Source organism: Ziziphus jujuba, chromosome 2, assembly GCF_031755915.1.
Source record: "Ziziphus jujuba cultivar Dongzao chromosome 2, ASM3175591v1".
In the NCBI taxonomy this organism is placed as follows: Eukaryota; Viridiplantae; Streptophyta; class Magnoliopsida; order Rosales; family Rhamnaceae; genus Ziziphus; species Ziziphus jujuba.
Genome location: NC_083380.1, coordinates 15,299,880 through 15,369,449, shown reverse-complemented (window position 1 = coordinate 15,369,449; position 69,570 = coordinate 15,299,880). Strand labels below are relative to the sequence as shown.

The window sequence follows — 69,570 nt, the reverse complement described above, 5'->3', positions numbered from 1 at the left end:
GCTCTCATCCATGCATCTCATCTGTTATTGAACTTGTTCTCCTTGGCATTTCATCTACTTTCATTTTTTTTTTCTTGTATTTTCTCACTTTTGAAGCTAAAGTCAAGTAAATTTTTTTTTCTCCTTTTTTTTTATTCTCGTGTTTTCTCACTTTTGTAATTTTTAAGTTTTTTTTTTTTTTTTTTTAACATGGGTATGTAATTAATTAGTTTATGAGATGTTATATTTGAGTTTAAAGATACTTAAGTAATAATAGTGTAGAAATGGGGGAAAAATTATGTAGAAATAAAAAATCACAAAAACCAGTAAAATCGGAGAAAAATTGGCAAAAAAGATGAACTTATGTCATTTTTCTCTAATTTGTCAGTTTTTGCAAGTTTTTCGCTAATTTTTCACTAGTTTTTAGTTAAATTTCCACCAGTAAGAAAATGCTATATTTGGAGAAAAAAAAAAAAACAGAATCGACTTTTTTAAGACAGTTAATATATTTGTTTAGTATTATTCATGTTTTTATATATTTATTAATTTAGTTTAACATTATTTATTTAATTTTGTAACAAAATGGAAGATGATGATATTGTAATTGCGATTTTATATAATGGAACATTGGTATAAAATGATGGTGGTAATTGAGAGTATCAAAATGGTAAAAACATAATGGTTTACATTCGGCAAGAGATACACAAAATCAGAGTTAGAAGATGAGATTTTCAATTCTATTAAGATACTACTTATGGCATGTGTTCTCATTATTATACCGCGGATGCATATTGTGCAGCTTATGCTGAGTCAATTTACCCTGTGTTAGATAAAAAAACAGTGATATGCTCCGGATGATATGTCAAGTCGTATTGTTCTTCTACCAATATGGTCATGTAGGTGAGCCGGTAGGTCGAGGATGCAACGTATACCATCTCAAGATGAATATATTATTGGACATAGATGTAGTCAATGCTGTGGTGTTGAACATTATAGGCAGAGATATATGGATCTATTGTCTTATGTTTTGAATTAGAAAGTTTTAATTTAGTTTTATGGTTTAATATCTTTTAATAATTATTTCATAACTTGGATATTATATTTCCTACTCGACGGAAATGATTTATTTATGTTGTGATAATGGTGTAGTACGTATTTAGTAATTTTTTTTTTTGAAGAATTTAATCCCAAATAAAGAGAGACATTCTGGAGTTAATTTTGAATCTTTAGTTTACATCTCATTTTATGAAATGTCCAAATAATTTTGAAAAGAAAAACAAATATATATCATTTTCTTTTCTTTTAAATGATTATTGATTTTAAAAGTCAATAATTTTTTTGTTAAATCCATCTTCATCTTATATAATATTATCTCTATTCTCAATTTTTTTACCCCAATATTAATTTAAATAATATATTAGAAATTGATTTTTCAAGTGGAGGAAATTAGTTTTCGACAGGAGTAAATACTTTTCGACAATTTCCAACAGGAGGAAATGTTTTCCTACAAGAGGAAAATAATTTCCACTTGGAAAATTTTTTTTTCCAATAGACGAAAAATTATCCAGAAGCTTGAATTGACCTGCATATAAGGGGTTTGTGCAAAATAAAATTCTAATAAAAATGCCACAGTCACCACTGTAACAAAACAATTATTACAATGAGATAAAAACATTATGACAATCATATTCAATAGTTAATATTTATTCAACAAACATGTAAGTATTAAAAGGCTTTATCAATTATTTTACTGAAGGGAGTTTTATGCCAAAAATTGCAGTTCTGATTTCAATTAAAAACCCAACATGAGCATCCAATGTACAGAAGAGATATAGAAAAGGGCTTTAACTACCTTTTATTTCCTAATTTAGCACAAAAGTCACGTAGTGTAGGACATGTCTATAAATGATATCAAAGGTGAAACTGACGGATTAAAAGGCATCCAAATAAACAGAATCCAATGGCCTGTGAAAAAGATCCACCCCTTTTTCTCTCTCTCTCTTTATCTGTGATTTTTGTCCTTCAGTTTCAATTTTTCTGCGAAAATCAAAATACAACAAAGACAAAGAAATGGATTTTAGAGAGAGAGAGAGAGAAAGAGAGAGTAGAGGTGTAAATGGAGAGAAGAGGAGGAAGAGAAGAAAAGGAAACCTGACTTTAAGAGCTGAGATTTGTGGAAGAAATGCGATTCGAGACCTATATCGGACATGAAGGTGAAAACAGATAGTTTCATGACCTCGTATTTTGCTGCTTTTTTTATAGTTTGTTTTTCAAATGTGGTGTTCGAAAATGGAGGAAATCTGTGGAAATAGAGAAGGCAATATCAATGGTGTTGAGAGAGTAAAGGAGGTATTTAAAAAGGAACGTAGAAAAAATCCCCAACTGTAGAAAGAAAAAGTAGAAAAAAAACCAGAAAAAAAAGAAAAAGAAAAAGAAAAAAACACATGCTTGTTGGTAGAGAAAAAAAAGAAAAAAAAAAAATTGTTTATTAAGGGTATTCTGGTCCAAATAAATTAAAAGTGGATTAGTTTAAAAAAAAATTTTTTTTTTTGCTATTTTTCAAGTTTACATTTCTGGCTATTTTTCATAAAAACCCTTTCGTTGGTTCTGCAGAAAATTTCCTTTTAGTTTAAACCCTAAAACGGAACTGCCTCGTAAAACCCTTGTTCAGAAGAAGGTGAAGAATGAAAGGAGGGTCTGTGTTGAGAACTGTTTCTTTCTACGCGCGCAATTGCCTTCTCCGTCTTCCCACCACCATTACGAAAACTCCTCCTCCTTCCTCACTCATCCCACTCGCCTCCTCGAGTCGGACCGGACTCAGCTTCTACTCGTCCGGAAGATCGGTTCCATCTGAAATCCATGAGAAGAACGATCCCGCAGATTCTGCCGATGACGTCACCGGAAAAGGTAGAAAATTTCTGGGTTTTCACATTTATGCTATAATTTGATGAGTTTTTGAAAATTTTTTTTTTTAAAAATTTTTGAGATTAAATTTGTTTTGCGTTTGTTTTTCAGAGCTGAAAAAGCGAGTAGAAAAGTACTTTGATGGGGATGAGGAGGCAATACCATCGATTTTTGAAGCAATTTTGGAGAGGAAGTTGGCAAAGCTGGAAGGGAAGCTTGATGAGAAAGATGAAGAATTGGTGGAAAAAATCTTTGGGAAGAGGGAAGAGCTGCATGGCGATTCCGAAGACCATGAAGATTTCGAATCCGAATCCGATTCCGATTCAGATTAACTTTTCAGAGACTGACGAGGAAATTTGATGTTCTGGGTGTTGCAAGGCATATTTCTGACAAGTAAATGGTGATATGATAAGTAATAATGTTCATGGTGAAGAATTTGTTTTGGTCATTGTATATTGATTTTAGTCTCTTAACTTTGACATCATCAAGGGTTTATTGTTTTCTAGATTTGAGATTATGTAGATAGGAATGTTAAAAAGCCATTGAGAAAGTGAAATGAAATTGTTTATCACTTTTTTGCTCAATTATTGAAGCAGAGGTCTAAGACCCACTTCTCTATCTGGTAAAATAAATCTGGTAAACTTTGCCTGGTATCACCATGAGAAGGATGCTCCTGTAGGTAAAATTTGGGGTTTTGGATTTATGCTTTGTTTGGTCAATGACGAATTGTTGGTTCTTATTATATGTCTCTTGGTAGATTTTGATTAGATTTGAAGTTTGTGGTTTTTGACTGTAAACAAAATAGATTTTTTTTTTCTTGGTTGTTGTTGGGTGGTTTTCTTCTTACGTTTTGAACTTGCGTTGATTTTAGAGCTGAAAAAGCATGAGGGGGATGAGGAGGCAATAACATCAAATTTTTCCCGAGAAAATTAGCAAAATTGCTACAGAACGAGAGCCTCTCTGATCGACTCCCCTGAGAGGACTATTGACTGAACTGGTGAAGCAAGTTGCTCAAATTGCTCCTTCCTGTCCAAACGCATAGACTCTCCCCAAGGGCCCATAACATAAAACCATTTTCTTCTCGCCAATTCTAGCTAACGACTTTTCTGGCAGTAATCAGCAAGCTGAATCAAAGCTATGCTAGGATGAGAAGCAAGGTAAAAAAATTTGGGAGTTTGAGAACAAGGTTTGACAAGGTACATGTAATTAAGCTCTTCCAAACGAGGCGGGGGTGACCACTATTAACCCAAAAGAGCATAAAAATCCAACTCAAGTTTATTTTATATACACTAAGTCAAGTCTTGTTTGCAGACTTCCAAGTCTTTTTTACCTTGTTCCTTGTCCTAGCTTTGAGCCCAGTTTGCTGACTGCTACAAGAAAACTGCTAGCCTGAATTGGGGGAGAGAAATGGTTCTATGTAACTAGTCGTTGGGGAGAGTCTTATCTCTTTGGAGGAAAGGGCAATGTGTGCACCCTTGGGGGAAAACTCAACCAAAGGGGCTTCTGGTGGTTTGTGATACTCCTAGAAGCGTGATGAGACAGATGAAGAGTTAATTGAAAACATCTGATGGAAGAGGGAATACTGCATAGCGATTCTGTAAGTCCTGGACAGTGAAGCATACCCAGGGAATGGACGACAAAAAGCGTAGGGCAAATAATTTGATCTGAGTAACAGAAAGATTGGCAAAGGTTTTGCTCAAGTGGATATGAACAATGAAGTTTGGTCAGCAGCAGCAAACAATTCCATGTAGAAATTTAAGAAAACCTACTCAACTAAATGTGCCAGCATACCATAGATAATAGAAGTTCCATGAGTTATTCTTTAATGCAACTACTTGCAAAACAAGGCATATATATTAAATAGCTCATTGATCAACTGTGCTTTTTTGGGGAGGTCTTGATCAAACTGCATAGTTTATCGGCATCAATACAATAGCAAAATTATATGTACTGATAACCCAATTCATGGTATTTACATAGACTGCCATAAATATATTATTATTATATTACTATTGTAATAGAACGCATAGTTACTCGAGAGAAAGAAATGTAACCATTATTGAGGAATGTAGATAGATATCTTGCAATTATCTCTTAACGGTTTTAGCTTTATACAAAAATACAGTGTTTTATCTCTTGTAACAAACTTGTATCATATGCATGATTTTTACTTGATCAATAATAGTTGAGCTTTTCCATTATTTCTCTGTGAATCTTTATGGTATCAGAGCAACATTGTTGACCATGTACATTTTGTACGAGGAAAATCAACATTGTTGTATAACTATCAAAATTGATAGTATAACTATTATTCGTCATTCTGCTATCAAATTGGAAAGAATTGCTTACTTAAAACCCCAACCCTTACTCCTACCCGTTCTTAAAAAGAGGATGACTTAAAGAACAACTAAAGTTGCTAAAACATAACACTTACGGGTCATAGTCCTATTAATGTTCTAGCAAGACACATAAGCCCAATTTGATTGAATATTTTGACTTAATCCCACTTTTAATTACAATATAATATTACAAATTATTTAATGCAACTGATTCCACATCACCTGGGGACAACTAACAGAACAAGTAAAGCTACTAAAACATAACACAACACACAAAGAAATCCAGTTTGATTGAATATTTTGAATTAATCCCATTGTTAATTACAATATATATTACAAATCATTTAACCTTCAGCAGCAGTTACATTCATTTGACCAACTGATTCCACATCACTAGTTCTTACACCCTCTTTAATTGAGCAACTGTGAAGTTGTCTTGTAAAACTGGTTGTTGTGTCCAAGAAATAGAGAATAAATGACATAATGATGGAGCATACAAACATAGGTATAGGACCAAAAATCCAGAGGAAGAGGGGGAAAGACAAGTAAAATGCTCGCAATCCGAAGGACCAAAATAAGCTTCCTCTGTTCAAATTTCTTGCAACATACTCAATCGACTCTCCTTTTCCTTGCCATGTAGGAATAGTGGCCAAGAAACTTACATGGGCGTAATATCTTATAGACTGCACATTGCAAAGAAAGGCAACAAGGAAGCATAGCAAGATGGAGAAATACTTGATTGAAGAGAGAGTAGGACTCTTATTGCCGTATATTAATTGTGATGCCGTGTTGCCGGAGTTCCCTGTACTGCTTACAAATACACCAATCAGTGAACTAAGAGTGATCGCTGTTGTCGCTAAAAGTGTCGATGCCATTATGTTGTTGCGTATTGTCTGAACAGACAAAACGCCATTCTTTAAAGGATCCTGAAAATAATGACCTGAAATTAACTTTGGAATACCAGAACAGCTCAATTCATAATGATAGCCATAGTCATACACAGAGAAAATGGATGAAAAACTAAAGTCCATAAAAGTTGCAATGAAATTCATCATCCCATTACTACCTTGAGACAAAATGTACTTGACACAATCCAACACGTTGTGTTGTAGATAATTCATCCAATAACAGCTAAAACAACCCCCTTGAAGATGTAAAACCTACTTCATTCTCAGCAATATGACAATTCAATTCTACAGTTAAAGATGGACACTAATATCTTTTGGCCTCATGTTTGCATGTCAAGATCACTGATTATTTTCAATCTAGTGATCCTTAAATTACCACAAATAGAATTTTGAGAAAGTATACATATTCTCTTTGTATAGCTTTACTAATATTTTCAATTACCACATTTGTTTAGATAGAAGGGCATTATAATGTAATTATATGTCAATAATTAGCTTCCACATATTCAATTCAACGGGCAAAAATCTTATCAAAGAATTTCCATAGCTACAAACTAATCACTACAATAACAATGGTCATTTGGATCCGGTGATCCAGAAAGGTTGAAGAACCAAGAACGAACATAATCAAAAGAACTCTAGAGTCTTCAGTAATAGACTACAAAAATTTAAAAAATCTGCTCTGTTTGTGCTCTCTAAACTTGTCATTAACAGCTTGCCATGTGTTTCAAAAACTTCAACAAGAAGAGGGATATGCAAAAACGGAAATTCATTGCATTTTGTTAATTAATGCCTACTTAATTACCATATATTGAATAATTCTCCTTCTCTACTTAGTCTAACAAATAGGTACATGACAAAAAAATGTTTCCCCCAACAAAAGGAAAGCATCAATTTCGAATTTTTCCATTAGCTCACAATGCAAGAAAAACATAAAACTTTTACAGGGTCCTCTCAAAAAAAAGAAAAAAAAAACCCATTGTACCACAAATTTCTTCTACCCTTTTGGTGGCTTCAAAAGAAAAATGGTCCCAATTATTCCAAAGCTGCAACCAAACAAGGAAAATTCCAAAATGGGGTTCTATACTTTGGCATGGAGCAGCATGTAAAACTTTTTTGAGTTTCTGTCATGTCGGAAATGGGAATAACTTCTTGGTGTTTTCATGGCCATAATCACTAATCAAAAAACTTTCTAAAAGGTAGAGAGAAAGATAGAAGAGGGACTAACGGTCATCATGGAGACGACCCATTGTCGACGAGACTCGGCATTGAGGCCGATGACTGTTCTTCTGGGAGTGTGGAGGACGGTGAAGATGAACCAAACGTGGTATATTCCAAAAACAACCAGACCCAAAGGCACCAGCACTAAGTCCAAGCGATCCTCTTCCATGCCCTGTCCTCTCTCTCTCTCTCTCTCTCTCTCTCTCTCGCTTTCTCTCTCAGAATGTCTCTTTACTCTGTGGAAGAAGATAAGAACAAAGACGATGGAAGAGAAAGATGAAAACGATGGGCTTTGGGTCCTATTTTTTTGGTCACCTTAAAACGCAACTAATGATGGATTTTTATAGCGTAGCAATTACAAACATCTATGTTTTCGTCTTTTTCCTATTTGTTTTTCAAATATATGGAAATTCGAATTAAAATTTGTATTGTTTCAAAAAATTATATGACAAATAATAAATAATAAATAATATATATATATTTTTTGCTATGTCCTCGGCATTTTTTGTTTTTGGATGGTGGTATTCGTACCAACTGATCGTCTGATAAATATTATATATATATATATATATATTTTTTTTTTTGGGATAAGATCCAAAAAAGAAAAACTGGTATGAAAGTCGACGCCAACTAATTTAGCATACGGAATTACTATCACATGCCCTCCTATAAAGTTTTGAAATTATTATTTGTAAATAATACTAATATAGTAGTTTAAAAAAAAAAAAAAACTAACAGTTAAAATAATAGTTTAGGAATTAAATTTTTATTTTTCTAGCTTTTCATTTCAAAATAAATTAGAAAAAAAATTAAATATGAGTTTTAATATCTTTCTTATTATTCTATTCATCTTCTTTACTTTCTTACCTTCTTTATTTTTTCATTTTCCTGTGAAGTAAACATAAAACTTGTCATAAATTAACCATGCTAAGTGTGTTAACCTTTTACACGTTTATATTGTAATTACATATGTAATTTATGTTTTCATAAATATAATTAAATGGTAAAAAAGTGTTGTTTTCTCAAACAATAAATGAGCTAAATTTGAATTGATTTTTCCTCTTCTAATATCTATATATATATATGCATATAATTTATGACAAAGCCATTTCTATTTACCTTAGATAGCATTTATTTTCAGAAGTCTATACAATAATGTCATTAAAAATTAAGTTCTGTTATTTCTTTTTGGATAATAAGTTTCTCTGCTTATCACCGTTAATAATGTACATTAGTGGAATTCATGTTAAGAATTTGTCTTTTAGAATATCATTAAATGGTTTTTTTTTTTTTGATAAATTTTGAAGAGAGATTTGAGCATCAAATTTCAAATTCAAAATTTTAAAATTATCATAAGTAATTATTATCAATAGTTTGATCCAAAGAGACAAGAAATTATTTATTATAATGCTTATTATTTTAAAACCTACTTCTTAAAAAAATCTCCTATTCACTTTTTATTTTAATTTTTTAATTAAAAAGTTGCTACCGCCCTTTAAATATGAGAGTCAAATGCATTTTTTTTAATCATATTTTATATATTTTTTATTTGGTGTTAGACAGGTTTTAAAACTATTAACATAATTTCTTATAAAAAAAATATTTATTATTTTATTCCTAATACATAGTAAGTACAGAGAATATTAAAATACAGAGACTAATAAAGAGCCATATTGAACAATATAATGAAATTTAACTTTTTATATTTTAAAATGTTCTCTAATTTGAAAATTATCTTTTTTTTTTTTTTAAATAAAGAGTTTAATGGAATGCTCTTTGAATTAAAAATCTTTCCATTTAAAAAAATAAAAAACTAAACAATTATTAATATTACAATGTTAAAAAAAAAAGTACTTCTCAATTTTTTATTATTATTATTTTTTTGCATTGTTAAAATCTAAACAATTTAGAATAGTATATTTAACAAGCAAGCATGTGGTATTAAAATATATAATATATATATATATATATATGAAAAAAAAAAAAAAAAAACCAAGTGAGAGGGCAAAATTTTTATTTTTTATTTTTGGCGAACAAGTGAGGGAGCAATTTTGCCAAAACATGACCTCAACCAATTTCATTAGACACGTTGAGTTTGTGGTAGCACATCACATGGAAGATGGGAAGTAAACAGTAAAAGAAAACCCCTCTGCTTCACACGCAAAAATCCATAAACCCTAGGAAGCCATGAAAAGGGCTTTGCTAAGGAGCATCTCTCTCTTCGCTCGCAATCGTATTCTCTCTCCTCCCTCATGCAATTCGAGCCCTAGCTTTTCACCGATCAGATGCGCAGCTCCCATTCCGTCGAAGCTCAGTCTCGGCGTCAGGCTTTATTCGTCAGAGAACGACTCCTCCAACGAAAACACAACTAGTCCCGTTCCAGAGTCCGTTCCTGAGACCAACTTAACCAAACCCGAGAAGAAAGATGTCACCATTGAGGACGTCAGTGACAAAGGTAAGCCCATTTTTTTATTTTGTTTAGTTTCATTTCCAACTGTTTGGTAGCTGAGAAATTGGACTATAAAGGAAAGAAAGAAAACTTGATTATTTTATGTTATTGTTTAGTGGGTTTCTGGGTCTGAAATGTTTGGTTTAATATGAAAAAAAAAAAAAAAGTACTGAAATTTTCAATTGTGTACTGAAATTTTCAATTGTATGTCTGCCATTGAGTTCAAATCTTTTGGATCGTATTGTGACTAGATCCCATTTTGTGTTGTAAATTTGGGGGTGGTTGAATCCCAATTTTTTGCAGCTTAATAATTCCTGGGACATTAATCTAATTTGTTTATTTTGTGTATTCCGATTGTATGCTATATAATTGTAATCTATTTTTGGGTTGCTAGAACTTAAAATGCGGATAGAGAAATACTTTAAGGGCGATGAGGAGGCTCTCCCTGATATCCTCGAAGCTATTCTACAGAGGAAGTTAGCGGGGAAGCACGAGGAAACGGATGATGAGTTGATGGAGGAGCTCCGAATGCAGCCATTGGATGATGTAAAAGACAAAGAATTTGAATCGGATTTTGAGGAATTGTATAAGACCGATGAAGAGATTGATGATTTGTATAACGCAAGGGATATTGTTATGGAGAGAATGGTGAAGGATGGGCCCCTTAATATGGATGAGAAGAAGTGGGATGAGATGGTGGAAGAAGCAATTAAGCATAAGTATCTAAAGGACACAAAAGAGTGCGAGGAGATTCTTGAGGATATGCTTAGCTGGGACAATCTTCTACCAGGTATCATTCGTTTTCTTCCTGCTTATTTTGTTTTGGTTCAGTATAGATAAAACAATCAATTGTAGGCCTGCTGTGTGATTCATAGTATGATTTTCCATGTTTTGTGTGTTTTCTAATGTGCCAGCTATTAATTATTTGTATCGACAATAGCTTATGCAAAGCGATGCCTGCAAGTATTGTATCAAGAAGCACATTGAGATGATTGTACTAATGCCTGATAGTTCATCTGGTTGTTTTTGGCACATTAAACCTTTGACTCCTGGCACTTTGTAGGACATCTATAACTATAAGATTGAGGTACACATATGATAAGAAAATAGAGCAATGGTGATTGTCAGGAAGAGGAAAACTTTGGAGCCTTCATGTGATAACTAGTGATGATGGATTGAAATGCAACGAATAAGTTGTGGTAGCGTCTTGATTCAACTGAATTTTGGCCTGATAACTTTTACAAATCATGCAGTACTTATAGAAAGTCAGTGTTCTGATGATGGGTCCTTGCTTATCCAAAGGCATAAGGCACTATTGAGCATTTTTTGTACATTTTACGAAATACATTTGCACATTCGCATACACATTAAATTGATTTATTAATGAACTGTTAATGATCTAGTGGGTGATGTTGTTTATGTCATGGTTGGTAGGATAGTTAATATCTTACCACACATCTTTTCACATTTCTACAAGTACCATTGTTCATTGTAACAAAAGTGAAGATGCTCAACGCAAAATTTTTGTATGTGGCATGTGAACATGCCTTTGAGTTATCCAACTATTTTGAGCATCTATGACATGGTTTTGCATGTTTCAGTTTGAATTGGTATATTGGTTGTCTTAATAAATATTTATTTTATGTTATTTTTTAGATGAAATTAAAAGAAAGGTCGAAAAGAAGTTCAATGAACTTGGGGATATGTGTGAAAGAGGAGAGCTTGAACCAGAAGAAGCTTACAAGCTGTTCAAGGAATTTGAGGATGAGATGGTTGCAGAATACCTAAAGATGATGGAAGCAGAAGGCCCTCCACAATTTGATGAGACTTGTGAACCAGACAATAAAATGGATTCGGATGACCCACCAGGTGAAGGGCCAATTCTTAGATGGCGAACTCGGGTAGTCTTTGCTCCTGGTGGTGATGCTTGGCATCCCAAGAATAGAAAAGTGAAATTGTCTGTTACCGTTAAAGAACTTGGACTTAATAAATATCAATTTCGTCGGCTCAGAGAATTGGCTGGGAAGCGTTACCATCCTGGGAAAGATGAGCTTACAATTACTAGTGAAAGGTAAGGTTCAACTGTTAACCAAATGCTATGCCATTTTTTATGTAACTGGTCAATTTTGTCCATGGTTGGATAATATAATGGTTATTAGCTTATTCCTAGGTAATGTTGGCTCCTTTATAACTAAATCTGGAATAGGCATTTTTGAATCTTTTTTCTTCAGTCTGCTCATGAGATTAAACTTCTCTATTTTGTGTTTTTCCTTATGAGGTTTTTTTCATCATCAATGTTTCTAAGAAGAGTTTTGGAAATTTTTTGTGCAGTTAATTTATCAAGTCTATGAAACTGAAATTTTCTGTTTTTCTTAAGGTTTGAGCACCGAGAAGAAAACAGAAAGGATTGTCTTAGGACTCTCCTTTCCATCATTGAGGAAGCTGGGAAGGCTGGTAAGCTGGTAGACAATGCTCGAGCTTCGTATGTCAAGGAGAGACTGAGGGCAAATCCTGCGTTCATGGAGAGATTGCGTAAAAAGACCTCAAGAGTGGAAGAATCCGATGATGTGTCCACTTGAGATTTTGGATATGCAATTTCTAGCACGTGCCCAAACAGTTCATAAGGTCCGAGATAAAAGTTTGATACTTTTTTGCTGTTTCGATTGAGTGGCTCTCTCTCCAAGAGAATTGTTTTGCCAGAGTCTTTTCTCACAATTCATATTCCATGCAGGCATTGTATACATTACTAGTTGCAGGCTTCAACCTTTTTTGTCCGAATTTTTAGACGCTTTAACTTGCTCCCGTCAATGTTGTTCTTGTGACGGTTATATGCAACGTTTTTAAAAGATTTTAGTTTTTACCATACTAAGTTTGATTTTTCCATTTTTACTCATTGATGTCTCTTTTTACTTGGAGAGATATTTTACAATAATGAGATTATTTAACGTATACAAGCTTAAAAGCTGCTATGCTATTGAGACGCAGTGTTCCTGTTTCTTCTTTTAGCAGTTTCTCAACAATGTTTACATAAATTTCAAGTTGCACAACCTTGCACTAATCAAAAATAGCCTGGACCGGCCCAAGTGTCCCTATGGCCATTTCGTTGGCTTTTAGCGGACTCAAAATTTTCTTCACCCATTAATTTCCAAGTTATGCTTTGCTTTCTATTAGGTAAACTTTAGTGTTTGTACTGGAATCTGATTCGTTCCAGTGAAATCTACTTTGTGCATGTGCCATAAAAAAAAAAAAAAAAAAAAGGTGTATTGAGATTCTAAACAGAGGGCGGCTGATGAAATCTACTTTATGTTGCTTAGTTGCTTTCTTTTATTCTTGAGGAAATTATGTTTAATATCGGTTTACTCTCTAACTAGGTGTTTGAAAATTGAAATGTATTATAATCAACTTTTCCTTTGAACATATGTAATCCTGTTCCACAGATCTCCCGAATAGCCCTTGATAAATTGTAGGTGGCAGTCGATGAATTTCATTTTGAAGCTACAATACACTGCCCTCTTCTTAGATGAATCCTAGGACAGATTAAACGTTAATCATTTTGCTAAAACAGATTAAGTACGGCGTTATCGGAAAGTATTTGCCTAAGTGAATAGTATAATATAACCTGTTCTTTGCGAATCTAGGATGTGAAAGGCATGGATAATCTGTTCCATCTCAGATACCAAGTTGATAAAAGATTGCATAAAAATGCAGAAAAGGTTGAAGAGTCTGAAGGTTACATGAAAAAAGAAACATCCAAGCTTTATGGCAAATCAACAAGGTCTTCATCCACAGTTGCAGCATTAAAGGTAATAAACCTGTGTGTAACATCCTCGAGAAAAAGATTGCAGGACTGTAGCATATATGATTAAACCAGTTTGCGCAGGACCAGAAAAATGGAAAGAAAATCTGTGTTTGAAGAGAAAGCCAAGGTAAAGAACCTTGATGGAAAAAGGCCTTCAACATCTTCTTCAGGTTCTAATTTTATTTCTTCTGCAAAAGGAAATCCAAATTGCTGTCATAAAGCCACAGAGTTCCTCTGCAGCGCGTGTTTGCTATGCATTTTCTGCCCACTAACCATCGTCTGGCGTTGCATAAAGCTTCCATGTAAGATTGGATGGTGTGCTGCAAAGCATGCAAAGAACCAGGTTTGCTGTGTATCTGAGAAGAAGATTTATGCTGCCTATTCTTCATTTTCTGATGAAGACTCCGATTTTCTGCCTGGTGAGGTACAAGAAAGCTGTAAAATTAGGATGACACACAAGGCCGACAGTTGCAAGGAGAAAAAATTGCAGTAAGCTGGAGTCTAACTTGAAATCTCGGATTTTATTTTCTTCATTTGGAAGCTACTTAGTTTCAGTTATATGTACTTTTACTTTCTAGCTAGGCATGTTGAACTAGTTGTTTTGATTTTGATTATGGAATAAAATAGTTTTATAATATGGGATTTTTAGATGAATAATTGCTATGTAATTAGGGGCATAAAATGTGAGATTGGAATTATTTAGGGGGAATATAGTTCTCAACTGCTAGAAAGCTAATGGGGGAAATTTGACCAAATTAGGTGTTGTGGATGAGTTGGTTGAGTAAATATAATCCGTTTATTTCCATTCGGTTAGGACATGGAAGAAGAAAGGAATTTTAAAAGGCAAGTCATATATTATGATTGTAAAGAAAGAAATTGAGAACATCATGTTGGAAACTTTCTCTCCTCTAAAATCTTTGTCTTAATTTTTATTTTGTAGTTTATGAAAAAATCAAAATTTAAAAAAATTATAATTATAAAATGTTTAAGATAATTTATGATAAATTATCATTCCTATTTAATTGTAATTGTATTTTTTTTTATCACAACAATTGTAATGTAATTATATATATATATATATATATAAAGTCTTTTGATGGTCAGGTCTGATCTGATCAACATGGTGCTGTTTAAAAATATGGAAAAATGACCAACCATTGAATTTCAAAAAATCACACGAACCACTCAAATTCTTCTCTGTCACACGTAAAAAAAAAAAATTTGCTTGACAAAAAACATTCCTTTAACCTTCTCACTATTCTTTTCATTCCCGCTTATACACTGTTTCACTCAGACCTCACCGTTTCAAAATATATATATAAAAAAAAAAAAAGGAGAGACATAAGTTGTCGATGGAGATAGGATGAAGCTTTAAATCCGTTGTGCAGAAGCTCACCGATAAAGATGATCTTGATTCCTCTTTAGCCTCTCATCATCATCAGCATGACCGTAATCATAATCCTGATCATTAATAAACAAAAAGGTCCTCACATCGAGGGTAGATTCTGTTGTGCAGGGAATGGAGGTGTTTTGGAAAGAGATACCTTCTTTAAGGACTTTGACAAGTTGCTTAGAAACATGCCTACCATGGATAACCTCTTGCTGAACTACTGATTATACATATATATATAAGTTGCTTTAATTTATTCGTATAGTTGCTTAGAAAAATGAATTTTTTTTTTTTAATATTGAAATCACCAAAGCCGATGCTTTTATGCTTAAAAGCGTAGGCTTTTCCTCATCAATTTTTTTTTTTTTGGCCTTTTTCTTTGCAAGCAAAACCAAGAAATTTTTTTTTTTTAAATTTCTCATTTACAAAGTTAAATATGCTGTTTATTTATTTATTTGATACTCATTGAAATATACTAATTCACCAACTCGAAATAACACATCAATGAATTTTTTTTCTTTTTTAATATTGAAAGCACCAAAGCCGACGCTTTTAAGAACCAAAGGCATAAAAGCGTCGGCTTTTCCCCATCAAATTTTTTTTTGACCTTTTTCTTAGTAAACAAAATAAAGAAAATATAAACTTTTAAAATTTTGATGTATTTTAAATTTTAAAATTTTATTCCATTATGTAAAGACATTATTTAATCTATTCTATTATGGTTTTGAATTGTTCTTAACTGGTGTTTTTTTTTTTTTTTTATTATGGTTTTGATTTGTTCTTAACTTATTTATTTATTTATTTATTTTTTCTTCTCTTCGGATGGAGGAGATGGAGGGTGTTAAGAAAAGAAAAGGAAGAATGTTGTGATTTGAAAAGTAAAAAAGAAAACAAAAAACAAATAAAAAAGATAAAAATAAAAAAAGAGGGAAAAGGCTATGATTTTCAAAAAACCGTTGCCAAAAGAGAGAAAAGCCAACATTTTTATAGTAAAGTGTTGGCTGTGTCATAAGTTTTTAACGATAATTTTTTAAGAAATCGTGCAAAAAACGTTTACAATAGTCGACGCGTTTTTGTAAAAGTGTAGGCTTTTCTCACTTTTGACGACGGTTTTTTAGAAAGTCGTTGCCTTTTTCTTCTTTTTTAAATTTTTAGTATTTTATTTATTTTTTATTTTTATTCTTCCTTTTCTTAACACCCTCGATCTCCCCCACGTGGAAAAAAAAAAAAAAATCCTTATAAGCCTTCCCTTTCACTGAGATTGATGATATTTAACAAACCAGCTTCCTCAACCCTTTTCTCTTTGGTGAATAAGCAGCTTCCTTAACTTATCGATGTACGAATCTTGGAGATGGTGTGTAACACTCCGTCTCGAAGTACACCGGAAATTTCTCAAATTTGACTAAGGTTGACCGTTGACTTTGACCGTTGACCGAAAGGGTCAAAAGTTGATTTTTTGACTCGGATAGAATTTCAGGTTGACTGAGGTACCATTATGAAGTACACATTGGCACGAGTTCGTAGACTAGTAGCACGTTAAAAACGGAGCTACGGTTTCAAAGATATGAGCAAAACAAGTTAGGGTCCAAACTATCCAAGGGTGCCCGAGTTAACTTTTTATTTATGAAGAAATGAGCTTTGACTCATACATGGTTGTAAAGTGCTCGTCGATACGAGTCCATAGACTAGCGGCACACCTAATTTGGACGTACGGTTAAAAAGTTATGGACATATGAAGTTTTCCAATTACCGCAATATTTTATTCTATTTTCGAATTATGCACAGTGCATGAACAGTGACATCACGTGTTGACATCTTAGAGGTCCACGTGGATGAACAGTGCCATCCACGGTGGCCTTAAACCGGTGTGAAAAGAGGGGGGAGGAGAGACAAAGAGAGAAAGAGGAGAGAGAAAGAGAGGGGGAGAAAAATCGGCCACCACCGGTTGGCCATTGTCCGGCCACCGGAGGGCCACACGTGCCACCCCACTACCTCTACCTCCTCAATTCCGACCGGCCACCCAAATCTCAAGGCCAACCGGCCGGCCACGCGCACCGGGATCAGAGTATTTTCCGGCGAGGGGCCGAAAATCTTCAAACCCAGATCTCTTCGCCGTCCGGCCTCCATTTGCCTCACCGCCGGTCCTGTTGGAACCCTCTCCCCTCGATCTACAAAACCCCCAAAAATCTCAGCCACTAGCCACCGGCGGTGACGGTTTCCGGTGGGATTCGGTGGCTCGCCTGAAAATCCAGTTCCGGCGAGTACCCAGTTGCACCGCCGGTCCCTCCCCACTAATTCCGACCCCCTGAACTCAGATCCGGGTCCATTTCCTTCAATTCGCCATGGTTTAGGAGAATCGAGGCTCTAAAGGCCAAGAGCTTTTCGGCGAGATTTCGACCACCACCGGTCCGATCTCCGGGAAGTAAAACCAGATTCGTAATCCTCATCACTCAAGCTTTGATTCGGTATATTACTCGTCAATTTTGGTTAACGTTTGTGTTAGTCTCCCCGGGTACCGGGTATTATTTATCCGAATAAAATATTATTTTATTTGATTGTGTGTAAATTGTTATTTTAGGAGCACGTGTGGATTGACGAATCGATCCTATGGTGGATCGTGGTTTAATTGCGTGCTTTAGGTGAGTGACCCACCTTCAAATTAATTTGGGATGTTAAAACATATATATTTTGTGTAAATTGGTTGTTTGAAAAATATGTTTAATATGTTGAATAATTAGTAAACTTATATTTGGAATTTTGGTGCCAAAATTGAATGAAATTAAATATTTGTGCATCATAAAATATTTTGGTTTTAAGGAATTTGAGATTTTGGCAATTATTATCAAATTTCATTGTTGTAATATTTCATAATTAAATATTTGATAAATATGTTTTATGTATTTGTTATTGAGAGGAATTGATATTTAAAAGTATTATTATTTGATTTATTGCGGAGCTAATTTGTGAATTTATTTTGATTAATAAAAAGGCATTTATATGAATTTATGCATTGTGGAAATTATTTTATGGTATTGAGGATTTGTGGAATTCAATTATATATGAAATTCCTGTGGTTTTAATATTATTTTTGGGCATGATTTGATTTTAAATATTTCAAGGAAATATTGGTTTAAGTTTGGTGGTTTCAAATTTTATAATTATGCCCATGGAACATTATTTGATTGATTTTATGATTTGGGAAGAAAATTATTTGTATATTATTATCGGTGGATTTATGTTGGAATTGTTAAAGAAAAATGTGGGAGGTTGAGTTTGAAAAATGGTATAATTCCCACGGTGAATTTTGGAAAAGATTGTGTACCTTTTTATAATAAAATTTGGTTATTTATTTTAGACGCACTCATACAGTACTGGTGTTCTGTACTGTATATGTGGATGAGCGCGCAAGTTATAATGTCTCCCGTGAGTTGCCACTGGACCGAGGGTAGGCAAGTTTTATGTAGTGCATATAAGTTGCCCCCCTCCGTGGCCGGGATGACGATTTAAGCAGCGGCGCTATCGGGACGCCGAAGCGACCGTATGCAAGTTTCTTTCTTTAACCTCCCGCCAGACCGTGAACGGGACGCTAGGTATCAGAGGGCATCATTGGTATATGGTGTGGTGCGTTAAGTATAAATTTTCAGATAGAAATTTCAAATCCTAAAGGTTTTAAAAATCGTATTTAAATTAAATGTATTTTATTTGTGTTACCATCTAATTATATTTATTTAAATTATATTTTTGACATTGTTATTTTGATTGCTTAAATCAAGTTTTATGAATTAGATATATTGAAAGTTTTTCCGTTATGTTATATTTCTTTAATGCAAGTATTCCAAATTTATTTTATTATATTTCATTACATTTTATTGGTATTTAGATTGTTTAATTATTTATTAAATTAATTATTATTGGATTTGTGGGGCATAAAATAGCGGGTTTTGGAAAATGTTTTAAAAGGGGAATTTTTTCAACCGAGTGAATCGTGAGGGTTTTGAGAGAAAATATTATTTTCAATTAATTATTATTTACTTACCTATTTATTCTTAATTAGTCAAATGTATTATAACTATCGTTGCTTTATAATTGTACAGTAGATAGGGTCACTCACTGAGATGATTAGCATCGGTCCAGGTTGGGAGACGTTGATTGTCCGGGGAGAGTCCGACGTCTCAGTTCATTGCTGAAAGTCCAAGAAGCATTTCTTCCCTTTTTCCTCTTCATCTTGTATTGCTTCTTTATTTGACATTGTATTAATTCCACATTTATTTATATAATGCTCTGTATACTGTATTGGACATTTAGTTATTATTTATGCACTGATTCTTATTATTCATTTGGAGTGCTGAAATATGTGGAATTAAATTGTAGTAACGTGGGAGGAATAAGGAGATGTTTATAGAAGTGTATTTTCAGTACAGGAAATTTGTGGTAAGTCCAACCCTTAGGGGAGGTTCTGTAAGATTTTTCATTGGAGGGTCCAGTAGGGTTTCCCTGGGATCAGGGCTTGTTTAGGGTTCCGGTGAGAAATTTTGGACGGGTCCTGACATGGTGGCTTGCGTGCGAGTGGGAGATGGTGGAAGTAGAGGAGAACAGGAAGGGTGGGTGCGCTGGATTTGAAAATTTTGAAATAGTAAGGTTTGTGTGGAACGATATTGCGAGCGGGAAGGAAAAGAATAATAGGAAGGAAAGGAATGTTTTGTAGTCAATTTTTTTCTCACGTGAGAGGGCTTTGATATGAGCCGTCTATGCCTTGCAATTTGAATACAATGGCTATAATTTTTTTTTATGTTTTTGGACCGTACTATTTTGATCATATCAGACCTGATAGTAGAAACACTCTATGTATGTATATATGCAATAAGACTTTAATAAGAACATTCTCAACATTTTAAATTAAAGATAAATTGATTCAATTATTTGGAGTTGTAGTGTGTATGTGTGTGTGTGTATTTATTTATTTTTAATTGTGATTGTGCCATAACTTTTATTAGCATTTGTGACCCATCGACCCAAAATTTGTAAGGCAGCTTCGTTTTGTTTGTATTCATTTTTTTCTTTTTTGATCTTTTTTTTATAGGATCATTTTTTTCCTACTGTATTTTATATAAATTTTCAAAAATATCTTTCTTCTTTAAATATTTGTTAGTTTACAATTAAATAATATTAAATTGTTTGGTATAGCCGAACAATATAGATGTTCAATTAATTAGAACTAAACGTAATTTTAATTAAAAACTGAATTATTTTTTATTAATATAATTTATTCATAAATTTCATTAAATTATCTTAAATATAATTATACTTGATGGATAATGTTTAATTAACAAAATATTCAAAACTTAAAAACATTTATTAAGAAACATTTACAGGAAATTATATTTAAGATTGGAGCATTGCAAAATATTTAGATCTTTTTTTAACAAATAACATTATATTTAATACAATTAAATAATGCACATGTCTAAGTCATGTGGCATATGAATAAATTGAAGTTATATGTTACTACTTTAAAAATTAAATGTATATTTTTTTTAAAATATCAAAAGTGCATTTAGTTCTTATAAGTTGAATATACCCATATTTTTCTGTTGATGTGTGCCAAACAATTTAATATTATTTATATTATTTAGTTGGAGTCTATGAACGGGTGTGGTCAACCATTTCTTAATTTAATACGGGAATGAAAAAGAAGCGATTGCTTTTGTCAAAGGTTGATGATCACATTTATGTATTTTCATCATCTTCTTCACCTTTTCGTATGTAAAGGCATAGATGGAAAAATTATACATAAAATTGGAAAAAATAAAAATAAAAATAAAAATAATCAAAGTTCATTGTGGAAGTTTGCTACTCTGGATGTCTTCCACGGATCTCACAGAAACCACAAATATCCTCCACTGCTTGTGGCTGCTGGCCATGGCTGAAAAATATATGAAACCCTAAAACCTAAACGTCTGTTTTTATTGTTTTTCTACAAAATATTTATCTTTTCACAAAAATAAAAATCATTTCGAAATAGTTATGGTAATTTTAAGTGACATGGCAAGCCTTAACACATGACATCAAGCTATTGCAAATTTTTTATAACTGGCATTTAATTACTTGGAGTGGTATCAGCTGAGCTGGTATAACTGATTTATGGAAGATTGTTTACTATAATAAATGCATATGATTTATTACAAAGTTTCTTCCCCTCTCTAGTATTTATTTTAATAATAGCAATAATAATAAGTTTATTTATTTTAATAATAACAATAATAATAATAAGTATCAAGTTTCTATAATGCTTGTAGCTTTGATTGTTTAATTAAAAGTGATTTAATTGGCACATCTAAATTTTTTACTAAGCCAATCTTAGTCTTACAATAAAAGATTGATATTTTGGCTGTTTTCTCTAGGCTTTGGACCTTGAGGAAAGTTGAAAGATCAGATTTTTCAATTTACAAATAAAATGAGGAAAAATATTGATTAATTGATTAATAATTTTCTCAATTTTTAAAGTTTTTATTAGTTAATTTGGAAATCAATTTGAGAATTGAACCAATGTTTCCAAATTTACTAACAAAAAGTTTAAATTAGATTAACTTTTCCAATTTATAAACAAAATAAGTAAAAATATTGATTAATTGATTAATAATTTTCTGAATTTTTAAACTTTCTTTTAGTCAATTCAAAAATCAATTCGGGAATTAAATTAATGGGAAACAAATTGTAAATTCAGGATCCAGTGTGAAATGTGATTTGAAAATCAATTTGGGAATTGACCTATATGAAATAAATTATAAATTGAAGGCCTTAAGTGAAACATTTTAAACTTAAAAACCCAATGTGCAACTTGGCCAAAATAGGATATTAAAGAGTAATTTAATTTTTTGATTATTTACAATAATTTCTATCATTTGTGTTTTGTGTTTTGAACCCACTACTTTTATGGTGTAGATGCAAATGATTTACCAACTAAGCCAATCTCGTTTGATATATTAAAGTGTAAATTAATCCTATAAAATAATAGAATCGAATTAAGATTATTATTTTGTGGAAATTAAAAAAAAAAAAAAAACACTAGGTACTTTGAATCATATAAAACAACTATGTAGATGGAAGAAAGAAAAATATAATTTTGAAATTTGATTCTTAAATTAAATTATAATGTTAATACAAATTAAGAAATTTGAACCTTGTTTACAGATCTTAACGAAAAAGAACAACAAAAACTTACAAGCATTACCCGGAATAGCAGACAAAAGGGAGAGGGAAATTCACCACCTAAGACTCAAACTCAGATGCGCAATCCTACTTGATTTTCTATCGGCAAACATACATACAAAACTATCTAATGAAACCAGAGCTTGAGGACAAAGTGAAAAATATATCATAGACTCATGGTTTAGAGACAAAATGACATTAACTCTAAAATTAATATAAAATTCTCTTATTTTTAGAAAAAATAAATTGCTAACAATGATTTAAATATTATATTTCTAATAAAAAATTCATGTCATATAATTTATTGTATAAATAATAAAATATAAAGAAGGAAAAAAAAATAAAAAAAATAAAAAAAAATAAAAAACTCCTTCAGAATCTGGGGCCTTATGCTTAGCCTTACTGGTCTGTTGCCTTAGCCAAGTTGATAAAGAGTGCAAAGAAATGCAGAAAGCTTAGACAGTCTCAAGGGTTCTAGGCTTATTAAGTTACATGAAAAAGAAACTCCCAATGATTTCCAAAGAAGATGGCAAATCAACAAGGTGCTAATCCACAGTCGCAGCATTCAAAAATCGAAAATTTGTGAGTACCATCCTCAAAAAAAGATTGCAGAACTGCTGGAGTTTAACTTGAAAGCTCGGATTTTATGTTCTTCATTTATTATTATTATTATTATTTTTTGGCATTTTCAGTTATACGTAATTTTAATTTTCTAGTTAGGCATGTAGAAGTAGTTATTGCTGATTTGATCATGAAATAACAAGTTTTATAATATGGCATTGCAGATTGATATGTGATTTGTGCAAGTAATTAGGGGCATAAAATGTGAGATTGGAACTGTTTTGGGAATATAGTTGCTAGAATTGACCAAATTAAGTGTTGTGGATGAGTTGGTTCATTTGGGTAATGACTTGGTTCATTAGTGCAATAGGCTTATTCCCATTAGGTTAGAACATGGAAGAAAGAAAGGAATATTTAAAAGACAAATCTGATTAAGAAGGTAAAGAAAGAAATTGGGGAACATCATGTTAGAAACTTTTTCGCATAAAAAAAATCTTAAATTTTTGATATGAAGGTGCATTTTGTTATCTAAAAGTCGTACAAAATAACAAAAGAACCAAAATGTTAAGAACCTGTCAAGAATGGGATTCGAACCCATGCCCTTTCGGACCAGTACCTGAAACTGGCGCCTTAGACCAACTCGGCCATCTTGACGTTATGTTAAAGTTTCCACATCTATAATTTTTATATCTTGATACTAAAGACCATATTTACATGCTCCAAACTAAAAAGGGCAAAATAAACAAAAATAATAAAAAAAATCAAAGTAGAGGTTCATCAGTTGACTTTTTAGTTGTATTAGTATTACCTATAAATTTCATTCTATACAGAATATGTAGAATTAATACTAGTCACAAACACATATATAGATTATAGCTAGCTAAAATGTATTACTTTATTTGTTATAATGAAGCCAAATCAAGGAATACAAATTTGAAACAAATCAGGTCAATTAATCTTATCTTCTTGGTCCACTATATTTTATATATGTGGACGAAAAGTCATTGACTTTTCACATTCTTATTTGGTCTTGACTAGAAGAGAATCAACCACATATATTTTGGAAGCAACATGTAGACATGATATGCATTTCCACTTATTAATTTGCATAACATGCAAATGTAGGTGTGTAGGCCAAACTTTATAGTGGCTGGTCAAATAAATCTAAGCAGAGGGTTCGTCCCAAAAAAAAATAAAAATTCTAATGAAAGGGTACCTTATAAATATCTGTCGTTTTGTGTTGTAGAATAATAGTTTAACCCTCATAACATTTGTTATTGTCTATAATTGGAAACAAAAATATTACTGCCAATGTACATGTGCTGGCACATTCGGCCGGCCATCTACTATTGTCTACCTTCCTTCTTGACTAATATTAAATTATAAACCATCATGCATATATATTCTCTCTCTCTCTCTCTCTCTCTCTCTAATTTAGGAGAAGAAATGCTTATTAATTTGGAGATGGTATGGAAAAATCTCCATTAATTAACTATTATATATATATATATATATATATATTTATATATCCTTAAGAGAGAGTTTTCTTCCAAGAGCCAATCGTCAAATTACTAATGGACATAATGCGTATCAGTGGAGGTACATCTAGTTTGTCTCTATAGAGATGCATCATACAGAGATTTGAATCAAAGCTAGTTACTTGGGAGTAAACTAAATATATTCCTCACTTTCACTATATTATCGTAGTCAATTCAAAACTTCAATTGAAGACATTAATGATTAATCTCTTAAATTATATATTAGTGAAAAAGATGTACTTGTGCCTATTGTAGAAGACATGCATTGTATAGATGGAAAATATCTTTCATCAACGAGGAATATGTTTTTTGCTGTCTTTGTCATCAATCTTCCATATTTATCCTATATTCTCACTTCATAAAATCAATATATATATATATATATATATAACGAGAGAGGTTGGTTGAGGAAATAGTTTGATGATTATTGTGCTTTTCAAAAACTACTTGAAATTGATTACAAAAACTTATCCATTGAATTTGGAAATAAATTATTATAATTGTTGACTTGTTAATGTATATCCAATTATATATATATATATATATATATATTTACAAAAAGATTGATCGCGCAGGGGAGATTTCATTTTTCAATAGCATCATGATATATCTTTGAACAATATTTAGGGTTGGTTTCATCCATCTTCCTTTAAGTTTGATTTAAATATAGTTTTCTTATTTTCGATTCAAAAATATTATTGATCTCTTTTCAAATTACAAAAAGTCATTGTGATCCTCTCTATTATTTTTTTTTATACCTCTTAGATAAATATTATCCGCAACTCTTATAAAAATAATAGTTATAATTTTCAAAATGTGAAGGTTTAAATCACAATTAGTGCAAACTAAAGAAGTCCATACGATATATATAATATATATGTATATAAAATGTCAAGTGTACCTCCATTAGAAATACAATTGAGATTCTGCAACTTCAAAACGCATGTGTATTAAGCCAGGTTAGTCCTACTGCCATGAGAGCTCTAATCTAAATACCCGTGAAAGTTAATTAGTATTACAATATGCATGCAAATACATAATTAAGTTTGAAGAGCCTTAATTTGAAAATGCAACATGAAAGTTAGTTTAAAGGTCGGTAAAGTCCACCCCTCAATTATTTATTACAATTTTAAGTGTAATTTTAGAATTGATTTTTGAAATATCCAAAACCATTTTAATGAAAACAAAACGCTTATTACTGTGTTTGACTACAAATTTCAAAGTACTTTTTTGTGTATCTTAATTTTAAAGAATCACCTATTTATTGGTTTTAAAAGGAGCACTAGTAGAATCATTTCCAAATTGGGTTGTTATCCTTTATAATGCTCTATAGTGCGCAGGTGGCTTCTCGTAGAGAATCTATATTAACAATTTGTATTTGGGAATTCTTTTATTTATTTATTTATTATTATTATTTTCTTTTATGGTGAATGTAATTTGATGTTGGCTTGAAGGAATTTGTAATGAAGGAAGAAGACTTGAAAATGATGATCAATCAAACTCCGTATATAATGAAGTGGAATATGATCTAATTAATTCTTCATATAGCAACTAATTATTGAAGTCATGTCTATATATAAGATTCTAAGATCAAGGTGCTTCAACTTTCAATTCTCAAAAGAAAAGTGTTACATTAAATAATGGGCGCAAAAACTACAATACTGTTATAAAAAAAAAGTCAAATATTATTTCTAAACTTTGGATATTAATTAATTGTTCAGAATTTGCCAACCTCTCTTTCTAACAAGGTTAGTTTGTGAAATAGAGTAGTTGTGACAAGGGATTTCATGCACCGCATCCTGCACCACATCCTGCAGCGCATCCACCTCCGTAGAGCTCTGTGTCCGCCGTAGACGTTTTTTCTTTCGAAACACCGTCCGCGCAGGAGAAGATTATTGCTGAGATAATACAAACACCGAGCAAAGCTAACCATAAAACAACAAAACCAGCTGAACCAGAACCATGAACACTGGCTAAATCTCTCCATAATCTCACCATCTAATCTCTCTTTAATTATTTCTCTCTATTCCCTTCAAAAAAAGGTTTTGTGTGAACACGTTATTAGTTTTCTGAATGGGAAATTAGCTAGCTATCTAAAATGCATCCCTAGTGAAGCTTATTATATATTGGTTGTGAAAGTCAATATTCCCAACAAAAATAATTTGCCCTTTTTAAGGTACAAGTAATAGTTTTAGTGGGTCTCTCTCTCTCTCTCTCTCTTACTCACTTTCTTTAGATCTATATATATTTCTTTTAAGAACTTTATGTGATTCTTCTTGTTTGGTACACAAATTGGCAGGCAAAACTATCAGAGTTTTGACATGAAGAAAGATTAGTGGGTTTGCATCTTTTTCCCACTCTTTCTTGTCATAGAAGGATTTTTCTGCTTTTTTTATTTTTATTTTTTTCTATCCCTGTCACCTACTGATATAATACCACATTATTTAAAAATATTAGAAATTAAAAAAAAAAAAACAAAGTGGCCAAAGTTAATTGGTTTTTAAAATAAAATAGTATTTTATCACTAGTCATTTGTGAAAATGGAAAAAATAAAATGGACATAAACTATTTCCATGCTAAAATTTGGTGTTGGTGGAAGGCTAGCATGGTTCTAAGATGTCACTTGGGATAGTGACAGCCAAATGGGAAATTGTAAATGTATAGTCAGAGATCACTTTCTTTTAGATCAGTGGTTTTCACACTTCAATTTTATCAGAAACCTTCAAATTGGGATACCATCTTTCCAATAATACACCAATAATTTAATTTTGGAGTCATTGCATTGACTTGGGGGAGGCTGGACCTAGTCCGATATAGTGTCTTGAAAATGGAGTTCCATGAAGTATTTGATATAGTGCAATTATTTTGCCCAAATAGATTCCTCTATATAATATCTACTTTATAATGCAAATTAAATAAAAAGATACGTGGACGCCAATTTGGAAAATGGTTTTGGTCTCAATAAGAAAACACCCCAATGGATCTAGATTCTATTAATATATGTATAGGTTTCTTGGTTTATTCTTCATCAATGTGTTTTTTCATTGATATATAGAGGCACTATAAGGGCTGCTTTCTACAACATTATAAATACATACGAGGTCTCACAATGAATTATTGGCACCTCAAAATTCAAATGGCTAAAAGAATGTTTCCATGCTTTCTACCAAACATTATAGAACACTTTTATCTTAAAAAAATAATTTTGTACATTTTAAAATCAATTTACAAATGATTATGGGTTATCATGCTTTACTACAATGTAAAATTACTATTAATTATCTCAAAAGCCTAATACTAATAAAAAGTGACGTATATAATATATATATATATATATATATAGATAAACTAAGATCATCTTACGGTAAAAATTTGTTGGAATCTTTAATCCAAACTGAAATCAATGAAAATTACCAATGGAATTATATGCCATCTGATATTTTGAGTGACCGCCAAAGAAAATTATTATTTGTTATCATGTAGCAAGGGCACCAATGATAATATCAATGCTAGTGATAAATTAAAAAAAAAAAAAAATTAGTACAAAAAGTTCATTTTTCAAATTAAATTTTCAAAATATAAGATTTATTATATAATTAAATGCAACCATTCCAATGAAAAAAAAAAAATTAAATGCAATCACTGAATAAAAAAGGTGTCTATAGATAAGTTGGTTTGGTTGGTAATTAAATGGTTAATCAAATATTGCATTTATCCGTCTAGAGATATGACGGAGGGAAGAATTCTTTAACAATATTGTGGTGAATTTTAATGGAAAACACCATAGAGTATATATCAATCTAGTCACATTATATATGTTCAGTGTGGTGTGCTATAAGTGGTATCAAATTAAACAGCCAAAATTCTGAGCAAAATCTCTATAATTATTGCAGTGTTTTGTGCTTTTGAACTCCAAGTAGCCACAAGTTAGTGGAGCACTAGTGATCCAAATATAAATGTTTGCCTTAGGTGGGGGATTTTTATATTTACCCAAAAAATAAAAAAAATAAAAAAAAAGGTAATGGATTTTGCTGCATGTGATATGTATAATTGCTTCTGTTTTGTCTTCTACTTTATATAATATTTTCATATTTGCTGAAATCCGGAAGTTACGTTTGACCTTTTTTTTAAAAAAATAAAAATAAAAATTATTTCATATATATATATATATATATATTTTATGTTTTGTATTATATTTTTACAAAGATAGGAAACATGTGGAGTCGCCCATCATTTTGGACTAGGGATTCACCAATCTGCTAAAGCAATTAAGAACTCGGAATAAAAAGTGCTTAATTACGCACCATTTGGTATCTTTTTCCAGTAAAAGTTCAATTGGAAGAACTTATCATGAAATTTTCAGCTTGGAATGGAATTCCAACATTCATCTTCCTCCATTTCTAAATAAAAAATTTTAACCCTTGAAAAGCGATTCTTTATTGTTGTTTTTTTTCTCAATGAAAATTATAAGATAAGAAAAATGCTGTTTGTTATTACCAATAAACTATTATCAATGAAATCTAATTGCCAAATAACAATTTAAATAATTATTATTAAATAATTTATTTTTAGAATTTTCAAATAAAAATAATACAATTAAATATAACAATTAAAATAATTGATGCATAAACTAGTTATCATTGGTAACAAATAGCAACACTCCTATAATATTAGTGATGATTATCAAATGACAACTTAATTGACTGCTTTAAAATAGGCTAATTTTTCTACATTAGATTTTAATATAAAAGTCTAAATTTAATTAGTGTTTTATCATTTCAACATGACATATTTTATAAATAAAATTAACTCAGTTGATAAGTCATAAATTATTGTAATAATAATAAAAAACCTGATTTAATGGTGACATGATAAATGCATTACTCAAAGTTGAAAAAAAAAATCGTCCGTAAATGCATTGACATATAAATTTAATTTGATCACATTTTTCTTACATTTTTCTAAACGAAAAAAGTTTAATCAAGATTAATTTAGGAGAGTAAAGTATAGATATAGATCTACAGATCACTAATTTCGGACTGATTTGAGAGGGAGTGGGCCAGGCCCAAGCAGCAGTGCAATACAAGGGCGGCGATGCTCGATGGCTCCAGCAGCAAGCCACCGTGATGAGCCCTCCCTAATAAAAGCAATTAATTTCATATCGTGTGGGCCATTGAACGACGTATCAGACATTAAACTGATAGGAACAGATACTACACCTCGCTATGCTTTGTACGGTTTTATGATTTCTTTTTTGAATAATATTATTGTCATCAGTGATAATTGTCACCATTTTATATGGTAATAGATTCATATATATATATATATATGAATAAAAAAAATTTACATGGTAATGAATTTTATATATATATAAAAGCTATTTTAATATTGGATCCATTATCATATAGGATGGTGACAGTCATCACTGAAGACATATAGCAGTACTCTTCTTTTTTATAGATAGCTCCAAAGTATGTGGCTTTTTGAATAAAAAGTAAATACTTTTTATCACCGCATAAAAATTCCAATCCGATATTATTATTATTATTATTTGCTCAATATATTGCATATGATGGTATAGTTTTGGCTAAGTATGATAGGATTTTTCTTGCATTTTTCGCTTTAGGACTAAAATCCAATGTTTCAAATATTGTTTGCCTCTCAGATTTGCATCTTTGAACCTCAAATTGAGATTATGCCGTTACGGAGGGGGGGAAAAAACAAAAAGAGAAAAAAAAAGAAAAAAAAAAGGTCTAAAGTTTGGTACTTTTTGGTTGCACTTTTTCCTGTTTCTGCAATTGGTATTCTTTACTTTCTACTAGCAGGATGAACAAAAATCCAATGGTCTAGCATTTTTCTAATTCTATACAATTGCATTCATAAGACTTTCCACTACAGATTTGTGAAATCCAAATTATTCAAAGATGCTTCATATAAAGAATTTCTTGATATAAAATCCTATTTCATTTCTCTCTTCTCTATTTTTATCCTAGAGAGGTGTCATAATTTGTCTTATAAGATTTAAAACATCTAATCATGAGCTGTTGATGTTAAATATGATTCAGCATAGCCAAGTTTCTCAGGCTGTAATTTCATTCAGGAGTCTTAAGTGTTTGTAATTTCAGCTGTCAAACACTAATTTTTTTCAGCTTAATGTCCTTTAAAATTTTGTATTCCAAGTCCATTAATTTTACCAATGTTAAAACCCCTGGTGAATGTTTCCATGAAGATAAGTGCTCACAAGGAAATTAAATGAACTTATTTTTATTTTTCATTCTGGTTTTTGTTGACTTTGACATTTACAGTGATGTAAAAATGTTAATACAGATGGATTCAAAGTGAGTAAATTTAAGTGCAACTCTCTGGCAGAGTAGAGTTGTGAATGAACGAATGATACTTTTATGATATTCAACTTTCATCTAAGTTTCTTCTCTTTCACTGTACCTCTTGGAATCTTGTCGAGAAAGTTCGTGTCAAACCTCATGTATAATTTCTTCATCTCTAGGATTACGTGCCCAACAAGGCGGTCGATATCATCCTCGAATCGCTCATAAACAATTGGCAATATATGCAGACAGAGAAATCCTTGGTGTATATGATCAACAATCAAAAAGGCAAACTTAGCTCATTGCCGAAATTTGAAAAAGAAAATATGTATATATATATGTATTATAATAAATAGACAAATTCTTACCCACATAAAGGAAATTCAGAAAGCTGAAGTAAGTTCCTATCACAGACAGAGTATAAAGAGAAACAATTGCCTGTAAAATAATTAGGAGAAAAATAAAATAAAATTCAGAGAGCCTAAAAATATGCCAATATGAAAGGAAGATTTGTAAAGTAAAAAAGGTAGTGGTTCTTATACCAATATGAAAGTAACAATTGCCTGAAGTAAGATTTGTACAGTAAAAAAGGTGATGATTTTTATACCAATATGAAATGTGGTAAGTCTCTTCCATAGGCAATGTCAAAGAGCTTTGACAAGGAATGGTTGAACCTTCTATGAAAGGTTAATGCAGCATCTTTGAATGCATCTTCACGTACGATGATTTGTGGTAGAATTGGAGGATTCCTGCGGGCAATTTACATTTGGAAAAAAAAAAAATATATATATATATATATATATATAATAACAATAAAATCAATATTTTCTTAGAAAAATAAAAAAATTATAACTTGAAGGGCCTTTTATGTAGGATTGGGCTAAACTATTTCAAATATAGCAAAATAAAATTTTGGTACAGTTAAAAATTATTAAAGTATATTTAAAATAGTAAAAAACTCCAATCCAATTAAATCCTGTCTAATCCTGTCTAATCCTTTATATTAAAGAAGCTCTAAGTGTAAAATTAACTTCAAGTATATAGTTGATGGGAAAAAAAAGAAAAAAAAAAAACAAGTACCATCCAAACGTTTCAGCGCCGGTGCACCAGATGAAGAACACAAGCATTATGGCGATGGAGAGGTGACAGAGAAGGGTTATGAAATTGTATTCAACAACTTCAAAAAGAAACCATATCACTGATATTCCAAGCAAAAGCCCAGCTGATATATTCCTGTTCCTCCATAACAATACGTCTGCAGCTGCAAATCCAAACCCCGTATTTTATCAGTATCATGTTATCGATAATCCAAAAAAAAAAAATGTAATGTGACTAAAAGGAAATAAGCAGATATTGGCACAGTAATAATGAATGAACTTGAAACAGATCATCTTTTAACAAATAACATGCTTTAATTGATTTGTCTTTCATGATTCACTTAGAATTTTTTCAATTAATTATATACATGGTAACACATTATATTAGCCTAGAGACTGCAGCATTGATAAAGCGATTGAATTTATAGAAATTAAAGGTCTGTTTGAACATGTAACTTTTCGCATATAGTTTTCTTATCTTATAACACATATGGGATACTCTTTGGCCAAGAGTTTTTGAAAACAATTTTTAAAAAAGAGGCTCGGGATTAAATTTTTTCTTAAAAATGAAACAGTTTGCCAAACCCTTGTTAGTTTCAAAAAACATTTTTTTTTTTAAATCCTCTATTTTGAGAACCATTTTGAAAAAAAAAAAAAAAGAAAAGTGGCCAAACAAGCCCTTATGGTAGTTAATTAGCAAATTACCTTTTCCTCCTCCAAGAACTTCATGTATTGACCTTTCACGTCCAAAAAGCTTTCCCTTTGATGCTGATGATGATGATGATTCAGTTGCAAAACGAACTGGCATCTTGTTTATTTTTTATTTATTTACTTTTTTTTTTTTTTGTGAGTTTTAGAATGGAGTAAATGAGTAAGGCTGATAATACAAGCACCAACCTATATATATATATATATATATATATACAGATAGATATAAAAAAATACATATGGGTTCTAACTTGGTAGTAAAGTAAAGTTGGATAAAAGAAAGGAATGACTTTGGAGCTTGGCTCTGATCCTGAAGTTTGCTTTGCATGTCCGCTACTATAAGTCCGCTACTACAAGTACGCATGGTATAGTTAATCTTGTTATACAAGTCCATTATTAACATTAACCTTCCTGACATGAAAAAAACTACATAATATAATTTTGTGTCTTTGGATAGAAGTTGCAAAGTTATCAACAAAAGTTCCTCTTACTGAAAGCAAAACTATTTCTTGTTTTGCAAGTCTTGAGTAGTTTTGTTTGAAAAAATGCTCTCAAATTTTTTAAGTACGAAATTAAAATTGTTAAATAAATTATCACTAATCATAAAAACTATCACTGATTATAAAAACTTATGAAAAAATACTCAACTATATACATATGTTAAGTAGAAATGAAATAGCAACATTAATTTGAGCACAACGCCTTGTAGATCATTAGACTCGTTTTTTGACATTTTCATAACTATTAGGTTATTACCGATCTTTAAAAACTTAATTCTATAGAAGAAAATCATTTTATGGCAATTAATAATACATATATATATATATATGTAATTTTACCATAAAAAGAACCTAAATGGTTATGTGCGTAAACTTTTTACTTGCATATCATTTAAAAGATATACATCTACACGATTAAATGGGCATATTATAAAATAGAACAAGCGTTTACTGTAACATTACTATATATATTACCAGTCACAAGTCATTTTAGCTAAGTGATATATCTCTTTCCAATAACAAACATTATGATTAGGTTGACTACTGTTTTATTTTACTTTTTACATATAGTTACCTAAAATTTAAGTTTTTGATAAGTTTGAATATCCAAATGTTGGATGGAAATATATAGCCTTAGGAAAATTAGGAAAGTTAATGGAATATCCTCTGTTTTGTAACTCAACTAATTATAGGAAAATCAAAAAACAGAAAATTAAAATTAAATATTTTAGAAACCCTTTTAAATTTGCAAAAAATTACATTACAATTTGCGCTAGTTGACAAAATTATGATGTTTGTTAACTGTTTCTTTTGTGCCTTTGCTTAAATTCAATGTCAAAATTGGAAGGGCCATGATATATGTTAGGAGATGTGTACAAATCATGCGTGAAACACATTCCTCAATCTATTAATATTAAAACCAAAAATCTTTAATGATTGTAAGTCACTATCTTTAGGATACCACAAGTCAACAACTGTTCCTGGGTATAAATGGAGTTACATCTGATCAAGTGGTTAAAAATTATAGCCACTTTAGAGTGCGTGGATCATGCCGACTTTGTTTATTTAATAATTATATAGTTGTTTACTAATTATAATATATGAATCAACAAGATCAGATCAGTTATGCAAATTTCTGAACTAGCAAGTTATACTGGTTTTGTATAATTACCCAAAACAAAAAAAAAAAGTATACTGGTTTTATACAGATGAGTAAACCTATGAACTAAATGATTTGTAGCTGTTGCTTGCAACAATTAGGCATTCCAAGATAAGTTTGATAATATATTTATGGGTTGCAATTTGGTATATTTAACTAATAGGGTTTTGTTATTTAAGCCTTTCAACTTTTAAAAGTTGTAATTTATGTCCTAATTTAATTTTTCAATTTGTTAAATATGGGTCCAATTCCTTATTTGGCCTTCCAAAAACTTGTAGATGAGTTGCGAGTAAAGAGAATATGTTATTGATAAATGAGAACAAAGTAGGTATGTGGACAAAATTGTTCTCAATTTTTTTTTGACAAAATTGAAAATTAGATGAATTTGTTACAAATTTAAAAGTTAAAGGTGTGAATCATTATCTTTAAAAATTAAGAATCTAAATTACAAAATTATAATAATTGAAGGTATCAAATTGCAATTAATCATATAATTATTGATGAAAAACACCAAAAACATAATTTTAAGTGCTTGAGTTTCATACCTAATCAAAGTTAGATAAAATATCTGAATGAAACTTATTTGACCTTGGAATAATGTTATTATTTCAAAAATTCTTATTAATTTATTTTTTTAATTAGAAAATTTTCTCTTTGGTAAACTTAAGAAAAAATTATATGCCTTTAAGTGGAAAAGACTATACAATTATATTATAATTAGTTTGGTTTCTGTCTTTGTTTCTGGTTTGTTTAATTTGATATGTTTCGTCTGCATGCATGCTATATTTTCCTTATCGGATTAACATATATTGGCCTTGTACATATATTTCTTAAATCCCAATCTAAACAATTTTACTTGTATATATATCCTTGTTATATATGAAATTGATTTAAATATTTTCGACCTGTCAATTATACACGTAAAAGAAATATATAATATAATTTTGAAGGCACATTTAGGAATATCTCTTCTTGTCAACTTTATCCTCTATAGAATAAAAAAGGAAAAAAAGAAAAGAAAAGAAAAGAAAATAAAAATAAATAACTTTGTCCTTTTAACATAGGGGAGGCAAAGATAGTATATACCTTTTTCTTCTTCTTCTATTTTTTTTTTTTTTTCAGTGGTAATAAAAGATTGGTGTATATACTGGTTTTATACAAACTGAGAAAAAAAAAAGAATGATGGAGAAAGGGAGTTCAAACCTTTTTAGCATAGTGAAGCCAACAAGATTTGTTTAATCTCTTCCACTTTTTTTGTCCTATTTGCCAACTTAACATGCCAATATAATTAAAAGCTTTCAGAAATTAATGACATTTGACATCCCTAGCAAATTATTAACCTTTGAGCACATCGAGGGGACATTTGAGGAAGCTTTTGGATAGCTGCACTTAATGGGTTGGCTCCATAAGTTTTTGATAATGAGGAAAACTTTATGTCATGTTATTTGTGTAACAATTAGCGATCAACTACAATATAAACTTATTAGAAAAAGGAAAACAAAAATACAATATAAATTGAATAATTTATAATCTTATATAATGTTAAAGTAGAATATATGAATTTTAAAAAATAATTGTTAATTATTGCAATTTAGATTTTTAAATTTTAATTTGTTATATTTGAATACAATTATTTGACAGGGGCATTAGCACAAGCCTAATTGAACTTAAAATATGAGGTTATCACTTGAGGTAGTTGTCATTTGAATTATTCAGAAAAATCACTCATAAAATGTTTATATACACATATACAAGTTTTTTTTTTTTTTCATGTAATTGTCTTTATTATCATTATTTACGAACAAACTCTTTTTTTATATTTTTTTATTCATCTTAAATTTTTGGGACAATAATAATAATAGATGATAACTCACAGATTAAACAAAAAAATAAAATAAAATCTTAAATGATGAGGATTTGAATTTAGACGGGACAATTGCCTTAAGAAGGTGGTCCCTTCAAGAACCATAATCAAAACCTTATTTGATATGTGATTAATTAAATGCGGTAAACCCCTAAGCATTTATTAAAAAAAAAATATTTGTCATTTTTTTGGTAAGACCTAAACATTTATATTAAAAGTGACATTTATGTTGCCACTCCAAATATTTGAATGACTAGGACTTACCACTTGCAATAGCTAATAATAATAAATTAAAAGAAACAAAATAGTTGTATATTGAGTTGGGGCCTCAAGTTTGAATGAAGCATTTTTTTATACTGATTTTTCATTAGCTTAGTGGCAAAACTGCTTCTTTTCTATTTTTTTCTTAATTATTATTTTTTTTATAACAATTATTTAGAATTCAAGTCCCTTTCACTTATGATACTTCTCAAGTTGTGAATTTAAAACTCCATGCCAGAATCTTTTCTCCTTGATTTATATATATAAAAAATCCCTTCTACTCAATATTAAAAAAAATTGAAACATTTTAAAAAATAATATATATACATAATTATCAATGAGCATGTTTCCTCTTTTAACTTTGTACCATATATGTAATAAATAAATAAAAACACTTTTACCATAAATAATAAAATATTATATTTTAAAAAAAATTACAAATTATTTCAAATTCTATTTTATGATTTAAATTCATATTCTTATAATATAATTATAAATAAAATATACAGTACTCACTGAAGCTATTTTCATCGTAATCATAATACAACAGTAATTAATTCAATTTTATTTAAATATTTTTTCAATATGTAATATTAAAATATTTGTATTGGAAAATGTACCGTTAATGATAGTCTATTAAATTGTGGTAAAGATTTTCAGAAAGATCATTTTCCCACAAAATAAAGTTTCTAGGATTATTTACAGAAATCATCAGACAGTGAAAATTTGCATAAACTCCTTCTCCATCCACAAAGTCACTCACAGATTTCACTTTATATTGTCCAGGTGAGTGAAATTCAATATGAAAATTGATTGATTATTTAACTCGGTAGGGGAGATTTTATCAGTTTTCGATAAAAGCAAACAAACAGAAAAAGAATAAAGTTTTCAAATTGGTAATATAAAATCCTAGAAAATAGGCAAGCCGAAACCATGCAAAAAGACAATTGTAGCAAGCCAAAAATGACCTCTGAGAATTAAAAATTGCTAGCAAATTCTGCAAAATGTTGAACTCGCAGAGTATTTCTACTATGATCCCAACTATGGCAGTTCCTCGCATCTTCCTCAAAATCCCATCACACACTCAGCACTCATCGAAAACTCCGAACCCAGTTGCCCAAAACCCTATTAGAGCCAACTCCACCAAATGGGTTCCATTGGGTTTTCTCTAAACTCACCACCAAACCATGCTCTGCTCCACTGCTCTGCTCTCAATCCCCTTTATAATTCAAATAAATCAAGACCCATTTCAGGATTGAGTATAAAGATGGTGTTGGCGACTCCAACGAGCTTGGGGTTCAAGAATTTGATGGAAACCATCACAGTCAATGTGCAGAGAGCAGAGAATAGGCCACTGAACGTGCCCTTGATTGCCCCTTTCACGATTGCGACGTCTAGATTGGAGAAGGTGGAGAACGTTGCGATTCGAATCGAGTTGAATAATGGTTGTGTTGGTTGGGGTGAGGCTCCGATTTTGCCATTTGTGACCGCAGAGGATCAGCCAACGGCGATGGTGAAGGCGAGCGAGGCATGTGAGTTCTTGCGACGGAGTCCGGAGATGACTTTAGGTTCGGTTTTGGGAGAGATCGGTGGGATTCTTCCTGGACATGAGTTTGCTTCTGTGAGTAATTGCTAAATCTTCTCGAAACCCGATTTTTACTTCTGTTTGTTTAGTATTTGCTTAACTCGTAAGAGTATATATTTTGAGATGGTTTTGCATTTTTGCTTTTGATATGGGCTGGAATTTATTTGGATCATAAGGAACTTGGCTACTTAGAAAATTTTCTGTGAAAAGTTTGGGAAAAACTCACAACTGAAGATTGTTTTTTTCGCTTTATTTTACTTATCATCACAAACTATTGTAATTTGTAAACTCAGCATGTAAAATTGTCAACTTTTTATTTATTTATTTATTTTTCCTTTTTCGACTGTAATTTTGTGGATTCCAAGATATATGACTGGGTTTTATTCGTTGAAAGAACAAAGGTTTTTCATATTGTTACACTGTATTGGCTATGTGAAGGTTAGGGCGGGCGTGGAGATGGCATTAATTGATGCGGTTGCAAATAGTATCGGTGTGCCGCTTTGGAGACTGTTTGGTGGAGCTTCGAATACCATTACCACTGATATAACGGTTAAGTTATCGTTCGAGTAATTCTTTTATTGAAGGAATTGCCCATGTTCTGTTTGCCATATACTACATTAATGTCTTTCTGCATTTTATTGTATCTATGATTTGGAGATGCTGCTTTGTAAAACCTATTTGTCTTTGATTCCTATCACTTTATAATCAGGACTACAAAAGACAACAGAAAAATGATGTACCCACTGAAAATTTTTTATGGAATGCAGATTCCAATTGTTACCCCTGCTGAAGCGGCTGCATTGGCGTTGGAGTATTGCAAACAAGGATTTGGAGCTCTAAAGCTTAAGGTGGGAAAGAATCTAAATGCAGATATTGAAGTTCTTAAAGCCATACGTCTCGTCCACCCTGATTGCATGTTTATCTTGGATGCTAATGAAGGATATAAACCCAAAGAAGCTGTTGAAGTTCTTGAAAAATTGCACGGTAAAGGATTTATTAAGGAAACTAAGATATAATTCTGCCAATTTGCGATTAGCAACTCACAAAATGTACACTTGAGAACCAGGGACATATCCATGATTGTTACTGGGACCTCTTTTTTCTTTCTTCCTGCCACACATTCAAAAACCACCTATAACCTATGTATTTGTGTTTGTGTTTAAACTCCAGTATTCAGGCTCTTCTAATTAGAAACTTAATTTTTTCCTGTCCAGGTATGGGAGTGACTCCTGTTCTCTTTGAACAACCAGTTCATAGAGATGATTGGGAAGGCCTTGGATATGTTAGTCATATTGCCAGAGATAAATATGGGGTGTCAGTTGCTGCTGATGAGAGCTGCCGAAGTATAGCCGATGTTAAGAAAATAGTAGAGGGAAATCTTGTTGATGTCCTTAATATTAAACTTGCCAAAGTTGGGGTTGTTGGGGCCCTTGAAATTATTGAGGTGGCAAAGGCATCAGGACTGAAACTGATGATTGGTGGTATGGTTGAGACTAAACTGGCCATGGGCTTTGCTGGTCAACTTGCCGCTGGGTTTGGGTGTTTCAAGTAAGTATTATCAACCTTTATTAAAAAGGGAAAATAGTTCCCTTCTATTTAGTTCACTTTCTTCTTCAACAATTCATCATTAAGTAGTACATATTTTGTACAGGTTCATCGACCTAGATACACCTCTGCTACTGTCAGAAGATCCTGTTTTTGGGGGTTATGAAGGTACTGTAAGCATAATGTGGAATTTTATTTCATACAGTATTATTATTATTTTTTATTTAAACTTTTAAGGCATTTTGGTGTATGCATTCATTTAATTTTAATTGATGGACAATTGATGATATTATTTCTTTCCATGACTAGTTAATGGTGCTGTTTACAAGTTTAAAAATGCTAGAGGTCATGGTGGATTTCTTCACTGGGATGATCTTGCTTGTAAGTTCTAATTTTACCATTATGATCTTCTTTGCCAATTAATTTTCTGGATGTAAATCAAAATAGAATTTAGGGTAGGTAGGAAGGACTAACAAATAAGTGAGAAAAGGAATAGCTTTTTCCAAGTTTGTAGTCCCTGGTAATGTGAAAACTGAAATCCAACCATAATAAGGCCGAGCATTCTTGTCCCAACACCTAAAATAAGTGAATGTTTTGATTCCTATGTTTCTAGTAACATTCATAAAGTGTCTCATACTTTTTTCTCTTTTCTGGAGATCTTCTTGTTAACCACTAGTGTTTCCACTTTTGATGCTGGTAATGATCCTAGTATCATCTGAGAGAAGGCTAATAATCCATCCTAATGGTCTAGTTTAAGTAAAAAATAAAATACAATAAAAATAAAATAAAATAAAAATAAAATAAAAAAATAAAACATTATTTTGATTTCATGGTCTAGCTCATGCCTCATGGCCTCATGGCCCTATGCCGCCATGAGACAGATGATAACTGATGCAGAGTCTTGTTTTAAAATTTACCAGATGCAAAGTTTTATGTGTAGTGTTAATTTGGATATTGCAACTCTGTCCAATTGAATCATTTTATACAATTTATGGAGTCAAAGAAGTTTTGTGTATTGGTAATATGTATCACCTGACATGTATATGCATGTTGTACTGTCAATATTTTGAAATGCAAATTGCCAAAAGGACTGGATTTGTAAAAGGATAGGAGACACATGGTTGCACCTGTAGCACGTTTTTGTGGTAATTGACGATAAGATGACTATAAGTCTGTAATCCTCACATTGCTGCTTGTGGCTCCTTTTTACCATACAATAACCTTTGGTTACTGTTAGTTGCTCCTGCAGGGTGAATGACTAAACTTGTTGTGTTGTAGTTGTATATGTTTGCGCAAGTTACTTACTCCAATAGCTTGAAGAATGAATGATTTATTGTTTTCCTAAATTATTAAAATGCAACTAAATTCAGAACTCAAATTTGCAATGAAGCCTTAGGTAAAGCTGGCATAGCCTTTTTTTTTAATCTGATTCATTTAATTTCAAAGTGCCCCAAGTGTATTGGCTCTAAACAGGACGTGCATCCATTTTATCATTGAAATTTAACATAACCTTAACCCTGTTTTATATGGAAAAGTTCTTTATTAGTCATATCAAATTGACCTGATTTATGATCTTCTGCCTGTGAGAAACTTAAATTCTGCTTTAGTCTGGAAAATGTATTATCAATTGAGCCTAATTACTATTCTAAAGGAAGGAACCTGATTTATGATCTTCTGCCTGTGAGAAACTCAAATTCTGCTTTAGTCTGGAAAATGTATTATCAATTGAGCCTAATTACTATTCTGAAGGAAGGAGTACTTATTGTTATTTTCTCCTGTGCTGACACTACGATGTTACCTGCAGAACTAAGAACTGTGTTGCGTCAACAAGCTTTCAACTCTTAGCAGTCGTGGAGCTTTATGAATCCTCTTGGTTGTTCGCTACAACAATACTTGAAGTCCTCCGTTTACCTGAGGTCTCAAAAAGATTAATAAACCAGGCAGATGGAAGTTGCTGAAATGTGTATTCAGGTGAGATGGTTGGATCCCATCATTGGAATTTTGTTCAAAATTGTAAATTTCTCCTATTACATAATGACAGCAATCTGGATCTTATTTCCTCCTTAGAAAACTTGTAATTATAGTCTGGTCTTGTACTTCATGGTTATAAGAATATGTATCATTCTAGAGTAAACGATGTAATGGCTATAAATTTACTGCTGCTATCTTAAATTGTGAGAAAGTCTTAGATGATAGCCTGTGAATTTGTTTTGTGTTGGATAGCTATCTATTCAAAAGATTCTAATGAATAAGAATCTTTAGACCTTCTTCCATTTGAATTAGAAGACCTAGATTTTCTTGGAGGAATATGGTAGCCTAACTCAAGAAGGGATAGAATTAATGCATAAGAATCTTTAAGCCTTTTTCCATTTGAATTAGAAGACCTAGATTTCCTTGGAGGAATATGGTAGCCTAACTCAAGAAAAGGGATAGAACAAGCCCATCCTCTTTCCAGATAGTTTGTATTTAAACCCACCAAACCCGCATGTCATTTTAAGGCCAAATAGGTGAGGAAGATCCTCAAACATGGAGGGTTACTTCACAACGTTAAATTTGATTTGGTTGGACATTTTAATGTTCCCAATTTAAGGCAGTTTCCTCCTACAAGACCAACGGAAATGTCTGAAACAGAGGATGCAAATTTGGCTTGGGCAAAGTACAACATATAGCCATATGATTATCTATCTTGAAGCTTCATTTTATTCTTATTTGACCATCTAGGGCATTGGTCATTGTGGGCAGTTCTAAATATCGTCATTCTTTTGGGGAAGAGGCATGAATACCTATCATTATAGCTTGGGACATAGTGAAGAGAAACATGGACTAGAGGGAAAAATATTAGTCACTGAGGTCAAGAATATAATCTCTTCAAACAAAAAGAGTTACATATGCATATTTCAAATTCTTTAATATAACCCCCAAAAAAAAAAAAGAGAAAATGATGATGTTCTTGAATGTTAAAATTTGCAAAGAAGTCTATTTTTCAAGAAAATGAATGATTGAATGGGCATTTTTGTCAAGTTTTTGACTTTAGATAAACAAAAGGAGTTGCCTCGCTTAAAGAATTATGGTCCCACACCCACCACCGATTCTCTTGTCAAGAAATTATGGCCTTTTTCGGTAAAAGTCTAATCTCTCATGATACACAAGTATATATATATATAAACCTATGTAATGGACAATTATTAATCTTCCATTCACGGAGGTTTAAAACCCAACCCTACTCCTTTTCTACTGCCATATTTTCTCTTTGAAGGGCTCAAAATTTTACACTCATTGATGTGAATTTATAGGTCCTTATCATATGTATAATCTTTTACCGTGGTAAAGGCTAAACATGACATCTCTAGCCCACAATTTCACTTTGCTTTTCCTTATTACTTATTCCATGCTAACCTAAACCATTTTGCTGAGTTCGTTGAAGTCTACAGGAAGGCAACTTTCAGGCATGATTATCGATTAAAAGTCTTATTTTTTTCCTATTTACACCCTTTGTCTCATTTAAGGTTATTGTATTACCGAAGAAGTTTGTTTTGTTTAACAGCTGAACTGAATTACATCTGTCATGTCTATTTTCATCTAAAAAACCATATAATTTCTTTTGCTACTCACAAGTAGTTTCTTGAAACTCAAAATTCAGATTAATATTTGTAGAGACAAGCACATCCTTGCTGAGTCTAATCCAGTTTGTCAAAAGAGCAATCGGATAAGACAGTTTTACTTTGGTTGCCATCTCCTTGTAACTTTTTGTTGTATGACCATCTATTTCAAAAGCTTGACTTGATTTCAAGTGGATCCAGCTATTTATATCAAGCTAACACTCAATCTATTGTCAACACTCATCCTCACATAGAAGCCTAATAAAATAGAAGAAAAAAGTCGAACTCAAGGCCTCATGGTCACAGGTCACCAAAGTTCTGACAGTCGTATAGATTCATTGTCTCTTCAAAAGCTTAAGCGGATAGAAAATGAATCCGACTAAATTACAAGTGAACATCCTTTTATTATATCACTTTTGTTCCTATGTTTTTAGCGGAAATTTTAAAAGCAATATATGGCTGTAAACTTACTATATGTTGTTGAGGTAATTCAGACTATGGATATTACTTCCTCATCTGGTAAATGATTGAGGGTAACTTTTCTTTATTCTTTTGGCACACTCTTTTCTGCAGTGAAAATTTCTGCACATATATATATGCAATGCCTAAAAGCCTAATTAATCTCTTTCTGCAAATGATATTGCTTGTAGTCGCTATTATAACACATGCTTCATCCGACAAAACTTGATACACAGTTTGCTTTATTGGATTTCATATCTATTCAAAATCAGGCAAAGATTACTATTCCATATCACCTTAGGAACATGTAAACTGATATTATTAGATTGAAACTTTGACAAAAAAAGATATATGTTTTTTAAAATTTTGGGTAAATTCTGTAAAGGAAGGTTGATGGCCCATGGACGAGAGAAGCTAGTAGTGGAAACTTGTGACTGTGAGCTTATCATTGTGACACAACAATCGAGAACAGATCTCGATCACAAAAAGTAGGAAAAAAATAGTTTAGTTGTTGATCATCAAGTAAGCATGATGGTTATAAAGTTAATTTACCATGATATTATATGGTCCACCATAATCATACCATGCACTCTAATAATTTGACTAGGACTGGACCACTTGATCCCGGTAAGAGTCTCTCATTAAATATATTTCACGCCAGTTTTGATTTATCCCATTAAGAGAATGATAATTAGCATCACGCTGCAATGTAAAAGTGATAGAATATTTGAGTGTTGTTTGGCATGCTTAAATAATTGCAATGGAGTAGAACTTATATTTTGATATAGGTTTTTCTAATTTTTCAGCCAAAATTCTATTAGTAAACTTGTATGAGATCTTGAATATTGATGGAAACAAAGCTACTAGAAATGTTAACAACTATTTTGATATAGCTTGATATACATAATTGGACCAACTTCCTATAAGCTTAAGCTACATAAGTCTTATATTAATAGTAATTGTTTAGCACATGTAAAGCCTGATTTCTTTCTTTTTTGTTAATGGGCTTTATATGTGAGGAAAAGTGTTGATAATAAATTGTGTTTTAGCTTGATACACATAGTTGAACCGACTTCCCATAAAAAAATACAAGAAACCATGGAGTGATTAATGTGATTAATATAAAGCAACCATGATCAAACATACATTAACGAAGATGTAAAATTGTCAAAGTTGAGTGCTGTTTTGACTGTAACTTGGCGATGGCTAGGCCATCTTTTTATTTTGGGATTATGGGAAAAAACAAATTTAAACGACAATATTGGATTAGTTACATAATTAAGCGGATAAAAAAGATGAGAAGATGGAAACCATTACATATGCAAAGGAATATTGAGATCTTTTCTTTTAGAATTTGAAAGGTACTTTGTCTTCCTCAAAGTCGTAGGAAATCCTTTATGCAAGGAAGAGAAAATATGAGATCATTTCTAGCTAATTTTTCAAGTGAAAATCAAAGTTGGGAGGGACAGTAGGCGCCTACAAAGGCAAAAGAACCAAACATGCTTTGGAATTTTTCACTTTTCTGTCACAAATTAATGCTTCAAAATGCACATTTCAAATTGTGATTTTATCAATCAAATTTGAACTCATTTCCATATCAAATTAAAAAATGTACTTTTCATAGTGATTTGTACATAAAGACTTCCATAGACAACATTTAACAGAAACATTTCTATTATAAGTTTCCAATATGAAATTACCAATTTCACTTAGATGGCAAATTTCAAGTACAAGGGCATTATTATTATTATTAACTTAGGAAACAAAGTCTTCTTCGTTATTCTTTTTACCATTGCCACTAGTTTCTTAGACCAAAAAAACTAGAGGCCAAGAGAAATACGCTGCTTCTTATCTTCCATAAGCAGAGAAAAGAATAGTGTATGTCGATTAGTGCTAGAAATTATGATGATGATGATGATGATGATGATGATGATTAGTGATTATAAGCATGATTACACAAACTTCCAAGTGAAAGGTCAAATTAATTATGAAAGCATGTGACTGCATTGGATAATTTTGGAACAATATATATAGGAACATCAACATCACCGAAAGGCATAGCAATGCATGGCTCAAGGGGGCTGTGGGGCACCTCATATTATATTTCCATGCAATAACAATAAAAAATTTATGAAAATCAATTAGGTTCGTAATGAGTGAGAGTATAGGTTTCTGTCCTCCCTGTACTTGCATTTCACTCTCTGCTTACAGACTTGGAACATTATACCATAGGGAAAATTGGGGGAGTTCATTATTTTTCACGCTACAACTTTACTACTTGCACAAAATGATTTGAGACACAAGTGGCAACCCTTATGGATACAGAAGCTTTTAGAAACATGCAACTCTTCTAAAAAAGAAATTCCGATTAAATCATGCCTTACACATAATTTTTCAATTAATATAAAGTATCAGGATTCGAACTCAGAAACTTATTCTATATTGGGTTGATTTGCATTTTTGTTTTGTTAATATATATATATATATATGATCATATCAAGTTAGGCCTTATACATGTTTTTTCAATTAAGGATTAGCAGGATTCAAAGTCATAACCTTATTATATATTTTTTAGGCTTTGATACCATTATTTTCAAAAGTTTAAACTACTAAACAATGAATTTAATATGTAAATACCTCTAATAGACTTACACTGGGTACTTTGCTTTTTTGCATTGAAGAAAACCCATATATACAGGCATAGTACTTAATTTCCTATATATATATATATATATATATATTTATATGCATAGTACTTAATTCCTCTACATATATATATATATATATATATATTTACATATTTGTAATTTTATAGGTTGTCCAAATTAAAATCCACACATCTTTAGTAAAAAATAGCTTGTAAACTACAAACTCAAGAAGCATTCGAGAGGGTTTGTACTGCAAAAATATATTGTAAAATATCAAACAATTGATTTTTAACATTATTGTGGAGAGCATACCACCGAAAGATTTAAGCATCATGAAGACAAAAAAACAAAAAAAAAACAAAAAAAAAAACAAAAAAACAAAAAAAAAAACAAAAAAAAAAAAAAAACAAAACAAAAAAGTCCTTTTTTTTTCGGTTTGTTCACATCACTGAAAAACACCAATTTCTCTCCAGCATTTGCTCAACTATTTGGATCTTAGCTTTTGTACATTTCACATGACGTGTTGTACAATTATATGTTATAAAGTTTTTAAGCAACATGCTGTCATCCTGTAACCAATTGTGTTACTTTTCCTAATTTCTTGGTTTTGTTTTTACATTTGGAGAGAAAAAAAGAAAAAAAAATTTGCTACTTGTGTATTAACAAATTTAAGAATCATTAGCAAACAAAGGTTTCATTGTAAACTTTTGAGCTTTCGCAATAATTTCTCTAAATTTGACATTATATGTTTTCTGTCTTTTGGATCCTATATATCCACGATGTATTAGGCAAAATAATCGAGTAAACTTCCTGATTTATTTTCACATAATTTTGAGTCTTTATAAGAAATTCAAATTTGAGATTTTATTTGTTTCTAGGCTGAAAAAGTCAATACCTGGAAGTATAGAACAAACACTTCTAAAAAGTTCTGGTCTTAAAAAAAGAAAAAGAAAAAAGTTTTAAACTCGTATCATTAAAATCTTATTCCCATGCTTCATCATTGGACTCAAGTTCATATATATTCTTTATGAATTTAGCCATATTTTAAAGTAAGTGGGGTCCATTCCTCAGGCTTTTTCTTTAAGATTTATCCAATAAAACTTTCCTTCCTTAAGAACCAAAAGCAAATCAGTGCTTGATTATATGAAAATTTCCATTAAAAAAATAAAATAAAAAATAAAACAGTTTCCCTTTCCCTCTATAAATTGAGACGGAAAACAAACCAAAATGCACAACTCATCCCAAAAAAACCTCTTCCTCCCAAGTATCTCTCTCTCTCTCTCTCTCTGTGAGCTCAGAACATTCTTAAGAGTTTGAAAATGAAAGCCTCAAACATTGCAGTGTGTGTTCTTCTTGTGGTGCTTGTAGCCCAAGCACAGGTCTCAATGGCAGTGACATGTAGCCCAGCACAACTGAGTGCCTGTGTGAGTGCAATAACCAGTTCAACACCACCATCTCAACTCTGCTGCTCCAAGATCAAGGAACAGAAGCCTTGCCTCTGTCAGTACCTCAAAAACCCAAACCTCAAGAAGTTTGTAAACACTCCTAATGCAAGGAAAGTTGCTAGCACTTGTGGGACTCCATTCCCAAAGTGCTAAATTTCTCAAGACTTTCAAAGAAAAATCAGTCATCTCTCTCTCTACCTGTCTTCCACCCTAGGACTACAAGGATATCAATGTCTTTTTCTCTAAGTTCCCAAGGGTAGAGAAGAAGTGAGAGAGAGAAAGAGAGAGGTTAATTCTATGCTTAATTATTAACTTGGCTTTGTTCTACATGTTATATGTGTACTCTGGTGTAAGGCACTTAGTTTGTGACTTGAAAAAAATAATGTTTGGGTCTTTGTTTTCCATTGTCACCAGTTTCAGTTCCTTGCTGTTGTGTATCGAAATAGTAGTTGTTTGCAGAGGCATTATCTATAATTTAAAGAAAACATTGTTGGGTCTTTGTTCTTTTCCTCTCCCTAATGCAGTTTGTTACTTCTTCTAGTGTATAAATATGGTCTTCTTTCTTCAATACTTTTTCTTCATCTTTTTGCACTTTCTTTTTCCGTGGAGATTAGCAAAAAATGCATAGATCTAAATTTCTGGACTTCATCATTTGGGTAAATTAAAAGGAATGCAGATAATATAATTCAGTGGATATAAATATAATATAACATAGACTAGTCAGAAAGGGAAGGTGCAGCATATAGGGTGCTTTTGGAACTTTTTTCAGTATAACAATTGATGATTTCTAATTGGTAAGTACTAGCAATCACTGCACTTGGCCTTTAGATAGATAAGTATATGGTAAATTGGTTCTCTTAGGGGGGTTGAAACAGAGAAGTGAGTACATTGGTACATTGATTCCAAATTCCACTAATGAACAGCATGCCCGGACATAAAGTTCCATGGAATAACTTTTTCTTCATCTTTGGTTTGGATAAATGTTGTCAACAAATAATGATATGAAAATCAATATAAATGATATAAAAATGTAAAAGATGGATAGATACTATAGAAATGAGCTTAATTTGTCCTCTTTCAAAATTCTATATGAGTTTTTGGCTAATCAAATAATTTACTTACTGCTGAGCAAAAAACAAAAGAACTCACTCATTGTGATTTACTTATTGCTTTAGCAAAAAACCAAAAGAGTTCACTCATTGTGCATGAAAATAGTCGGGATGATAAAGACACTTGAGCAACTCCATATAAGATATTGTGTTCAAGTGTCACAAGATGCAGTTAGTAAGTGCAAGGCATGTATTGGCCCTGGAATAGACTGTTAGACTTTCAGATCAAATTATGTTTGGCAGCAAGATCCTGATACTTTTATTTCAGCTGTCCCAAACTCCCCTTGTAGCCATTAAAGGCTTCACTTCTTATTTTTCTAATCAAAATGACCATAATCTATTAATTTTTCTTTTGAAACTTTGTATTTTCAAGATCTGCATGGGAGAGTTTGAGATTTGAAATATGTTAACAAGCAGCAAGTAGTAACTAAAAGCTATCAAGTCCTGGATCTTTTTACATGTCTCTGCTTGATAAATTTTCAACAATAACTTTCCATGATCTAGTTTCATGTCATCTATCATAATGTCTAAGTCGACAGCATTCATGCGATTTCCTATGATCAATCAAAAATCAAACGAGATAAACAATCAAAAGCTGTAAACCTTTAAAACGGAGAAATAATCAGAAACTGGCCATAGAGAACTGAAAGCGTAGAACCATAATTTTCCTGAAAACTTTCTATAGGAACAACCAGAGTGCAACAATCTAGTCACTGAAATTAGCCAACTGCTCCCTTTTGACTGTTAAAGCCTTTTCTCTTATCAAGTCATTACACCTCTAAGTTTCTCTCTGCACAACAAGACCCTTTTACTATTTTATATTTTTTTGGTTCAACTAAGAACCTTTACTTGTCAAGAAGCAATTTCTACTTAAAAGAATACAAAATGAAGAATATAAGGTTCAAGCAACAGGAATGCAAAACTCTCATGAAAATAACCTTTCAACACATTGAGATCACAAATTGCTGTAGAAAAATTAATGGTTGAAAATATTTTAATCACCAGAAGGACACCTTTTCTATTTTCCCTTCTGGTAGCAGTTGAATTTTTGAGGATGCCAAACCTGGAAAGGTTTGTAGGAAAACAATATGAACTATGTTTTTGACTTCCATAGGTAAATGATATAAAAATAAATAATAAAAAAAAGAGTTCATTTTGTAACATTAACAATGAATAAATAATTTTATTAAGTCATGTGCGCTCAATCAAGTCACACCACGAAGAAGAAAGAAGAAGAATTCGGAGGAAAACTCCAAAATTCATTTACATGTAAGAGAGATAAGAATGTTGAAATATTACTTACAACAAAAGAATAATTATTCTCACAAATGAAGAAGGTTAGATATTTGGTTCCAGTCCATAATCCATGGTCTCCTACCAGATGGAAGAACAAAATTGAGTTCAAACATCTCCTTAGACATGTTACCTCCTTCACAGAACCCAACAAGTTTTGCCACTACTTCAGCACTTTCCTGTATATGCTTTGGATCATGAGGGTCTACCCAAAGTTTGTTCACAAACTGCATCTTCCTTTGCTTCCCTTCAAGTGGTACACCCCATTTCATGTACAACGCATCCCTTTCCTCTGCAGTCAAACGCGAGGTTAACCTCTTTGCAAGGAACTCCTTTTCACGTTTCAATGCTCTAACGCTGCAAGTTAGAACGAGTTGAACTTATCAATAATCTTGAACACTAGCAAACAAGCTAGCTATCAGGAAAGAGAAGCATAGAAAACATGTATACAGAGAGAGAGAGAGAGAACCTTGACGATAGAGATATTGTAGGCTCATCTCCCGCATGAGCAGGGCTTGCATTCCCAAGTTCTGCCAGGTGCTGCTGCAACCATGTCAACCGCCTAAGCTCCACTTCCATGTAGATTTGATCAGCTGGGTCACCCTTGAATAACAAATAAAACTGTGTCCTATGAATGATAGACACATAACACAAGTCCCAGAGCTCAATAATCTGCTGCCTTTGCTCCTTGAAAGTTATTTGCCATGAGACTTGAGGCAGCTCCGGTTCACAGGAGTTCTCGTCATTCTCTAAATTGTACCCTGCTGATTCATTTGCCTCCAATTCCAGAACCTATATGCACCAAAAAGTGTAATATCTTAATAAGGTCAACAAAAATTACGAATAGAAAAGCAAATGAAAAATAATTCAACTTTCAGGGACAAATAGTTCAATTGAATTTGATCACCCTATACCTGACAAACGAGTAGCTGCTTTTGGTATTGGAGTTTGGCCACCCTTTCTTTCAATTCTGTGACGTATGCTCTTATACTTCTTACATTCTCCTCTGCTGCATTCTGGAACATCTTCTGCATTTTCTTCATGTTTACTGAACTGGAACGTCGATACCCTGGAGTGCATTCCTTTGATGAGACATCTCCTGATTCTTCATTCTTTGTTGGAGTCTCCTTCTCAGACTCTGGTAGAGTGTCAGTTGACACAATATCATCATTCTCAGGAGCTCTGTTTTCTATCTCAGAATCCAAAACTTGCCGAGAAGTTGATAGAGGCGAGCAAGGGGATCTGATGAAATTTGCCCGATTAGCAACATTACTTGAAGCCAAAGGACTTAACTTTTTCTTTTTCAATTCCTTCTTGGTCTTGGGAGATGCATCAGTGTTAGACTGTTGGTACTTGCTTGGAAGAGACATCACCAATTTGTCAATAGATTTCTGAACATTTTCAAGTTGTTCCTCAAGATCGGCAATAGTGCTGCCCTGAGAATGAAGTCTGGTAATCTCATCCTTGAGATTAGCACTGACACTTTTGTTGGTAGGAACTACACTTCCAACTTCAACTTCTTTTGGGTCTGACCGGACAGCACGCATTTCCCTTATTTCTAATTGTAGCTTAGCAATTGTTTCAGCAGCATCTTGGTTACCTAGTCTATGACAAGCAACTTCTTTTTGTAGTACTTCAAGGGCCCGATTTGCTTCTTCTCCAAGCTGCTCCTGCAGGTGTTCAAGTTTGCGAATCTCATGCATAAGGGTGAAAGGAGCAGCGGATGACTGCCTCATTGACTGCCTTAAAATTGTATTTCTTGCTCTATCTACACGGCCTAACTCCTTGCCATCAAGTTTTGTTGATAAAGCACCAGTAAAAGAGAGACACTTCTTCACAGACGGTTGGAGTGACTCAAATGGGTTTGTAACCTGAGGTAGGTAAATAATGTAAATGGATGGACAAGTTGATAAGACATACAAGAGAGTTGATAAGAGTTAGATCAGAAAAGGGAAACATACCTGCTCATCTTCCCTTAGTTTTCTGCGTAATTCATCCACTTGAGATTGAGCAAGATCTCTTTGGCGTCTCAGTTCTTCAATTTCCATTTCCATCTAAAAATAGGCAATAAGATGATAAAATACTAAGAAAAGTTTTTCCAAAGCTCTTTAGATACAAAAATCAAGTAAAATGCTGTATGTAGTTTACCTGCTGAATCTTCATATCTTTTTCTTTTGATGGTTCAGGTGTCCGCAGCTCTGCTTCCAGCCTGGCTACTTCTTTTTGCAGATGTTTCACTAGCTGCTTGTCTGAGACAACCTATCAAAATATGTAAAAATAAAAGAATTGATTATGTTTATTCCACTCCAAGTAGAAATCCAACAAGAAAGAAATGAGAAGAAAAGAAATAGTACCATGTTGACATGGGCATTATTTGTTACTTCCTTTGCACGGCTGGCAAAATAAAGAGTATTTCTAGATTGTTCAACATGGGACAGTGCTGGACTCAAGGTGCATATGATAGCAGTGCGTGCATTCCCACCAAGTGAATGCTGCAGTATGCGAGTGAGCTTTGAGTCTCTATATGGTATATGCCCGCTTCTTTTTCCCACACTGCACCATCATAATGCAGAAAGGTGAAGAATAAGCATTACAAATTGGATAATATCCACTATAAAGGGGCAATAGGATCAAACTGCTAATTCTATGAAGGTTCTCTAAATGGATATCTTAAGATGCGGAAATTTAAAGTTAACTCAAATGCCATTATACCTTGGAAAGGATGTATGCTTTGACCTAAAATGAATTGCAACAAATAAAACTGTATGTAGGAGTAATAGGCTCATGGAATATTGAAATACAAAAAAAAGCTTCTGAAAGCACCCTATACTCTCTCCCAGCATAGACAAGTAATTATTCACACAGTTTTTAGCGCACAGCTTGATAGCTGATTCTAACCTGAGCTTTCTGATTACAGTTGTGAGTGTCATCAAGCTAAGGTTAATATGGCAACCTTCTCTGAGCCTAGCACCATCAGCATGTGTTTGTGAAGCTCTTTCACTTCCAGCTAGGTCCACAAAGTTCTGCAGAATTGACATGAATATTTATTATCTAGAAGAAAGTAATCATTCACACAACTTATAGCATGCAGAAAGCAAAACTGACCAGGCTTGCAACAAAAGACCTCACACGGTCCGAGTTCTCACGGACAGTACTTTCTATTGTCTGTGTAAAAAACCAAAAATATTACACTTGTTAGTCTTTAGATGAAAAGTATTCATGAACTATCATCCAGATAAATTATAACATATGACTACTTACCAGCCTTATTATCTGGTGTGACCGCGAGCTGTTATCATTTAAAGCGGTTTCTCCAACTTGTCTTTGTGCTATATACATCAATAAAGCATAAGTAAATTGATTGATCACATATTTGAAAAGGCTCACGGAGAAGAAAGAAGTCGACTAACATGGGCTCCAGAAATTTACCTTCACAAATACCGATCAACTGTCTCAAATGCTTATCATCACTAGCTGTTTCCTCTACCAATTTCTCAACCACAGTACCTTTCTGCATCCAGCAAAAACACAAGTATTCCAATATTAGGGGAAGAAGCATCCCCGTAAGGAAAAAAAAAAAAAAAAAAAAAGGTAGTATTTCAAAAAACAACAAAAATAAAAATTGTATAGTACCTCTGGATCATCCAAAAGCTTCAAATTGCGACCGGATTCTGAATTTAGGAGATCTCTGACATTCTCATTATATATTTCAAGTCCTGAAATTTTAATTGTAAAATCTCTCTCCGTGGTCTGTAGTCATGCCAAAAGAGAATAAATGGGTTAGGAATCACAATATTCTCAATGCTTTAAATGAGAGTTGAGATTCATAGAAAAGAAAAAGAAAATAAAAGAGAAGAGAAAGGAACATCATTAGGTTCTTATGAAGCTTACATTCATTATATGATTGTAGATGTCGTTAACAGCTTTCTCTGTTATCCCTCGCATTGTATATGTCTTCCCACTGCTAGTTTGTCCATAAGCAAATATGGTAGCTGCAACATTAGAGAAATGTTGTAGTTGTTTAATTCCAGTACAAGATTCTAAGAGCATGTAAATCTATATGACAAGGAAGATATGCACTACCATTGATGCCCATCAAAGCAGACAAAGCAACATTTTTCACTCCATCCTCGTATACTGTTTCCGTTACACTATTGGGACCAAAGACTTTATCTGCAAGAAGAACAAAATGAATTAATAATCTGTTGAAAAAAATTATATATATATATTGATACTAAAACCCATGAACAATGAGATAGATGTGATTAAGTACCAAATGTAAATGAGGATGCTTGCGTTGTTGTCAAACGGTCCTGAGACGGTGGTTTGTAAACAATTGTGTTATCATCTATGCATTCCCATGCTACTTGGTCTTTGGCCAATTGTTCCCTTTTACTTAGAGGCCTCAACCTCACTGTAACCACAATCTTCTCTTCTCTTGCTCTTGGCCCTGGGGTTGAAACTGGTGTCCTGTCGATTTTTGAAGATGGTGTTCCGGGAGTCCTCACTGTCATCTTTATAGCTAAAATTGATCCTTCCTGAATGTTGAACTTACAAAAGATCAATTTTAAACAAAAACAGGTCTCCTCCCCAAGAGGCTAAGAGTTAGATCCTTTTGAATAAAAGGATAACTATTGTAGTATCAGCAGCTTCCAGATCAAATAATATTATCTGTTAGAAAGTGAGTCATGGGTCAGTCTGTGTAATAAAAAAGAATCACAATTAGATATAAATATTTAATATTCAAGCTTTCATTGTAACGGAAACAGATAAAACTACAAACAACGGTTCTCTCATAGCCTGAATGACATATGTAATTCATGAACATTAGCATTAATTACACTTAGTGCTGTGTAACCCATGAATTCAAAATTTCAAATTGTAAACCTTAAATCATAAATCGAGAGCCCATTTGGAGATGTGGTATGAATAATGTTAAAAAGCACTTTTTTAGATGATAAAAAGAAAATAAAAAATAAAAAATAAAAAAAAAAAACCAACCAAACAAACAAACATTTCTATGGTGATTTGACTAGGAATGTTAAAAAAACAGTAAAAATATTTCCATATAAGCAGTATATGTTTTTTTTTTTTTTTTTTTTTTTTTTTCCTCGGAGGTTGATTTTAAAGTTTCTTCTTAAGGAAATGCTTTGTTCTAGGAGAAGCATTTTCCGATAACATTCTCACTCAGAAAATTGAGAAATCTCCGATGTACTAGATTTAAGGAAATATAGCTTCCATCAATTACTTCATTTGCAGATCAAGAAAGTGAAAAAACGAAAAATCACACATTCGACGAAAATAGCTACAATCGTAAGAAAACCAGAAAAAAAAAAAAGATAAAATCAACAATTAACCTCGAAAAAATCCTCATTTTCATAACCAAAATCTGTACGGAAAAAGCGAAGGAAAAAAAAAACAATTTAAACAAAAGCAAATCGGAACAAAATTAGAAAAGTTTGAAGAGAATAAAGAAAAACGAAAGAGAATAAAGAAAAACGAAAACTCATACTCAAGAAAATTTTGAAGCCTGAAAACCGAAAAGGAAGCCGCAGATGGGAGCCAAGAAGAATCGGAGGAAGAAGCTTATCCGTCGGAGTACGGATTTTAAAGAGAAGAAAGCGGAAGAGATTTGCAAAGAGAGAAAGAGGAGCGTTTGGCAGCAGAGAAAAAACTGGGATAAGAATTTTCTAGGGCTTTAATGGACGAGAGAGAGAGAGAGAGAGAGTGAGAGAGTTGTCTTTCACTTTTGTCTTTTGAAATGACAAAAAAAGCAACCTCTCTGGGGCTATGTGTCTCTCTGACTTGGGTATTTTGAATCTGGAACTCCAACGGCTACTTTTTTTTTCTTTTTTTTTCTCATTTAAAAAAAAAAGAAAAAAAAGACTAATAATAATTATTTAGTCGCCGATTATTTGACAGCGTTTTGTTCCGTTTTATTAATGTCTGCCGTGAGCCGAGTTAAAGCGGCACCTAGTTTCAATTTTGTAACGGTTTTATTTCTAATTTTGTTTTATTTTTAATTTTTATTCAGTTATTGATATTTAATTAATTAATTCCTCTCAAGACAATAAGACAAAAAGCAAAAAGGGTTTTTCTTTTTTCTTTTTTTTTTCTTTTTTTTTTTTTGAAAGGTAGATATGGGTTTGTTCTCTCAATTACTCTTACCATTTTTATATATATTATATGAAAAAATTACTCTTATGATTTAAAGTTATTGTAAACTGTTTTTAAACTTTGAAATATTTGTTAAATATTGCTGGGCTTCAATTAGAAACCAAAAAAGAACTAAATATGTCCGGAAGATATTTGGAAAATTATCCAAAGCTATTAAATAGTTTTTTTTTTCTTTTTTGAAATTCAAAGCTATTAAATAGTTGCAAATAATTAAATGTAAATAACAAATAATCTTTTAAAATAAATAAATATATATATATATATCTATCATCTTTAAGTTTAAAATTTCGCCCATATCAAAGTCATGCAACATATTGCAAGATGAATTTAAGGGATGTATTAAATTTAAAATTTAAAAGATTTTAAAAGTCTTTTAAAGTTTTGAGCTATTCGATTTAGATTTTAAGAGAATTCATACAAATCTAATGATATTCAATTCAGATTTTGATGAATTTTATAAAAGTCCATTAAAATCTTGATGTATTCAATTAGGACTTTATAAAATTCTTTTAAAATCTGGTGGTATTTAAAAAGTCATTGATTTTAAAAGACTTTAAAAAATGATGGATTTTAATGGATTTGAAAGGATTTTAACAGGAAAATTGTGAAGAAAATTGTCAATATGAAATCCAACTTTAAATCCAAAGATTTCATTGGATTCTTATAAAATCTTTATGGAATCTGTAGAATTCTATAACAATCCATCAAATCCTTTAAAGTCTATAATTCATTTTAAATCCATCAAACTCTAAATTGAATACATCCCTCTTACTTCCACTTTGGACTATATATATATATATATATATATCAATTTATTTAAGTGCTATTAACAATTTTAATAAATCTTAAATTATGATTGATAATATAATAAATCTAAATATTACACTTGCTAAAATATTCATCAAATTTATTTATCAAATAATATATATTAAAATATTATTAATTAATATATTTATATGATCTAAACACAGAAAATTAAAATTTTAAATTGATAAATAAATTAAAAAAATAAATCAATAAAATATTATTATATTATTTGACAAATAAATTTAATGATCAGTTTGATAACCCTTGCATTATATAATAATAAATTTTGTAAAATTTTGTATTTAAATGCTAGGATTTTAAAGTATTTAAACGAAATAATAGTATGTTAAACATAAATTGTTTACCAACTTATTTATCAAATGGTATGCCAAAGATAGTATATTCTTTTATAACAATATATTTTTTCTCAAAATGGACAGATTTAAAAAGGAAAAAAAAAAAAAAAAAAGGGTTTGATAGCACGAATTGAAAGTCATTTTAAGTGCCTAGCTTCTTTCTTATCCTTATCAAGCAATGCCATCCCATAACAACTTGTGAATTTTACGAGTGACATTTAACAATGACATTCCACGATGTGACTTGTGAAAATTTTACCAGCTAAGCAATCTTATCCATAAGAATTTTTTTTTTGTTATTTATTTTATTTACATCGACATGTTATTGGTCAAAATCTTAATGCCAATCGAAGATGTGCTGACAGATGACTTGTAACAACTTTCACAACATTTTTCTAACAAATTAGCTGATGCAAGGTTTATTGCATAACCCACCTTAGTTTGCATTTAGATAATTTACTAGCAAGGGACTGAATCACAAAGCCAAAAAAGGAACAAAATTTAAAAAAATCTTAGAATTGCTAATACCATTTATTAACGTAATTACATATATTAAAACAAAGCCTAACAAAAAATGGTATATACAATAATTCATATATCTATCAACGAAATACATCTAAGTTATAAGCGAGACATAATTAGTGCCTTTAGGAACATCCCATAACCTACCATTATAAAAAATAAAAAGAATTAAAAACTAAAAAAAATAAAATAAAATAAAATAAATAAATAAATAAAACCACCTACCCTTCTAAATTTGGTTACCTTCCTTCCAGTTTTCAATTGCATAATAAATCAATAGAAACGAATTGATGCACATGATTTCAGTTACAAGATGATACAACTAAAATAAATTTGAAATAGACAACAAAACTCGCAAAAGAAAAAAACACACCCTCAATGTTAAAGCATTACCAATTTTGTTTCCTACCATAAATCTTTGTTCTTTATTTTCCATTTTTTCTTCCTATAATAAAACATGACATGTTAGTCTATCAAAAGGGATACTAAGAAAATCCCTGTTATACATCAAAGAAATCAACATACCATCTAAAGATTCTTATACTATTTCTCTCATCATATAAATATAACAAAAATATGCAGGTCTCAAATACAAAAGCATTACATATCTCTTTGCAACTAGTGGATGCCTCAATGTAGTCCAACTTTCTTACATCTCCATGCTCATCTTTATTAGTCTTCTCCCCTCTTTTCTTTCATTTATTCTGCCCCCATTTTTTTTTTCCCCTGCTTCTTGGATTCTTCTTACTCTTTTTTCATTATCTTTTCATTTTTCATTCTCTTTCAATTTTGTTATTTTCCACCTTCTTCAGTTTCTTTTTGCACATAATAGGAAATTCACACCAGAAAAAACCCCCTCAATAGAGCATTTCGAGCATATAATAGCCAGAATTAAAATGCCATTACCACAGTTTGGTTGAGCATCAAGCATGCAATCTCAAGGCCTTATAATTTCTGGACAGGAAGCAGCCATAATTGAAACAGCAAGACAACTTCTGATTTCACCTGCAGTACATGCCGTGGGAAGCAAAGAACTGGAAGTCGGGTTGCTTCACCTGAAGCAGTCTAAGCCAGTTGTCTGCAGCCTGCATGAGGGAATTTGCCAGTTGACACTCGCTTATCCCATTTTGTATCCACACAGATCCTTTGAATTTGTATGAAGCCATTCCAAAAACAGACAAGGAAAGCTTTGGAACACCATCCATCTCACTGGGATAGACCACCACAGGAGCTTGGCCGCTTCCAGAACCTAGAAGAGATGAACAAGTAGCACAGCAAATATCAATTGTCTTACAGAATACACTATTTGTACAGCAGCAAATATGGTACACTATTGGTATAGCAGCCAATACAACACTAAGCAAAAGTGCATCGCCTTAAAACCAACCACAGTTTTCAAGCACATTGAATAATATTTTACATATATTGTGTTATTGTCATTTTCTACAGTTAATAATAACTGAATCCTACTCAACCTTACAAATGCTCTAGGATGATTCAACTAGACGGCAAAGGAACCACCTTGAAATGGTAGGTATGAAAGCTCCTAAAAACAGCTGTAACTCCCAAGAAGGGAAAAAATAAACAAGTGTAAGGTGCCACAAATATACGCTAAAAAGAGTTTCTAAGCTGGTTTGAACAGTAACAAATATACACGAAAAAAAACCTGTTTGTGTTATTTCTTTCTACCAAACAACAAACGTAATAAACTAGACTTTCAGCAATGAAGATCAATTGCCACATTGTACAAAAAAATGACAAGGATACTATCCAAAATCTTCCCTTGAAGTACACCACATTAGTAAAACCATTAACGTGCAATATTCTTTTCCAAACAAAACAAAATAGAAGTCTGATTAAAGAAGTTTAACTATTAGTGGCTGTGGCTTTAATAGAAAACGCTCTCATCATGAAACTCCATTACCCCCAACAAAATTAAATCGCTTAATAACTCAGATGGTTCAGCTGAAATAAATTATCAGAGAGAAAACTGCTCTCTTAATTGAAGCGCTTCCTGTAACTCATTCAAAAGATATATCATTCAAGCATGGCACGATATAACATGATTTAAAAGGTAAGAAGCGATTAACTTGATTTACCCAAGCTAATTAAGCAGTTTGTATTGTGTTGAAAGAAATAATTGATTAGGGTAGGTTAAAAATTTCTAAAACTGATATGTATTGGTCGGGTTAAGGCCCAACAGTATAGGGAGAAATAAACAATTATTTATAAACAATTATTTTTACAGTTCTTTTAGAAGGTTCGTACATTTTGATGTTCCATTTTATCTTATCGTATGTGTTGTAAATTTATGCTAGTTTTAACCATAATTTAAACTCATGAAATATTGGATCTCATATTATAAAGTACTAATCTCATATCCAATTTATTAGATCTTACAAAAATTGAACTTTGAAAGATAAAGTTTTCAAACTTAAGGAAACCTTTTTGGACTAATCTCATATCTAAATCATAGCTTGTTCTCAAGAAAATCTCAAAAGAAAATTTTGCATATTAAGTTCAATATGGTTCAATGTCTAGGATCATTTTAAAGTTTATTTTATCTGATTTCACATCACAAACAAGGCAGCAAATCATCTAATTGGATACCACGTCCTGTGCAATTCAAGAAAACCCTACCAGTTGCATAGCATTTCAAACAGACCATTATAACATTTATTTCAGAAGAGACTGTAATATGAGCTGAATTACACATTTTTCTGACTGATGCCAGTGGGCCACAGAGTTACAAATGCATTTCAATTGATGAAGTGGACAAGCCACATTGAATTTTGACATGCCAGATAATATACTCTGAAGGTGCCTTGGCTGTCATAAAGGCAAGACAAGAAGCCAGAATTTAAAAGTAAAACCCTAATACTTTCTTTTCATTTTTTTTTTTTTTCAAAAAAAAAAAAAAAAAAAAAAGAATGAAAAAAATATGCAGGTAGTAAAAAAATTTAACAATTTCAAAATTTAGATTACCTGCCACTGGTGTGGAAAGGGAATGGTATGTCAAAAAGCAAGCATCCAAATCTTTTAAGGTTGGACCCATGGGTATCCGATAAATAGGATACCTACAAGTTTTCATTAGAGAAAAATGAATTTTGTGCCAATGTAATCAATATAGTACTATAGATTACATTTCCCTTACCATGCCACTGAGAACCAACTGGCTGGCAGTAAATCACAACTTCTTAATGTCTTCAACCCAGGATATCGACAAGCAAGATCTGATATCTGGAAAAATATGCAAACACATAAGAGGCAACAAATCCAGAGTTCGCATTGCAAAATTTACTACCATAAAAGGATTGAGGAAATTAACTAACCTTGTCAGCCAATGGTTCACGGCTATAAGGAGGATCCCGCTCAAGATATTCAAAGAGGAGCACACCTCGAGAATTCCTAGCATCCCCTTCATCACTCGAAAAACCTTCTTGTAAAGCACTGTTCTCATCATGTATGGATAATCTGCCCATTCTAAAAGGGGCCTCACTTGTTAGATGATGAAGATGCTGCTGTTCCATAGAAATCTTCATGATTTTTCCTACTTCATAATCACTGCTTCCATCACTACTTGAATCCCGATAGTAGTCACCATCACTATCCTCACTAGCTTGCCTAACCAAAGAAGGACATTAAAGCTGCTTAAATACTAATAATCTATGCCACACCACTAAAATCTACATTATCAAGAATTAGATAAAATTGGTAACCTAAAAATGTTTTAAGTATCAAAAACAGGAAATTATTATTTGATGTCAAATAGGGTCAAATTATAGTAGTCTTCTTTAGGTTTCCTTTCAGCAAGTAGATTACTTGTGTAGTTTTTTTGTTAATATTCCTTTTGTTTTGGATGCAAATGGTAGTACTGGTAATCTCCAAAAATATGCAGACAAAAAATTAAGTTGACACCCCTAGGTATTACTTTGGTTCCAAGGGTTGTTGAATCATTTGTTATGATAGTAGCTAATATATTTTCAAAATATAGAGTATAATCCCCATGGACTAATACAATAAGATCCTTTCAGTTTCTAGAAGGAACAAGTAACCAGCAAACTCTAACCCTTAGACCTTAAACCCCTAAAACAGGTGTTATCAAAATATGCTGCACCTGTATCACCTATTTTCCAGCAGTCACTAAGCCATCAATTTATAACGTTAAAGCTCCTTTTCCACCCTTTTAATCCAAAAACCACAAAATTTTTAACCATCAGAGCAGTATTCCCCACCAATCAGAGCAGTATTTCCATACACTAATTTGATACCATTCATAGGATTTTTGCACCCTATGCTAAAAGTCCAACCTTCAAAGTCAAATCATTTGTTGTTTTTACATCAAATACAGCTACATGAAGCTACAACCACAAGGAAATTCTATAAACGTAATTCATGAACTATCATCAACACCGCATATTCCAAATGCTGAATGCTCAGCAGAACATATACATAAAACGGCTCCAACATATTCGATCAACATAGTTCATGATTTCATCAAAGAAGAATCTAATTTTTGTTAAGCATATTCCTTCTCGTTCCAAGCTGACTCAATCCCATGAAAAAGTGCATAAACTTGTCAAGTTTTAAGACATAAGATACATAAGCTCTCTTAATTTTAGATGCTGTGAAGCATTTTCTTTATAGACAAAATATTACAAGTTTCATTAATCAGAACAAAAAGATCCAACAAAATAGGGAATTCCCGCCAATTTAGAAGATCTTATCAGAGTGGTGGATAATCTGGTCTGTATTGCTTACTGAATGAAGTTTCCTGGTTACACCCTTAAATGAAGAGTTTGATTAATTGAAGCCTTTAAGAGAATACATCTAGCAAAGAGCCTACTAATCAAAGTTTTGAAATTTCTTATATTCCTGCTTTGAATTAAAGAAGTGTCAAAATATCAAATATTGCCTCAAAGGAGGGAAGTAAAGCATGGTTATTCCTTGGATTGACTTAATTCTTCAGGTCAAGAGAATGACAAATATCAAATTGAACAATCATAAAGGGAAAAAGATAAACGAAGGAATAAAAGCATCATTCTTCACATAAAAAAAGTATGGGATTCAGAAAGCATGTAGAGGCAATTAGTAGAGAAAAATAAGTTATATGCACAAATAACGGTTAAGCACCAGAGCAGGCCAAAAGAGAGCAACTAACAGGTCACATGCAAAACAAATTGAGAATCCTCCAGAAATTTATACTTTGAAGAAAATTATTTCACCAGCAAATGGCATAGCAGGTGATTTTGCTCCTCGAAAACAAAGAATATGAATCATGGTGCATCGAAACCCAACAATACACTGAAACTTCAGCCCAAAAAACGGAAAACAAACATCCTGAAATGTCATAATTAATTAGAGACCACAACTTTAATACTGAAATTAGGGTCATAAACATAAATACTAAGTAAAGTGTCATTATACGTCTGATTTTGAAACAGAAGTTTGTGCATATGTACGTCAGAATTCAGGAAAAAAAAAAAAAAGTTTCTTATAATTGTAAACATTGCAAGTGCACCAATCCGAATAGAAAATATCAATACCTTGACTTCGAATCCGACCTGACAGAAGATTCCCCATATAATTGGATACCAGATAAATACGGAACATAATATTGAACAACAGAATCGCTTTTGTCAAGGACCAAAGGCACTCCTGCCCCATATGCACTCCACTCCTTGAAAGATTCCCAAAGATCATTCAATGTGAAGTAAGGCTGAAACTCAACGTCACACGTCCTCCACCCCCTCATTGTCGTCTACACAAAACAAAACCAAAAACCAAAAATCAAAATCAAATCAAAATATTTTAGAGTAGCCAACATAATAAAATGACCAAGCTAAACAAATAAAGAATAGTAGTTTCATCAGCATTGAACAAGTCAAATTCTTTGAAACCAATTAGTATTTTCATTGGTCCCAAACAATGAAAATCCAATACCCACAATTTAATTTTTCAAAAGTTCCCCATATTTTCTCACCAACCAAACATAAAAGACCAGGAAAAACCAAGTACAAAGATAAAGGATTAACCTTGGAGAAATACTGAGCCGGAACTAAAGGTGTGGTAGATTCTAATAATCTGTCAAGGTTACCAGTAGGTGTTATTGATGGCTCCAAAAGCTGTTTTTTAGATGAGTTTGAAGCTTCCTTGGGGCTCCTATTATCAGAAGCCACCATTTTGCTGTTCGTATCTGGGTTTTCATTCTTTTCACTTTTGGGTTTTCGTCCTTGTTTTTGTTGATTGTAGTTCTTTCTTGCTTTCACAGGAATGTAAATGCTTTCCTCACCGCGAACAGTTCCAAACTGTAACCCAGTTCCCAACATTTCCAGGCTAAAAATTACAAAGTGATCCTCCGTCTACCCACTGACAGAAAACGGAGGAAAATATAATTAAAAACAAAAGGAAAATAAAATTCCAAGATCTTTATTTTCCCACTTTTTCTCAAATTTCCGAGAAAAAGTAACGAGGCCCAAAGCAACCAAAAAGGAAATAATTGAAAGCTTTATCTTATCAAAAAGTCCTTGTATCAGAAAATATTTGTAAATAAGGAAACTGATTAAAAATAAACAAAAGAATTTCTGGGGTGGGTTTTCTTACGGTTTCTCAGTAATCAAACACCCCAGATGAAAACCCAAATCCCTTCTTACTAATATAAAAACTGAATCAATTTCTAATCCAACTGATCTGATCAGGACAAAATAAAATATAGGAAAAAAAAAAGAAAAAAGAAAAACCCAGAAAATCCCCAAAAACTTAAAATTATCCGAAATTTTGGATCAGAAACTTTCCGAAACAAAAGAGAGAAAGCGCAGTGGAAGAGAAATGGAAAATCCCCAAATGGGTATGTGTAAACGAAGAAACGAGACGTGAAGGAAAGCGCAAACAGCAAACGAGAGAGACAGAGAGAGAAAGAGAGAGATAGAGAGAGGGAAGCTTCAATCAAGAGTGTATATTGTTGATGAAGACGAAGATATAATAAATTTCCTTCCTTTTTTTTTTTAATTTTTAAATTTTTTCCATTAATTTTTTATGGGTTATTTTCTCAATGATTTTTTGGCCTTCGGGGAATTTAATAAATTAAGTAAAAGTTTTGTGGACAAAAATTTAATTATTACTTTTTTGTGTGATTGGTCGACGGTGGACCTGTTGCGGTGTGGATTTTATAAAAAAAGGTTAATATTGTTGACACGTGCACTGCACGAGTAGGTGGGACACGTGCAAACTGCTTATCAAGCAAGAGCTACCACCACTATCGTTAAAGTGGTTTTCATTTTCCAGCTGTGACTATCTGCCCACACGTGTACCTTTTTCTTCATTTTATTTTATTTTGTAAATAAGGTGGATTTTTTTTTTATTTGGATGAAAATATTAGGTGGATTTGTTGATCAAATACTCGAAAATAAAATAAAATAAATCTGCAAACTGTTAATAGGATTATATTTTATTCGGGCACTAAAAATACAATAATATAAATATATATTATTTTTTCTTCTTTTTTTATTTATTTTCAAACAAAGTTGGTAATAGAGATGCGCAAGTGAAAACAAATAAAGGAGAATCAAAAGCATATTTATAAAGTCTTATTACATTTTTTTTTTATTCTTATCTCTTTAAATCAAAATAGTACAAGAATAATTTATATAACATTAATAGTATATATAATTAGGTCCGGTTTGATTTGTGGTAAAGTTTACGTTTTATAAAAATTAGTTTTCTATAAATTAATTTCCTGATAATGAAATTTTGTTTGCTAGTGTTTCATTAGTGATAAGGAAAATATAAGATTTAAAATCATAAAAAAAAAATTAACTTTATCTATAATTGAGAATGACAATTATTTTGAAGAACCACTTTCCTCCTAGTTTTCCTAAATTTTGGAAATTAGTTCTTAATGGATCTACATTTTTTAGTTTTTAAAAAGAAAAAAATTGCCAAACATATAGAAACTGCAATTTTTCAAATCTCATATTTGGGGAATTATTATTCACCCAAAAAAAAATAAAAAAAAAATAGGGCAGTATTTTAAATTTTCACACCTTGTGACCCTCCATTTTTAATTTTGTACATCTTTTATGAGTAAAATGTAAAAATTGTATAGTTTGTTTTCAACATGGACATATGAGGATGACTTTAATGTTATGACTATCTGAAAAACTACAAATGAATAAAATATTTCCATTTTTGTCATAAGAAAATAAAAGCTAGTCACAAAATTTTGTGAATTGTGAGCATACCAACCAAGTCAAGAATTGGCCCCATATTTCAATAAGGATGACATTTCCACCACAACTCAAAAAGAATGGCTTTCTGATTTTCTCCATTATTTTATATTTATATGTAGAGCCATGAGCACTCTCATGTATACCATATATAGACATGTATATTGTTGGAAAAAAGTGCAATAATGGATCAATAAAAGCATCTTATACTTTTCCGACAGGCAAGACCCTCATATAAGCCAAACTTAAAACATACTAAATTCAAAGCTTATCTGATACATATATAAATATATTTTGGTGAATAATGAAATCTATATATATATATATATATGGCCGGCAATTTCGACCATGCAATTTTCAATGGTAAAATTGGGATTATATGTCATCTTGGGCAACAAGCTTGAGGGGACCAAAAAAAAAAAAAAAAAGGTTGAAATTGAGGGAAGGAAACATTGAATGGGCAAGTTCAACCGCGCATCTTTTGGTTGAATTGGATGGGTTTCTCACTTTTTAAAATTAGTAATAATATTTTTAGGCAGGAATTGACATTAAAATGACGCATTGTTTAAGCATCTAAAAGAAGTGTACATTTTCAACGAAATGGAACTATGGATTTAAAATCTTCAGCTGACATGTAATGACTTTGAAATTTAGCCTACTTGATTTTGTATATAATCAACAACAAAAAGAAAATCAAGAATGTTTATTTTCATAGACAACACCATAGCATACAATATTACACCTCAAAAAATAAATTAAAAAAGAAGAAATATCAAAGGACCCCCTTCCTTTTATTTCCAATGCCATGGTAGGTTTGTTTAGGATTTTAATTAAGAGCATTTTTCCAAATGTTAGATGAATTACGTTTCTATTATTTTTATAGTATTTTATTTTATTTTTTTATTGGGATTATGAATTTGAAATTGAAAATTATTATCCAAGAAAATAATAATTTTTATTATTAAACTATTTGGGAGAAAACTTCTAATTTGGTAGTTAATTAGTCTTATTCCAAATGGTTTTAAGAGTTAAATTTTATTTTTATTTAGATTACCTGTGACCTCCAACTGCAATGCCATTAAAATTAATTGTCAATTAGCATATGCCACAATCACATTCCTATTCTTAATATTATCCTAACAACTCTATCTTGATACAATCTTCGTCTTCATGTATTTACCAAAAAAAAAAAAAAAAAAAATCTTCGTCTTCATGTCCTTTATAGTACAACTTATTATTACTAATAAAAAAAAAGAAGAAAAAAAATAGTGACAGTAACTTCCATCCATTCTTCTTTTATTTAATAAATAAACCATTCATTTAAATTCTGCATTTAGTCATTGTTTCTCATTTTATTTACAATGTCGTACCAAATTAATAGAGTAAAAGTTTTAGTAAATATGATATAAGACATCTAGTTAATTGAATAGATTTTTCAAACTAATTAAAAACATTAATTCCTTTCATTTTACATATAAATTTAATCCCAACAAATGTTTTGACAAATAATAGTCTTTTGAAATAAAGGTTTTTTTCTAAGTCAGTCAATTATATATGTCTTTACAAGGGATATATGCGACAAAATTCAATTTTTTAAGGATCCGTTTGGAAATTATCAAAGTTGAGAGGGAAAATAATTTTCGGGATTTAGTTTCTTAGGATTCAGTTTTTTGAGAATTAATTTTTCTTCTAGTTTGTTTGATAAGTAATAGGAAAGTTGGGATTTATAAGTAATTAAATTTAAGATTATATAATAAATTAAAAGTAAATATGTATTTTTAAAAAATTTCAAAATTAATTTATCTGAAATTTTCAAAATAATACTTATATATGTGGGAACAACTTTCCCATATATTTTCCTATACTGATGAGAATCTAATTTTCTGAATCCATATTTTTTTATCTTACAATAAATATCCAAAAAAAAAAAAAATATCACTTTTCTAAAAAAAATTAGATGTCCACTAATTTTATTTTTATCCAACCATGCTGTATGTTTTTTATTGCTATAATTATGTGGCAAACTGAAGAAGATTTTTTTTATTTTTTATTTTTTCAAACTAAAGCTTTTCCATTTTGGTCAGTAGCTAACCCATCTCATCTTATAAACCTTTTTTATTTATTTATTTATTTATTTTTAAGTGGTCATCCTATAGATCTTTTTTTTTTTTTTTTAAAGGAGAAAAAAAAATCTGTCAATACTTTTGAAAAGATTTTTATTTGTACAACATAATAAAAGTAGCGCTTTTTTTTTCTTTTGGGGGGGGGGGCAATAATAAAAGTGGATTTTTTTTTTTTTTTTTGCTTAATAATAAAAAGTTGATTTTTTTTAATCATAATAAAAGTGGATCTTTAAGCTATTATGATCACACTTGTCATATATAATTCATTTTTTTATATGTTTCCCCAATTTCATATCCATATTCATGAATACCATATTGTTATGTCTCAAATCAGGATCATCTCTACTATGATTTTTCAATTTGTTTTCAAAAATATTTCCCAAGAAAATTATCGCTTTTAAAAAAATATAGTTCAATTTACTTATATATATATATATATATCAATAATCCATGTCCATGTTTCTAAGTACAATATTTTTCATATATTATATATATATATATATTAATAATTTATAATAATATTCCTGCATATTTACGATAATTTCTGATTTTGATATTCAAATTAAAACCTTCTACATATATATATATATATATATATATATATGAATAACTTACTAATTGAATTCACTTAACATATATGTTTAATTTCTCACATATATAGATAGTCACATAATGATAACAATAATAATAATAATTACAAACTTACTACAAAACAAAACCTTCCTTCTATACAAGAAGAGACACCGATTGCGAAAGTCAAATTTGTGATATCAAATGCTTTCTTTGGGGTGCTAATAGGTTTATTTAAAGTTCAATAAGCTCTTCATGCACTGTCAATCCTTGTTGCGCACCATTAATGATAAGATTAGTAGTTTGGACTAACAAGTAACACCTCGCAACCTGATTATATATGAAATATATATATTTATATGAAAGTAAAGTCTCACCCAATTTTGCCGTTTAAGGTAGAGATTCATATCATAAAATATCAAATTCTAATGTGCCTAGTCATTAATTCATCCTTATACACAATGTGGTAGAGGTTTTGTATGATTTACATTAAAACGCAATTCTCAAATCGTTTATTGTTAATTGTTAATTGTCCTCCTAAGGTGACTTGATTAATTGCACAGATATCACATGATCAGATTTTTAAGAATTATTTTATTGGTTTGGTTTTATCTAATGGTATGATATTAATGTTCATTATAATAGCATGATATATAAGTTTAATAATTTTCAATTCCAAAAGAAAAAAAAAAGTTCAATAATTTTCCATATTTATATAGTTAATTGTGCACGTGATAAGAAAGGATAGTGCAAGTGGTTGTATTTTTATGTACGTTTTTTGGTTGGATTATGAGAGTCGGAAAAATTACCATAAACAACTTATAATGTTTTAAGTAACAAATAATGCGTAAAATTGAATGTGAAATTGTAACCCTTTGCAATTTTATTTCTCTAT

At 31.5% G+C, this 69,570-nt stretch overlaps 9 protein-coding genes, 1 non-coding gene and 1 pseudogene across 17 annotated transcripts; 4 read left to right on the top strand and 7 right to left on the bottom strand.

The window, feature by feature from the left end:
* Positions 1-2,173: 2,173 nt before the first annotated feature.
* On the top strand, positions 2,174-4,831 carry LOC107418600 (uncharacterized). 4 transcript variants are annotated; one of them, XM_016027304.4, is made up of 3 exons: positions 2,174-2,192; positions 2,593-2,886; positions 2,995-3,467. In XM_016027304.4, the coding sequence occupies exons 2-3, from the start codon at positions 2,664-2,666 to the stop codon at positions 3,213-3,215; spliced, it is 444 nt and encodes a 147-aa protein (XP_015882790.2). In that variant the 5' UTR covers positions 2,174-2,192; positions 2,593-2,663; the 3' UTR covers positions 3,216-3,467. The 4 variants fall into 4 exon arrangements, 2 of the variants coding, with proteins under 2 accessions (XP_015882790.2, XP_060670775.1); XR_001581502.4 differs by lacking the exon at positions 2,174-2,192 and adding an exon at positions 3,755-4,831 and having other exon boundaries at positions 2,539-2,886; positions 2,995-3,276; XR_001581501.4 differs by lacking the exon at positions 2,174-2,192 and adding an exon at positions 3,755-4,831 and having other exon boundaries at positions 2,539-2,886; positions 2,995-3,283.
* Positions 4,832-5,495: 664 nt separating this feature from the next.
* LOC107418602 (uncharacterized) lies at positions 5,496-7,678 on the bottom strand. Its single transcript, XM_016027305.4, has 2 exons — positions 7,359-7,678; positions 5,496-6,148 (listed from the first exon to the last, which is right to left on the bottom strand). The coding sequence occupies exons 1-2, from the start codon at positions 7,518-7,520 to the stop codon at positions 5,567-5,569; spliced, it is 744 nt and encodes a 247-aa protein (XP_015882791.3). The 5' UTR covers positions 7,521-7,678; the 3' UTR covers positions 5,496-5,566.
* Positions 7,679-9,358: 1,680 nt separating this feature from the next.
* LOC107418614 (uncharacterized) lies at positions 9,359-12,784 on the top strand. Of its 2 annotated transcripts, XM_025073922.3 has the most exons (5): positions 9,359-9,806; positions 10,195-10,590; positions 11,457-11,871; positions 12,178-12,425; positions 12,532-12,691. In XM_025073922.3, exons 1-4 carry the CDS (start codon positions 9,539-9,541, stop codon positions 12,377-12,379), a joined length of 1,281 nt encoding a protein of 426 aa, XP_024929690.1. In that variant the 5' UTR covers positions 9,359-9,538; the 3' UTR covers positions 12,380-12,425; positions 12,532-12,691. The 2 variants fall into 2 exon arrangements, with proteins under 2 accessions (XP_024929690.1, XP_060670662.1); XM_060814679.1 differs by having other exon boundaries at positions 9,360-9,806; positions 12,178-12,784.
* Positions 12,785-13,528: 744 nt separating this feature from the next.
* LOC112491692 (uncharacterized) lies at positions 13,529-14,234 on the top strand. The gene has a single exon (XM_025073923.3). It carries the CDS (start codon positions 13,691-13,693, stop codon positions 14,090-14,092), a length of 402 nt encoding a protein of 133 aa, XP_024929691.3. The 5' UTR covers positions 13,529-13,690; the 3' UTR covers positions 14,093-14,234.
* A 9,098-nt stretch (positions 14,235-23,332) lies between these two features.
* TRNAL-CAG (transfer RNA leucine (anticodon CAG)) lies at positions 23,333-23,413 on the bottom strand. The gene has a single exon. It is a non-coding gene; the product is annotated as a tRNA-Leu (tRNA).
* Positions 23,414-25,872: 2,459 nt separating this feature from the next.
* LOC107418606 (uncharacterized) lies at positions 25,873-26,439 on the bottom strand. The gene has a single exon (XM_016027308.4). It carries the CDS (start codon positions 26,293-26,295, stop codon positions 26,083-26,085), a length of 213 nt encoding a protein of 70 aa, XP_015882794.1. The 5' UTR covers positions 26,296-26,439; the 3' UTR covers positions 25,873-26,082.
* Positions 26,440-29,346: 2,907 nt separating this feature from the next.
* On the bottom strand, positions 29,347-29,529 carry LOC112491878 (U2 spliceosomal RNA; annotated as a pseudogene).
* A 1,013-nt stretch (positions 29,530-30,542) lies between these two features.
* LOC107418591 (reticulon-like protein B9) lies at positions 30,543-32,593 on the bottom strand. The gene is made up of 5 exons (XM_048474207.2): positions 32,426-32,593; positions 31,704-31,884; positions 31,231-31,372; positions 30,992-31,061; positions 30,543-30,882 (listed from the first exon to the last, which is right to left on the bottom strand). Exons 1-5 carry the CDS (start codon positions 32,526-32,528, stop codon positions 30,713-30,715), a joined length of 666 nt encoding a protein of 221 aa, XP_048330164.1. The 5' UTR covers positions 32,529-32,593; the 3' UTR covers positions 30,543-30,712.
* Positions 32,594-37,135: 4,542 nt separating this feature from the next.
* Positions 37,136-41,537, top strand: LOC107418613 (L-Ala-D/L-amino acid epimerase). 2 transcript variants are annotated; one of them, XM_016027317.4, is made up of 7 exons: positions 37,138-37,833; positions 38,236-38,346; positions 38,565-38,781; positions 39,012-39,345; positions 39,449-39,510; positions 39,652-39,723; positions 41,147-41,537. In XM_016027317.4, coding segments are annotated over exons 1-7 (1,272 nt in total). In that variant the 5' UTR covers positions 37,138-37,359; the 3' UTR covers positions 41,149-41,537. The 2 variants fall into 2 exon arrangements, with proteins under 2 accessions (XP_048330058.2, XP_015882803.3); XM_048474101.2 differs by lacking the exon at positions 39,652-39,723 and having other exon boundaries at positions 37,136-37,833.
* Positions 41,538-49,755: 8,218 nt separating this feature from the next.
* Positions 49,756-55,672, bottom strand: LOC107418598 (kinesin-like protein NACK1). 2 transcript variants are annotated; one of them, XM_016027302.4, is made up of 15 exons: positions 55,408-55,672; positions 54,169-54,433; positions 53,979-54,068; positions 53,787-53,887; positions 53,529-53,645; positions 53,325-53,406; positions 53,157-53,224; positions 53,001-53,060; positions 52,794-52,918; positions 52,250-52,448; positions 52,044-52,154; positions 51,857-51,949; positions 50,810-51,766; positions 50,365-50,687; positions 49,756-50,252 (listed from the first exon to the last, which is right to left on the bottom strand). In XM_016027302.4, exons 2-15 carry the CDS (start codon positions 54,407-54,409, stop codon positions 49,925-49,927), a joined length of 2,895 nt encoding a protein of 964 aa, XP_015882788.2. In that variant the 5' UTR covers positions 54,410-54,433; positions 55,408-55,672; the 3' UTR covers positions 49,756-49,924. The 2 variants fall into 2 exon arrangements, with proteins under 2 accessions (XP_015882788.2, XP_015882787.2); XM_016027301.4 differs by having other exon boundaries at positions 54,169-54,566; positions 55,408-55,671.
* Positions 55,673-58,136: 2,464 nt separating this feature from the next.
* Positions 58,137-64,731, bottom strand: LOC107418612 (uncharacterized). Of its 2 annotated transcripts, XM_016027315.4 has the most exons (7): positions 64,361-64,728; positions 63,793-64,126; positions 63,304-63,518; positions 61,090-61,381; positions 60,912-60,997; positions 60,743-60,834; positions 58,137-59,006 (listed from the first exon to the last, which is right to left on the bottom strand). In XM_016027315.4, exons 2-7 carry the CDS (start codon positions 64,084-64,086, stop codon positions 58,759-58,761), a joined length of 1,227 nt encoding a protein of 408 aa, XP_015882801.2. In that variant the 5' UTR covers positions 64,087-64,126; positions 64,361-64,728; the 3' UTR covers positions 58,137-58,758. The 2 variants fall into 2 exon arrangements, with proteins under 2 accessions (XP_015882801.2, XP_024929220.2); XM_025073452.3 differs by lacking the exon at positions 58,137-59,006 and adding an exon at positions 60,272-60,586 and having other exon boundaries at positions 63,793-64,731.
* Between the last annotated feature and the right edge of the window lie 4,839 nt (positions 64,732-69,570).

Bases quoted from the DNA above. Each gene is read 5' to 3' on its own strand.
- LOC107418600 (XM_016027304.4), top strand. From the start codon at position 2,664: ATGAAAGGAGGGTCTGTGTTGAGAACTGTTTCTTTCTACGCGCGCAAT. The intron at 2,887-2,994 runs GTAGAAAATTTC...TTTGTTTTTCAG, and splicing joins CGATGACGTCACCGGAAAAG to AGCTGAAAAAGCGAGTAGAA.
- LOC107418602 (XM_016027305.4), bottom strand. From the start codon at position 7,520: ATGGAAGAGGATCGCTTGGACTTAGTGCTGGTGCCTTTGGGTCTGGTT. The intron at 6,149-7,358 runs GTTAGTCCCTCT...CATTATTTTCAG, and splicing joins GGGTCGTCTCCATGATGACC to GATCCTTTAAAGAATGGCGT.
- LOC107418614 (XM_060814679.1), top strand. From the start codon at position 9,539: ATGAAAAGGGCTTTGCTAAGGAGCATCTCTCTCTTCGCTCGCAATCGT. The intron at 9,807-10,194 runs GTAAGCCCATTT...TTGGGTTGCTAG, and splicing joins TGAGGACGTCAGTGACAAAG to AACTTAAAATGCGGATAGAG. The intron at 11,872-12,177 runs GTAAGGTTCAAC...GTTTTTCTTAAG, and splicing joins CTTACAATTACTAGTGAAAG to GTTTGAGCACCGAGAAGAAA.
- LOC112491692 (XM_025073923.3), top strand. From the start codon at position 13,691: ATGGAAAGAAAATCTGTGTTTGAAGAGAAAGCCAAGGTAAAGAACCTT.
- LOC107418606 (XM_016027308.4), bottom strand. From the start codon at position 26,295: ATGGTGAGATTATGGAGAGATTTAGCCAGTGTTCATGGTTCTGGTTCA.
- LOC107418591 (XM_048474207.2), bottom strand. From the start codon at position 32,528: ATGCCAGTTCGTTTTGCAACTGAATCATCATCATCATCAGCATCAAAG. The intron at 31,373-31,703 runs GTACTTGTTTTT...AATTGCCCGCAG, and splicing joins GGCGCTGAAACGTTTGGATG to GAATCCTCCAATTCTACCAC. The intron at 31,062-31,230 runs GTATAAAAATCA...ATTATTTTACAG, and splicing joins ACTTACCACATTTCATATTG to GCAATTGTTTCTCTTTATAC.
- LOC107418613 (XM_016027317.4), top strand. From the start codon at position 37,360: ATGGGTTCCATTGGGTTTTCTCTAAACTCACCACCAAACCATGCTCTG. The intron at 38,347-38,564 runs GTTAAGTTATCG...TATGGAATGCAG, and splicing joins CCATTACCACTGATATAACG to ATTCCAATTGTTACCCCTGC. The intron at 39,346-39,448 runs GTAAGTATTATC...TATTTTGTACAG, and splicing joins GCTGGGTTTGGGTGTTTCAA to GTTCATCGACCTAGATACAC.
- LOC107418598 (XM_016027302.4), bottom strand. From the start codon at position 54,409: ATGACAGTGAGGACTCCCGGAACACCATCTTCAAAAATCGACAGGACA. The intron at 54,069-54,168 runs GTACTTAATCAC...TTCTTCTTGCAG, and splicing joins AGCATCCTCATTTACATTTG to ATAAAGTCTTTGGTCCCAAT. The intron at 52,919-53,000 runs GTCAGTTTTGCT...TCAATTCTGCAG, and splicing joins GGTCTTTTGTTGCAAGCCTG to AACTTTGTGGACCTAGCTGG.
- LOC107418612 (XM_016027315.4), bottom strand. From the start codon at position 64,086: ATGTTGGGAACTGGGTTACAGTTTGGAACTGTTCGCGGTGAGGAAAGC. The intron at 61,382-63,303 runs GTATTGATATTT...TTCTTTGGTTAG, and splicing joins AGGTCGGATTCGAAGTCAAG to GCAAGCTAGTGAGGATAGTG. The intron at 60,998-61,089 runs GTTAGTTAATTT...ATATTTTTCCAG, and splicing joins GTGAACCATTGGCTGACAAG to ATATCAGATCTTGCTTGTCG.